This window comes from Lissotriton helveticus, chromosome 9 (genome assembly GCF_964261635.1).
Source record: "Lissotriton helveticus chromosome 9, aLisHel1.1, whole genome shotgun sequence".
NCBI classification, from domain to species: Eukaryota; Metazoa; Chordata; class Amphibia; order Caudata; family Salamandridae; genus Lissotriton; species Lissotriton helveticus.
Window position 1 is genome coordinate 414,585,146 of NC_136070.1, and position 72,089 is coordinate 414,657,234.

Below are 72,089 nucleotides of genomic sequence, written 5' to 3' on the forward strand. Positions count from 1 at the left end.
TCATTAATTGCAGAGCCTAGAAGGCAACAAACATTGCATCCAGTGCGAACCGCCCGGACAACGCATCGCATCGCTGGCTGCGCACACGCTGAGGGCTTCAGGTGCCACTAACTCTGTGCAGCTCAAGGCAACGCTACGTGGCTGTGGGCTCTTGCTGACCACTGCCTCCGGCCTACACTACAGACAGCAGAGCTCACAATTCAGATTGAGTCACGATTGCAGATGACGCAGTCCAGTAGGCAACAGACATTACTACCAGTGCGGCCTGCCCGGACCATGCATCATCGCTGGCTGCGCACATGCTGAGTGCTTCAAGTATCACTAACTCTGTGCAGCTCAAGTCACCGCCACTTGGCTGTGGGCCCTTGCTGACTGCTGCCTCCAGCCTACACTGTGGACAGCAGGGCTCACAATTCAGATCGAGTCACGATTACAGATGACGCAGTCCAGTAGGCAACAGACATTGCATCCAGTGCGGCCCGCCCGGACCACGCATCATCACTGGTTGTGCACACACTAAGTGCTGCAGGTGCCACTAACTCTGTGCACCTCAAGTCAATGCCACATGGCTGTGGGCCCTTGCTGACGGCTGCCTCCAGCCTTCACTGCGGTCAGCAGGCCTCACAGTTCAAATTCAGTCTTGATTCATTATTTGCAGAGTCCAGTAGTCTACTAACTGTAACGTTCCAGAAACCTGTGCTTTGTTCAGTGAATTTCTAAGGTTTTTTAAATTCTAATTTCTAACAACAAGATTGTACTCAGAAGATCCAATATTTCGACAATGTATTCCATACATATTACATCTTCTGTTCCATACGCCTACACTGCGGTCAGCAGGGTTCACAATTCAAATTCAGTCTTGATTCATTAATTACAGACTCTCTGGCTGAGCACACGATGAGTGCTTCAGGTGCCACTAACTCTGTGCAGCTCAAGGCAACGCCACGTGGCTGTGGGCCCTTGCTGACCACTGCCTCTAGCCTACACTGCAGACAGCAGGGCTCACAATTCAGATCGAGTCACAGGGCTCATGATTCAGATCGAGTCACGATTGCAGATGACGCAGTCCAGTAGGCAACAGACATTGCTACCAGTGCAGCCCGCCCGGACCATGCATCATCGCTGGGTGCGCACAGGCTGAGTGCTTCAGGTGCCACTAACTCTGTGCAACTCAAGTCAACGCCATGTGGCTGTGTTTCCTTGCTGACCACTGCCTCCGGCCTACACTGTGATCAGCAGGGCACACAATTCCAATTCAGTCTTAATTCATTAATTGCAGAGTCCAGTAGGCAACAGACATAGCTACCAGTGCGGCTCGCCAGGACCACGCATCATCGCTGGCTGTGCACTCGCTGAGTGCTCCAGGTGTCACTAACTCAGTGCATTACCAGTCACCGCCACGTGGCCTTATTGAGGCAGAATTCATTAGGCAAAAGCAATGGCTCCCATTGCAACCCGCCCGCACCACGCATCATTGCTGACTGCAAGTGTTTCAGATGCCACTAACTCTGTGCAGCTCAAGTCATGGCCACATGGCTGTGGACCCCTGCTGACCTCTGCCTCGGGCCTACACTGTGGTCAGTAGGACTCACAATTCAAATTCAGTCTTGATTCATTAATTGCAGAGTCTAGAAGGCAACAGACATTGCATCCAGTGTGGCCCACCCGGACCACGCATCATCGCTGGCTGCGCACACACTAAGTGCTGCAGATGCCACTAACTCTGTGCACCTCAAGTCAATACCACGTGTGCTGCGGTCAGCAGGGTTCACAATTCAAATTCAGTCTTGATTCATTAATTACAGACTCGCTGGCTGCGCACACGCTGAGTGTTTCAGGTGCCACTAACCCTGTGCAGCTTAAATCAACGCCACGTGGCTGTGGGTCCTTGCTGACCACTGCCTCTGGCCTACACTGCGGTCAGTAGGGCTCACAATTCAAATTCAGTCTTGATTTATTAATTGCAGAGTCCAGTAGGCAACAGACATTGCATCCTGTGAAGTCCGCCCGGACGATTCATCATCGCTGGCTGCGCACACGCTGAGTGCTTCAGGTGCCACTAACTCTGTGCAGCTCAAGTCAACGCCACTTGGCTGTGTGCCCTTGCAGACCGCTGCCTCTGGCCTACACTGCGGTCAGCGAGGCTCACATTTAAAATTGAGTCTTCATTTATTAATTGCAGAGTCTGTAGGCAACAGACATTGCATCCAGTGTGGCCTGCCCGGACTAGGCATCATCACTGGCTGCGCACACACTAACTGCTTCAGGTGCCACTAACTCTGTGCAGCTCAAGTCAACTCCACATAGTAGTGTGTCCTTGCTGACTGCTGCCTTAGGCCTACACTGTGGTCATCAAGGCTCACAATTCAAATTCAGTCTTGATTCATTAATTGCAAAGTCCAGTAGGCAACAGACATTGTATCCAGTGCGGCCTGCCCGGACGATGCATCATCTCTAGCTGCACACATCTGAGTGATTCAGGTGCCACCAACTCTGTGCAGCTCAAGTCAACGCAATGTGGTTGTGGACCCTTGCTGACCGCTGCCTCCGGTCTACACTGTGGTCAGCAGGTCTTGCACATATGCAATCAAATCCTGACCTGTAAGAACACGCCATTATTGCTGGCTGCGCACACGCTAAGCTCTTCAGGTGCCACCAACTATGTGCATCACAACTCATGGACCCTTTATGATTGACTTTCGTGCTGTAGAACCCGGATGCAACAATGTCACCTCAGGCAGCAAGAATATCCCAAAGGGACATTAATTTTTTTTTCACATAAGCATGCTTATCTCTAGTGCCCCTACCTCAGTGCACCACAAGTCATGGACCCTTTACGATAGAATCTTTTGTATGTGTTTTCAGATCTGTTGCCCCCACCTTAGTGTACCACAAGTCATGGACCCGTTATGATTGGATCTCTGTGTGTAATCCGATGATCACTGTTGTAATTTCTACCAGCACCAACCATTCCCTTAGGGCTGGCTTACACTCACCCCACGTGCATCCAGCACAGGCGTCACTGGACATGTGACCCTGGTAATAAAAAGGGGCCAGACACACGTGCCCGTAGCCAGTTTCACTATCTATCTAACTGTGTCCTTGTGCTCATTATGTATGCATGATGGATCCGGGCCCTACCACATTACATTGTGCTGTAGACAGCTGAAGCAACCATGTTATCTCTGGCAGTGGGGAAAACCTTGGTTATGTAGCTTTGTCCCCCCTCCGTAAGCGTAAGCGAAGTGGGCAGAGCCAGCATATGCCAGTACAGCGTAGGGGTGTGCAAAATTTGCCCCTGGCTCAGGCCGTGATTCAGTTCTGGACTCGACAAGGAAGTAACTAATGCGTGTGTCTGTGTTTTAGTGCTGGCGCACCTGGCACACAATCGACAATGTTGCAATGTAGCATGCACCTGGAGGGCGGGCTCGCACGAATAGAGAAATGAAGGAGCGCAAGACCGCTTGGGGTCTTGGCTCATACATGGCAAGTGTTGTGTGTATCTGTATTGATGCAGCATGAGCCACATGCCTAGTTCTACTCACAGCGCAACTTCACCAGGCATGAACTCTACATCTGTGTCCACCCTATCCTTACCATAGGCCTACACTCACGTGGCTGCCGACCTTCAACGGCCAATATCAGTGTGTCGTTGCCAGGCTTGTAGACATGCGCAGAAAAGCATGACAAGGATGTGCCGTAGGAGTGCAAGTGATACAACCGTGCAGCGCACACAAGTAAATAGGCTTGGAGGGAGGGAGGAGCAGCTGTGAGGAGCGTAACACACAGTGATGCCACACATTTGCCACATGCAAGACATATCAAACATGAACCCCAAAATCTCACACATCCGACTCAACCCCCAACAAGCCACATCACATTGCCTGAATGCACGCAGATGATAAACTAACATTAGGGTTAAAACCTCCTTTGTCTGAACTATCAGGCAGGAGCAATCTATTTGTTACACATTATAACCTTTAGCAACTGACTTCTATCCCATTCTCCTTAATGCCAGTTTCCTTAGTACCAGTTCATGGAACATTCAACTAAACTGACAGGTCACAAGATCACCATATTTTCAAGTTTACCACACAATGTTGAAAAGCAAACAGCAGGTGTGGTTGACTTTGCAAAATTTGACCTTATCCTTTCGACTGTTCCTTTCAAACATTTTTACTAATCAATAAGAAACCTGTTTTTTAAAGAAAGTAAAATGCACCCTATTTTAGAATGTACAAAATTCTTGAACAGCCAATCAATTCTCTACTTTCTTAAAAACAGCATCTTGTCCAACATTTTAGATACCTCTCATTCTACCAATTGACTACTTCAGCTACAGACATCTTTTCATTACTTGTAGTCATCCCTTCAAGATGCTTTCAGTGTGGATTGTTAGGCACAGCTTTGTTTTCTAGTGCAAAAGGTATGCTGAACGCAAAGGTATTCACAAAGACCTAGCTTTGCAAAATGCAGACATTAAATGGATTGGACAGAGAGGATTAAAGTGGCATTAATTAATGCCTTTGGTTAAAACCTTTTTGCATCTCCAACCCCCTGACCTCTTCAGCTACAGACATCTTTTCATTACTTGTAGTCATCCCTTCAAGATGCTTTCAGTGTGGATTGTTAGGCACAGCTTTGTTTTCTAGTGCAAAAGGTATGCTGAACGCAGAGGTATTGACAAAGACCTAGCTTTGCAAAATGCAGACATTAAATGGATTGGACAGAGAGGATTAAAGTGGCATTAATTAATGCCTTTGGTTAAAACCTTTTTGCATCTCCAACCCCCTGACCTCATAATTGTGCACTGTGGTGGCAATGACCTAGGCACATTGACTGGGGTTGGTCTGGAAATTCTAATGAAGGACACCTTTGCAGGATTGATGTTGCTTTTCCCCCAAACTATCTTTGTATACTCTAACATATGCCAAAGACAGAAATGGAACTGGTCAAATAAATTTTGTCCTCAGATTGAGCAAGCTATAAAAAGATGTCAATAATGCTGTTTCTGCTTACCTCAGAGACCATAGGACGGGCTCCATCTATAACAACAATCTACGCTTCCATATGGATGGCATCTACAGAAGTGATGGAGTACACTTCACTGATTAAGGCAACAGAGTGTTTCCCAACAACCTGAAGCTCTGCATCCACACTTACATGTAGCTACAACAATCTCCCAATAAAAACAAGGGATCTTTTTTAGACCCACCCAATAACCCAACATATAACCAAGCTTTTAAAAAAAAATCTTAATTATTTTTGCTTGGAGCAGCACACCCATCGCGTTCACACTAGGGGGCCGCGCACCCATCATGTTCACACTAGGGTGCCCTGCTAAGCGCAGCGCTCGAGTCGTGACCTCAAACTTTGGCAAAACAAATTGTCTATTTACATTCATTTATATTCGCCCGAGAACCCCATCTCCCAAGGCATGGCCAATTCTTTTATACATTTTTTTTCTAAAGCAGGGGGACCCTGTGGTCCCCCTCCTGGGCCATATTTGCCCCCGGGGACCATATCCCCCAGTGCATGTCCACTCATTGGGGACCGTGGGGGGAGCCCCAATGCCCCCACTGTCCCACCAGCTCCCCACCCCCTGCGGGAGCCTGTACTGCTTTTGAGCAAGGGGAGCTGCTGACATGCAGCTCCCTTTGCCCAAAAGCAATCCTGCTTTGCTTCATTGAAGCGAGAGCAGGTTTCCCTGCTCTTGCTTCAATGAAGCAAAGCAGAGTTTGATATGACAGGGCGGGAGTCGTGCTCCCCCCTGCCATAGCAAACAGCTGTGTCCCGGGGGTGGGCACCCCGGGACACTGCAGGAGCCGGCCATAGGGGGTGGCGGTCCTCAGGGCCACCATGGGTTCCAGGAGGGGGGCCATGTAACCCCCTTCCAACATTTCTAATGCCCCGGGGAGGTGGTGATCCCCGGGGCTTGGGGGTCAGTAACGGGCACACAAATTTGAATTATAAGTGCCCTGGGGAGGTGGTGGTCCCTGAGACGTGTGGGGAAGGGCTCTTTTCCCCCACACATATAATTTTTATTTTAAAACAGCGCCCCGGGGAGGTAGTGGTCTCCAGGGCTGCGGGGGGGGGGGTTCATGTGCCAAACCGCAGTATATTATCAAAGCCCCGGGGGGTGGCTGTCCCCAAGTCCACCTGTGGAGTTTGGGACCCCCACAAATTTTTTTGTTTCAGCCCCGGGGATGTGGCAGTCCCCAGGTCTGCGGGTGGCACCCGCAGGCCCCGCAAATTATTTGCTGAGTGCCCCTGGGACCTAGCCCACCCGGGGGCTTTGAAAAACAAAGCGCGGATACCCGTGCTTGTTTTTTTGTTTTTTTTTCACGACAGGAGGCACGCACCCAGCGCAACTTTGAATCTGGGGGTCCTTGTGGAACCCCCTGAGCAGGCCTAGGAGGTCAGGGTGTCCCTATCCTGCCCCATATTCTTGTTTTTCATCCTTTTTTCCACAGTTATCTTCTGACTCAGTAACCGAGTCACAAAATGGCTGCCAACATTTCCTTGTTTGGAGTGCTGGCAGCCAATCAAAGTGTAGCTCAAGCCGGGAGGGTGTGCAACCCCTCCTTGGTGCTCAGATATCAAAACTTTCTTTTTCTAATTTCTCAGCATCTACTGAATGGATTTACACCATGTAACAAAAAGGGCTCTTTCTGAAGCCAGGGCTAACTTGTTGTTAAATTTGGTATATTTCCGTTCAGCAGTTTGGGCTGTAGCTTTGTCTAAAGTTTCCTATGGAGGACTGATATCGAACCCATTCTTTTTCTAATGTCTCCGGAACTACTGAACAGATTTACACTATTTTTAAAAGAAGATCCTTCTGAACCACCACCTACCTTCTTGCCAAATTTGGGGTAATTCCGTCCAGCAGTTCGGGCTGTAGCTTTGTCTAAAGTTTCCTATGGAAATTAACATGGGGAAAACGCGTTTTGGAAACCCCTTTTTTTCTCAACCCCCGCTTAACGAATCACCCTGAAACTTTCAAGACAAAAGCTGACTGGAGCTGGCCACTTTTTTCTGTAAATTTCGCAAAGATTCATCAACCTGTGCCAAAGTTATTTGGAAAAGAAAAACGCTTTTCCTATGGAAAATAGGTCCTAGGACTAACCGTGATGATATCTGCATGTTTATCCCCTCTATTCTCTCAGGAGACATTATCTGCTTACAGCAAAGGAAACTGCTGGATGGAATGTACTCATGAGTGTTCACCCTAAACTTAGAACTCCAATGAAGCCAGTTACTTAGGTAACTGCTAGTTACTGCCCCATTGGCATTAAATGGTCACTCATAATGACATCTTTAGAGCTAAAAAATATTGAATTATTATTTAGGAATCCATACATAATAATCATTCAGTAAAATAATATTGAATGATTATTATTCATGGTTTTCTATTAATTCATATATCATAAATTGAGTAATCAATTATAGGGAAAATTGATACATTTCTTTGTCAATTAATTATTTAAAATGTGATGTGTCAGGATGAAATAAGTAACGAGAAATGAAACAAAGAGATAGAAAAAGAAAGTGGGGCAAGCTAATAATTGTATGACCCATTTTTGTGTAGAAGAAATACAGGTTGGTAGGAATGTTTACAGTTGGCAGAGGTGATAATTTCCCCTTTTCTTGAACCTAGAATTAATCTGTGGGAGTGCCCTATGTAGATGTGTTTGAAGAGTTTCACCACTATTTGTCAGCTACCACACACTGGCCTTGGCCTGCCTTCACAGGAATAGCAACCTGCTCAGCACTGGCATGAAAACACAATCATGTTTTCGTGCAAACTGACAGTGCGCATGTCACGGTCCAGAGACCAACTGATGACAGTAGAAGGAAGAGAGGTTTAATCACAATCATTCTGCAGCCTGGCACAGAAGTCTGCTGATGAATAGTTGGTATTGTGATTGTATGCGGTCATAATTGAGATTTGCATCCCTCAGACAAAAATAGCCTATTCCAGGCAAAATGCCAGGTCAGGGGGCACTCATGTGTAAATGACTTCAACACATCCAATATCATAACAGAAAATCGGCTTTATTGCAAAATGACTCTAAAATGACTCTAAAACCATATAAAGCCAACTTGTTTCGTTCTTTGAACTTCCTAAAACCTGTGAATGGAATTATGTACTCTCATGAGTATAGAATTAATTTATACACCATTTAATCATGCAACCAAAACATAATATATCATTAAAATGGCGTCACAAAGGTGTCCTTACTGTTGAAACATGATCCATCATCTGGATGAACCAGAAACACCAATCTCAAGGATATGTACATTTGGCATACATCAAAAGAATCTAAATAAGAGACAAATTACAGTGCAGTGCTCATATTACAACACTAGAATGTCCCACTTGATTCGCAACATTGAGAAGGCAAAAATGATCATAAAGGTGGGGAGTGGTAATAGACTAACTTACTTTAGTAATTCAAAACAATATCACTTGTAATTATTTATAATATGCAATATAAAAAAGTAAACACCAATGAGTACTAGTACATCATTGTGTGTTTATTCCAGTAGACATTATGTCAAGAGAATACAATTCAATAATGAAATATACAAAGCTTCAAAGCTGTTTGTATGTTCCCAATCATATCCAAATGTTGCTCATTGAGTTACCTAATTGACAGAAACAAAATATCAGACGGCCCTCCCAGAGCTATCCGTAGCCTTAGCTTACGACCAACTCATTACGGGAGACGGTCCATCCAAACGACGCAGTACGATGCGCAAATGTCTTCTATTCCCGAATGACTCGTACACTCTGATTTCAGCACCATTTTCCGTACAAGCAGGCTCCGCAAACGCTGAATGTAGTAGTCTGAAGGCATTTCCTACGTAGTTTCCGGCTGACAAAGTACGATGCGTACTTCCTACGAGTTCACAACTTCCAGCATGTCAGAGAACCCAGAAGAGCCATATTTCAGCTCTGATTCATGCCACATCACGATCACTGCGTACAAGACGTAGCAGCCATGTATCAGATCGCGCAAGTCATCCCTATACAGTATGCCTAGGATTGATTCAACAACCCTAACGCAATTTCGTCAAAGACGGTAAGTCAGACACCAACCTCACACAAAAAGTCACCACCCTGAGATTGTCAACATAATACACAGGTTGTGACAAACCACAGTCAATATTGGGGTGGGGGAATTCTTGCAGCAATGTAGAGGCAAGGTGGGTGGTGGATGGCAAACACTCCTAGCATTGTCCACCAGATAGGGGGGTGGATGCCTAACATTATTAGCAATCTAAATGCCAATAGGGGATGGATGCCTATCACTCCCACCGTTGTTCAACCCATAGGGGGGTGGATGCCTAACATTCCCACCATTGTCCAACCCACAGGGGGGTTGATGCCTAACACTACCAGCAATCTAAATGTCAATAGGTGGTGGATGTCTAACACTCCGACCCTTGTCCAACCCATAGGGGGGTGGATGCCTAACACTTCCACCACAGTCCACCCCATAGGGAGGTGAATGCCTATCACTCACCCAGCGTCGCCCACCCCATAGGGGGGTGGATGCCTACCACTCCCACCATTGTCCAACCCATAAGGGGTGGATGCCTAACACTACCACCATTGCCAAACCCATAGGGAGGTGGATGCTGAAAACTCACCCAGTGTTGTCCACCCCATAGGGGGGTGGATGCCTACCATTCCCACCATTGTCCAACCCAGAGTGGGGTGGATGCCTAACACTCCCACCATTGTCCAACCCATAGGCACCCAATCTAATCGGTGCAGGCACCCCCAAACGGCGGAATTAGCGCTGAAGAGGGAGAATCGCTGACAACTTCGGCCGCCATCACCCACGCCCAGCCACGGGACACGCCCACTTGAGGCCACGCCCACTGCAACAACTACAAATAGTGCGCTGATCACTAGCGTCGCATGTAATATTGGAACCTCCTGAGGCTCAGCCGGGAGTAGTCACTAGCGCTCTTTTCACCTTCTTTTTTAAAAACTTGTGTAGAATCGTTTTTAAACACTCACCCAGCTTGCAGGCACCCGATCTAATCGGTGCAGGCACCCCCAAACGGTGGAATTAGCGCTGAAGAGGGAGAATCGCTGACAACTTCGGCCGCCATCACCCACGCCCAGCCACGGGACACGCCCACTTGAGACCACGCCCACTGCAACAACTACAAATAGCGAGCTGATCACTAGCGTCGCATGTAATATTGGAACCTCCTGAGGCTCAGCCGGGAGTAGTCACTAGCGCTCTTTTCACCTTCTTTTTTTAAAAACTTGTGTAGAATCGTTTTTAAACACTCACCCAGCTTGCAGGCACCCGATCTAATCGGTGCAGGCACCCCCAAATGGCGGAATTAGCGCTGAAGAGGGAAAATCGCTGACAACTTCGGCCGCCATCACCCACGCCCAGCCACGGGACACGCCCACTTGAGGCCACGCCCACTGCAACAACTACAAATAGCGCGCTGATCACTAGCGTCGCATGTAATATTGGAACCTCCTGAGGCTCAGCCGGGAGTAGTCACTAGCGCTCTTTTCACCTTCTTTTTTTAAAAACTTGTGTAGAATCGTTTTTAAACACTCACCCAGCTTGCAGGCACCCGATCTAATCGGTGCAGGCACCCCAAATGGCGGAATTAGCGCTGAAGAGGGAAAATCGCTGACAACTTCGGCCGCCATCACCCACGCCCAGCCACGGGACACGCCCACTTTGAGGCCTCGCCCACTGTACCCTTTCTCTGCCCTATAAACATGTGTTTCTCCTGGAAGCGCAGCGGGCGCGACGATTGCGCGACGAAGGCGCGCTTAAGGCAAGCTCGTCTGCGCTCGTCCGCACCGAGTCCAGGCCCAGGGCTACACCCCCTATACCCCAGCCACAAAAGCCCAGGTATTTCAGGTACTACAGTGCTGAAACCCTTTACAGTCTCAGGCCCCCTGCTACGAACTGCCCATTGCATCTCTATCATGTGGAAAACATCCCACAAACCTGTCCACAATGTAAATCACTCCTCAAACCTAAACCGGCCACATTACTGACACACGACTACCGTATGTTTATGCTCAATTGCAGATCCCTGTCAAAACACAGAGCGGAAATTGCCCTACTCTTAGAAGAACGCATGCCGGACATAGTATTCCTGACGGAAACATGGCTCACCACAGACTCCGACCCTGCCCTAGTAACTGCCCTCCCTCCAGGCTTTCAAATCACTCGGCAGGACCGACCTGAGGGGAGAGGAGGAGGTCTAGCAATCATTCATAAAGAACAGTTTCATTGCCGAGTGACTCCTGAAACCATTCCTGATTGTGAGAGTCTTGCCTTCAGTCTCGAACTCTCCCCCAATAACTGTTTCTCAGGAACACTTATCTACCGTCCCCCAGGCCCCCCTAAGCAATTCCATAATCTTCTCTCTTCGATCGTGGCGGAACGCGTCAGTACCACCTCCAATTTCACTTTGTTAGGTGATCTCAACCTTCATTTTGATTCTGTATCGGAATATGCAGTTACTACGCTCGTGGTCGATTTAGCTGCTTTACAATTAACCCAACATGTCAAAACCCCTACTCACGTTAAGGGCCACCTATTGGACCCAGTGTTCAGCAACTGTGCAGACCTTGTAGCTGGACTGCCAACTCCGCTCCCATGGACGGACCACTTACTGGTCCCCTTCACCTGGACCACATCCAAGCCTCCACCAACTGGACCCACCACAAGATTCGCCAGATCCTGGTCTTGTCTCTCAGTCGATGAATGGTCCATCAAGCTCGCAAGCAACCAACCCCTCTTTAATGAGGATCCTGGTCTAGCCAACCAGGATTACGAAGACTGGATCACTCAAACTCTTGAAGACACCCCTCCCTAAAAGTAAAACCACGCTGAAACGCTCCCACAAAACTGCTCCCTGGTACACGGAGGCTCTTAGGGAAAAAAAAACGCCATTGCAGAAAAACCGAAAGATAATGGCGTTTAGACTATTCTCCAGGAAACAAAAGTCGCTACCGAGAGTCAATCAATGACTACAAAGCAGAAGTCAAAGCTGCTCAGGCTATATACTTCTCGAACAGAATTACCCTAGCCAAATCAAAACCAAAAGAAATTTTCCAAATTGTGAAAAAACTTACTAAACCCCCAACTAGCCTGCACGAAACAAAATCCACCACCCATTGCAATAACGTAGCTGAGTTTTTCCACCAAAAAGTTAACACAATCTGCTCATCCTTCGCACCCATAGCTACCACCCCCTTAGTCCAGATCAATACTATAATGACAACCCCTTCCCTTCAGCCTCAACCCACTCTGGATCACTTCCCCCTCCTGGATCTTGCAACCCTTGAGTCCGTGGCTCAGAAAGTCAAATCCGGTTCCCCTGATGATCCAGCCCCGCCTGACATCATTATGTCAGCATCCCAGATCACGCTGCCAATCATTAGGGATGTCCTGAACGCATCTATCACCTCCGGCACTGTCCCTCCCATTTGGAAACGGGCCATGGTCCGAGCATTGTTAAAGAAACCCAATCTGGACCCCTCAGATTTTAGCAACTACCGGCCTATGTCCCTGCTCCCGTGGGTGAGTAAAATCCTAGAAAGATACATTAATCTCCAACTGGTGAGCTTTTTAGAAGACCACCAACTGTTAGACCCCACTCAAACGGGCTTCAGACCCAAACACGGAACTGAATCCGCCCTCCTTATGGTCACTGAGGAATCCAGAAAAATCCTGGATCAAGGAGGATCAGTGGCAGTGATCCTCCTCGACCTCAGCGCGGCATTCGACGCGGTCAGCCACGACATCTTGCTGTACCGTTTGTCTAGTGTCGGAATCAAGGACCAAGCCTGGTTTTGGCTCAAATCCTTCCTAGAGGACAGATCCTTCCGAGTATTCGATGGTGAGTCTGTGTCCACTAGTGGACCACTAAGGTGCGGAGTCCCTCAGGGATCATCTTTAAGCCCTGCACTTTTCAACATATATATGAGGCCACTGGCTGATGTCGTCCGTCCATTTGGGGTCAAGATTATCTCTTATACGGACGACACCCAGCTGGTGGTCTCATTGGCGCAGGAGGCCAACATGCCAATGTCAGGCGGACTTAGAGAGTGCCTAGAGGAAGTAAAGAACTGGATGTCCTCATCAGCCCACAAACTAAACGGGGACAAAACTGAGCTGATGCTCCTGGACCCCTCCAACCCCGGCTTCTTTAAATCTTTGTGGCCCCCCTGTCTAGGCACCCCTCCATCACCCAAGGATAACATAAAGAGCCTTGGGGTGTGGCTGGATAGATCCCTCTCTTTTAATACCCAGGCCAACAACCTTTCAGCCACCTGTTTTGGCCTCCTCCGGATGCTAAAGAAAATCCTCCCCCTTCTACCCATGGAAGCTAAGCAGGTAGCTATCCAGGGTCTAATTCAGTCTCGCCTAGATTTTAACAACGTGCTCTACCTTGGCGCTCCAGATTACACCCTACGCAGACTCCAGATAGTGCAGAATTGTGCGGCCCGCGCACTGCTCGAACTTCCCCGCAGGCAATCAGTGAGAGTCGATCTGGTTAGCCTTCATTGGCTGCCAGTGCGCCAGAGAATCCTCTTCAAGGCCATGTGCATTGCCCATCAGGCCTTCTGGGACAAAGGTCCTATAATTACCCATGACTTAGTCACCCATTACCAACCCAACAGAAACCTCCGCTCAAGCCAGCCTTTTTTGGCTATGGCCCCAAGAATAAAAAGGACTAGGACTGGCGGCAGGACGTTCTCCCATAACGCCTCCAAGACCTGGAACACTCTCCCGCTACATCTTAGAGCCAACCCCAACCTCTCCTCATTCCGCAAGCAGTTAAAGACATTCCTATTCACCTCTCCCCACTAATTCCCTGCCAGCTATTCTATGAGGTCTCCCCTGTTACTTCCTAGCGCTTGGACGCCCCTGGGCAGCAATTTGCGCTCTATAAATTCACCTTCTCTTCTATAGGTGGGTGGATGCCTAACACTACCAGCAATCTAAATGCCAATAGTTGGTGGACGCCTAACACTCCCACCTTTGTCCAACCCATAGGGGGTGGATGCCTAACACTCATCCAGCGTTCTACTGCCAAAATTCTGTTCTGTGTGCAAACTGCCTGAAACTTTTACACATAAAGTGATATGTTGGACAACCCCCCCATCACTGTAGGGAAAAAAGGTGAAAAAAGGTGAGTGTGGGGTTCAATCTCCCAGCATGCTCAAGCATATAGGGGTTTGGGGGGATAATCCCCCCATACATGTAGTATCAAAAAGATGAATAGGGGGAGCAAGCCCCAGCATGCTCAAGCCTATAGAGGTTCGGAGAGGGTAAGCCCCCATAAATGTAGTTTCAAAAAGATGAAAGTGGGGCTCAAGCCCTCAGCATGCTCAAACAAATATGTTTTTGAGTGTCTAAACACACCAGTAAATGTAGTGATAACGTTGTGGTTGTGGGCCAAACAACAACAGAACTGTTGAGGCAAACATTGTTCTGGGTGTTACATACCATCACCCATGTGCAGACAATCAGTACTTTTGGGGGCTAATACTGCCAGCAATGCTCAATTGGACAATGTAACTTGTGACCATTCACAATGCATCAACACACATTATTGGTACGATCAGCGGCAAATACAAAGGATTGAAATAGAAAGTCCAGGTTTGATGAGATCCAGTCACACACTGTGGCAGCATTTTTAAATGCAAAACATAAGGAATGTGCAGACTCAGGATGTAGTATGCCCTGGGACAGTAGAGATAGAAACAAAACACAACATCCACTCAGTTCCTTTCAAAGACAGGTTGGTGGACACCAAAAAACACATCAAGAGACTGACTCTCTCCGTGGTGCCCTCAGGGCCACAGTACTGTGGTGCCAGTATCCTGTCTGCTGAGCCACTGTGATGCAAAATGAGGATGAGGCCCATAGTTTTGAGCACACTCACTCTTGCGCACTGTGTCATGTGCCTTGCAAGAACCACTGTCATCTCACATACCCAAACAGAACTCTCAGGACATGGCAGGTGATGGGAGGCCACATTGTAGGTAGCGGCCTTGCTGGGAGCCAAGTCATATATGTAGTGACTCTAAACACCACCCACCTTGATCGGCAGCACTGTGCCCCATCAAAACCTCCCTTGACAGGTGACATTGCACAGGCCTCCATGACAGCGTTACTGCATGAGACTTGGAAGACACATGGCTCACCAGATAGAGGATACAACAACTGTGTCAGTAGGCTCCAATACACAAGCAAATGTGTAAGTTAATCTTCCTGCACTGGTGAGAGGGCCAGGGGTGGTGGGGGGATCTGTGTCTCACAAACACAATACACATAGCTAGACATAACACATGGTAAATGTGTACGTACTTTGAGGATGGAGTACATGTGCAGAATGGAATATGCATGGAATGTGCATGAAACACATTAGGCACTTTAAAACTGTCCCTGAATCATGAAAACTGTCAAGGAGACTTACAAATAAGACATGTTGCAATCAGTCTTCGGTCAGGGTAGATTGTGCTGATTGTGAGCAGTCTTTGATCAGAAAATAGGAAGATACCCCTAAAAGTATTGGTTAGGGAGGGGGTAGATAGACACAGAAAATCAAAACCCCATCATGTTGCTGCCTGTTATGATCACAGGTTCTAAGAATATTAGGAGAGAGCTAATCAATTTTATTAAGGAATCATTCAGTGCTTTAAAAATTGTGAAAAATATCACATCAATATTCTAACTAGTGTCACAAATGACTACTACTACAAGGTCAAATATATAAAAAAAGGGTAATTTTATTAAGTTCCCCCAGTTGGGTTACAATCTAATGCACATCAGATTTCTAATACTTTAAAATACGTCATTATCTCTGTTGTACAATGACATAAAGTACAATAAAAGTTATTAATAAAACAACATAAAATACAAAAACAGTCGACGCGGCGTTTCAGTGTTTGTCAATTTTTCACCTTCATCAGGACAAGTGTGTATACCAGCTCTTTTAATGATAGTAATAATTAATGTCCGGTATGTTGGAATCACTGTCTTTTTGATATGGTGTTGGGGTGGTAGGGATATTCTTATGTCCAAGGAATATCCCCGTTTTTCTCTTTTCAAAAAACAAATTCACATTCATGGCCCGGTACGTTGGAACAGGGAGGCAGGCCGCGCCAATAACCGCAGGAGACACAATCAAAGTCTCTGCACCTTGTACAACTTTGTTTTTTGAAAAGAAAAAAACGGGGATATTCCTTGGACATAAGAATATCCCTACCACCACAACACCACATCAAAAAGACGGTGGTTTCAACATACCGGACATTAATTATTACTATCATTAAAAGAGCTGGTATACACACTTGTCCTGATGAAGGTGAAAAATTGACAAACACCGAAACGCCGCGTTAACTGTTTTTGTATTTTATGTTGTTTTATTAATACCTTTTATTGTACTTTATGTCATTGTCCAACAGAGATAATGACGTATTTTAAAGTATTAGAAATCTGATGTGCATTAGATTGTAACCCAACGGGAGGAACTTAATAAAATTACCCATCTTTTTATATATTTGATCTTGTAGTAGTAGTAATTTGTGACGCTAGTTAGAATATTGATGTGATATTTTTCACAATTTTTAAAGCACTGAATGATTCCTTAATAAAATTGATTAGCTCTCTCCTAATATTATTAGAACCTGTGATTATAACAGGCAGCAACATGATAGGGTTTTGATTTTCTGTGAGCAGTCTTTGACACATACAAGGCCAACACTTGCCAAACCAGATGACAGATTGATAACACGCTGATGATGCTAACATAAATAGAACTGGGGGAATTTTTCATATGTCACATGTGAGTACTCCCACAGTGCGGGCTCTAGTCTCAACACAATAAGGGATGTCTTCATAATAACTCTACTCTCATGGTGCACCCACACCTTGGGCACTCAAAGTCCAAAATACTTGATTGCCTACATGTGTTTTGTCTACTGGGAAGAGAAGGGATGCCTATCTGGACCATTTGGAGCACAGGTGGCAGATCAGCACACATAAGTGCATATACACTTGAGTGAACAATACCCCTCTGAGAAATGTGCTGCCAGTCAATGTTCATGTATCATGATTTAACATCAGAAGCAAACACCACCCTATCTAAGGCCACCATCACAGGACATTGATGAACAGTCATTATGCACCACTGACTACAAAGTGCTACTTAGCACTTACGCCCACACAAGACTCACACAAGGCAAGTCTGGATGGAGGCTACTCCTCCTGTGATGCTAATTGGTACTGCACACATCAGTGTATTGACAATGATAATCACAAAAAGCATACATTAACATACTTTGGCATACATCAAGCTTCAGCAGATACCTGATTCAGCCACAGATTAACTATGTGTATTCTCCCTGAACACACACATGCACATGATCAATGCATATGCACATGTCAACTTTCACACAAGTTGGGCATTAATTTAAAACATGCATGAATGAATGATCCCTTCAACACACATGTCACAATACTCGTCCATCTCTCATAACTGACAAACACACAAGCAGGTCATATTCCACCTCTGGTGCATCTAGATGTTGAAGCATGTCTGTCACATGAGCTCCAACACAGTACACATGGCATTACAACCCAAGATGTACAAACACACATGTGTGTCCCTCATCACTTACACACCTACGCTTGCAGTACCACTCTCCATCACCATTTGTACAACATCTCTCAGATACATGCTATGCACACAATGTACAGTACACATTTCCTCATCAGCAGATTACAAACCTTACATGTCAGATGGACCACTCTCATTACCACCCACACACTCAGTGATGCCTTGGATTGCACTCATGCCACACTGCAGCATCGCGGAACAGCCAGACAAGCACTCTCTACACATCACCACATCTCACAACAAGACACATACATAGTGCAACGGCTGTGCACTCTGTCATTTTCATATCACTGCAAAATTCAACAAAAAAGCACAAGTCCCAAGGATTGTCACTTAAGGAAATAAGCATACACATATTCAAACTCAAAATCCTACAACGGGATAACACCAGACATTTCACCATCCAGCACAAATTCTCATAACACTGGTGTACATACCATCACCTTCCCAAATACATTCTGACACATATGACTAGTCAGACCTTGTCTCAAAGTAGCCCTATAACATCTACATATGACTTCCTCAACCAGTATCCAGATGGACTCATGCACAGTATCAACAACAACACTCATGCATAACTGCCCGTTACAGTCAAATTGCACATTAGTGCAACAGACCACATCTTTCATCACATGCAACACAACAACATTCTCCAGTGGGATATTAACCAATCACCTATACACATTTCTACCACACCTTGTGCAGGGTAGAGGCACGAAATCTAGATTACATTATCAGAATCATACCCGCATGACAATCACACAGATAGGGAAAATGTGCACACTCCATGTCCCACAACACCTAAAAAACCAATGTACTGAAGTCATACACAACACCTCCTGACCCATCTCAAATATTCCTGTTGCCATCGCATATGAGTCTACACTCCATGCATGCCTACGAGACACCAGTCTCCATCGACTATACACTTGTGTGTGCCAGCTCAGCAGATGCAACATCAACCTTGCTATACACACATGCAGCTAGGCTGCACAAACACATTTACTATCACTTCCCTGTGTGCCAATGAAGAGCATAGAAGTGACACAGGCTCCAGTGGCGTCTGTATGACAGATGGGCACACTACACACCTGTGCACCAGCACCCCATTCTGCTCAACACATGCCGCACATGGCCAAACCACATACATCCATGCATCTCTATTCTAGCTTTGTGTGACCAAGTTTAACATCATACATAGTTGAAAAGGACTGCATCATTGGTCAGAGTACAACAAATGGTCAGTAGTATAATGGTAGGGAAAACGACGCTCACAGAATATCTAAATATAAAGCTATTTTAGTTTAACAGTGCTGTAGGGTAGAGAGAGAACCACCAGCCTCCCCAAAAGATGTGGCCTTAGCTACAAATAAATGAGATAGCAAACCCCAGCAGACGTTTCTCTTTTTCAAAGAAATGACAGCAGTAGCATGCGTAAGTCCACTTAATCACAACAAAACAGTAATGTGGTTCTTCGTTTCTTTTATTCTTTTCCTCTTTTTTCTTTTTTTTATTCGTACATGTTCTTAGCCAGCCAAAATGTTTCGTCGCCACAGTGGGAATAAAACCCATGACTTTTTCAAGGCTCAAATGTCCCTTGTCCTAATCTATTTCAAATGTGGCAATAATTCCAACCCACAAGGTACGTAGGCGAAGATATTCATATATAACTCTATTAACTCCCAATGTTCGTCCACTGACTCAACCGAAATCTTGGTCTGTTGTCGTGTATGTTGTTGAAAGGTTCCAATATACATACGTTCACGTGTGGGTGCCTCGAGTAGTAGTTGAATATCTTCACCTTCGTGATTAAGTGGACGTACGTATGCCACTGCTGTCATTTCATTGAAAAAGAGAAACGTGTTCTGGGAATTGCTATCTTACATCATTGTTCAGGCTCAAATCACAACACACAAGAAACATTATGGCCAATTACATGAGGGTGACAACATGAAGTCAAAGTATACACAGACAAAACACTAGATCAACATAATGTAGCCTAACCAAAGCAGGCTGTCACTACTCTCAATAGGTTGAGAAAGCACTGGACTAGACTGCCCACAGAAAGCTTATCAAACAGGACCATCTGCAGGGATTAGAGTATTAGTAGGAAAGGTGGTTTGCAGACAGATTTTTCTACTCATCCCCCTATCACCATGGGCTCAGGATATGTCACAGATGAACACACTGCCATGAGAGGATTTCCCTACAGTGTAAGGTCAGCTGTGGCAAGCATGTTCTTGGCAGGGGTGGACCATGTCTACTCTAAAGGAGACTCAAAAATGGCTCCAACACTTACAAGTCACAGAATACTTTGTTTCCATTGGCCTGTGTACATGGGTGTGTCCAAAGTCATCTGAACGTAGTCTAACTTCATGTGTATACAGTTGTACTGATGAGACAGATGACTTGTTGCACATCACAGCTCTATTCTGCATGTCAATCCTATACAGTTGCACTTTGAAAGACTTGCACAGTGTCTACAAATGTCAGCACGACCTATGTGCAAAAAGGTAAGTCAAAGATGGTAGATTGTTAAAAGCATGTCACCCTCATGGGCCAACATTGTGTTGATTATGACAACGTGCAAATGTAGACAATGAGGACTCAGTTACATACTGTAACAGTACACATATGCCATGGACCACATGCAGTCCATCACATGACTATATCATTGTATACCTACAAGATTTGCACCTCAATGACAGTTGACTTATTGAAAACCTGTGGGCCACAAAAAGCAACTGTACAAATAACAAAACCTGCTTTATTCAGCATTTGTGAAGAAATTGGAAAAATAACAATAACATTAAGGTCAATGGCCATTCCATTTATAAATGTCTTGGAGGTGGTCATGCCTAAAAATCCTCCATCGCTTGCCTGCACAGTAAACCATAAGGGTACATCTTCCCTTGGAGGGGCATCTTTGGGGAAATTCCAGGCACCGCAGGGACAGGACTAGTGGGGACTGGTTTGGGTTTTGAGTGGGATGGGATCTTGTGTTGTGTGGGGCTCAAATGCAGCAGACTTTCCTGATTAAGGGGGGCCCACTGCAGTGGACTGGTCAGATTGAGGGGGGCACACTGCAGTGGACTGGTCAGCTTGAGGGGGGACACACTGAAGTGGACTGGTCAGATTAAGGGGGTAGGTGCTCCACTGCAGTGCCCGGAGCATACTGAAGGGGGGATGCAGTTGGAGGGGAACTGCTTGTGGTAGGGCGAGAGCCTGACCTTCTTGGAGATTGTGTTACTGTGTGTGGGTAAAACTGTGATGGGATATGAGGCTTGATCTTTGGGAGGGGGGCCTGGGACCTAGAGGAAGTGGATCTCGGTAGGTAAGTGTGGGATGGTTGTGGGGTTTTGGACTTCTTTGATCTGGGGGATGTACTTGTGGGGGTCTTTGTGTTCTTACTCTTAGTGGAGGGTGTGCGTGCAGGGGTGGATCTCCTATCTATGTTGGGGGATTCCTCTTTACCTTGCTAGTGTGGTCTGATGGATGAGTGGGTGAGAGGCCATGGTCACAGAGGAAGACCCACTGGGAAGAGTGGGTTGCAGGAGAGTCAAGGGTCAGGGTTTTGGAGGGAGAGGTAGTTGAGGAATGCAGAGTGGTTGTTTTAATCAGGTGTGGTATTTTCTTTTGCCCTCTCCCCTGTGTGTGTCATGTCAGTCCCCTGAGTGTGCGTGCTTGTGTGTTTTGACTTTGTTTTTGGTGGCTGTGTGCTGCTTCTGTCTGTTTGTGTGTGTGCATGTCCCTGTGTGAGTGTGCTTGGGTCAGGTAGGGTAGTGTGGACTGTGGATGGGGCAGAGGAAGGAAGGGACTGCTGCAGGAGGGACACTGCTGCCATCAGTGAGGAGGCCATGACCTAATTTGATCACTGTAGGGAAAACATGTCAGATGAGATGCCTTCATGTATGACATCAATTGTGTCAAAAGACTGGTATGTGCATGGAGGACACTCAGCATGGATGTCTGTCTCACATGGATCTGTTTTAGCAAATCCACGACCTCCACACTCAGGGCAGCAGGGGTGACAGATAGAAGGGTGCGGTGCCTGGTCCAAAAGAGACATGCTCCCTAACAAGGGACGGTCTATGGACACTTGGAATGGGAGCAGCTGTGAGGGTGGAGATGGTGGTAGTAGCAGGCTCTGATATTGTGGGCTCTGAAATGGGAACACCCACCACCACAAGGGAATCATCACTGGAGCTTGATTGGTCCTCGGCAGATGTAGATGTTTACGACCTGCCCTCAGTGTGGCTCCCCTCACCCTCCAAGCCACTGGGTCCCTCATCCTCGTCCACAGTGGACCCAGTCTGGCTAGCCACTTCCCCTTGGTCCGTGGAACTGTCTCCTCCAGTAGCCGTTGAAGATGCTGTGAACAGGGATGAGTTAGAGATTCACATCAGTCATCTGCATAGACTTGACACATGAGGATTATCACAACACATCACAGAGCAAGCCTATGCATTATTTTCATTGCAGCGTTTAAATCATTACACATATGTAAACATGGCACTTGTCAGTCTGCCAGTAAACTATAGCTCCCAGACACATGATGACATGTGAGACATTGGTTAGATGTATGTCAAATACCACAAAAACCATGTCAACTATGACACTATTTGGCAGGTGGTCTGATCTGTAATGCTCCTGAGGGCCATGTGAAATTTGTAACTGTTAAACATACTTCCATCCCCAGACATCATGATGGGCACCTATGTCTTGAACGTCAATTCTCTAATGGTCTGCATGCATGACAACTGCCAAGTACAAATAAAGCATTCTCTAAAACAATTCATGTGCCACACTATGCTACTGGCCTGAATGGCTGAACAGTCTGTACGGACTCTTGGTAAATGAACGGTACATCTCAAGTTTACATTCATCACCATGTCACAATCCTGTATTTACTGCTTCAGGTAAAATCTGTATGTGTCAAGTTTGCATGTCCACTGTGCTAGACACAATTTTCACCCTTTTACATGCTCACATTGTTCTACTTAGCCACTAGAGTATGTGAATAAAAATGTCTGTCTACATTAACATTTTATATCTCTCAAGTAGAAAGTAGTGCAACATACACATAGATGTACAAGCCACAAGTATGCACAGTCAAGAGATTATACACACATGTCTCGTTGTGTGTCTCTGATCCAAAAGCCATATATTAGATGTATGTCCCTCTTTTCTATATTGACCACCTCTGTCTTTCAAAGATTGGCACATGCCCTTAGTGTCAGCGATCCTGACCCATGGATTTTCACATTACAATGGTGAAAGTGTTGCCTGACAAAAAAATATGATATGTCAGTGTCTTGGATGGCCTGAGCTGGCACACCTGTCCTTGATCCATGTGATACATATGATTACACAGAGCACTATGTATGGAAAGTACATTTTGACCACTTATCAATGAGATTTGTTTGAGGCATCCATATTGTTCTCACCTGCTGCACGGACGTATAATACTGTTTATGCACACTTGTGTGCCCCAATGGCATCATTTTCAATATATATATATATATATATATATATATATATATATATATATATATACAACGCAATCTTCATACCATCAGCTTCCTGTAATGAAGACACGGACCCAAGGCTGCAGTAAGGGAGATTTTATTCAACCTCTCAGGCGACGCGTTTCGAGCAACTTGTGCCCTTGATCACACACCATACACCTGGTCAGCTAGCAATTAAATACTTTTTTTCTTTACGTGATGCTCCACCTCTTTAGTGAGTCACATGGTGAATAAACATAGATGAAATACTCATCTATACACCACATAGGTGCACACCCATAAAAACAATAATGATGATAAGGGCACATAAAACAATATAACTGCATGAATGCACAGTTTTTTTCTTTTCCTTCAATCATATAGACTATTGAACGATAAAGTACTGAGAATGAAATCATTGTTGAACAAATCCAACCAATAGAATGAAACAATGTATATACAAATAAATATACATAAGTCTTATTTACAATAATTACATATAATATAGCTATATATAATTTAATCAAAAATTTAATTTTCTCACAATAAATTTCATAACTTTATACCAGATCCTAGATACTAACATCTATAGATTATTTCAATAACTGTATATGATAATGCGATTATTTGTGTTTTTGCAAACAATCCTTTAAGTGCCCATAGTGTCTACCTAGTCCTAAGTGAATAAAAAAAATGTGTTTTCTGCCATGAATAATTGTATAAGTGACATTGTGAAAAAGTGAAAAAAAGCTCTTTTTTACAGAAAAATATTACTCATCAATATGTACAAAGTTCTTATCTGGGAGTATACCAATAACGGATCAATAATATCAGCTATATAGTTCATCTTAGTTGAATTTTCTACTGATTCACCCGTCCGGGCAACACGAGCCAATCAGATGTTCAAAATTTTATGCGTAGATTTAATTCTGGATGTCCTTAAAAATTAAATGAGAAAAACATATGGGTTTGTACCAAATCCACCAATAATGTAACTGATGACACACATATATGCTGAATAATACAATATTACAGTTTATAAAAAATGATGTAAATCTTCAGTGGTGTTAAGTCCATTCGGGTATTTGCTATCAAGCTCCACTATATATTCTGTTTCTTTCTTCCTCAGTAATTTTTCTCTATCCCCTCCCCGTTTGAGAGGGGCCACCACATCTATGACAAAATATGTCAAATTAGTCAGATCATTGTTGTGTGTTGATCTGAAGTGGCGAGCTACCGGGTATGTATTGTCATTGTTGACTATTGCCCGTAAGTGTTGCAAAATCCTGACATGCACCTGCAGTTTGGTACTCCCTATGTACCGTAGACCACAGGTGCATGTCAGGACATATATCGCAAAATCACTGTGGCAATTGTAATTACCCCGAATAGCTTTACTGATTGGACTGAATGGTGTATTGTAGTGCGTCGTATTGATACCAAATTTGCACGCCCTACATGAGGAGCATTTGAAAAAACCTTCTTTTTGTTTGAGCCAGATGCTGCCACCACCTAGCTCAGGACTAGTTTTCACCAAACTGTTGTGCATGCTCTTAGATTTCTTGTAGGTAATTGTGGGTGTAGTTGGCAATGTATCACTGAAGAAACCATCGGTCATAAGGATAGGCCAATGTTTCTTTACAATAGACCTAATTTGTCTTTCCTGCTTGCTATAGGACAGAATTAAGCGAGGAGTGTTACTATTCATTTCTGAATCAAGTGCTTGAGATTCTAATAGAGACTCCCTGGATCTTTCACGGCTACGTCTCAGTGCACTGTTTAAAATTTTATCATTGTATCCTCTAGCTTTGAGTCTGGAAATGGTGTTCTTAGCCTCTTGTTCAAAAATCTCAGGAGTACTGCTTATTCTTTTAACACGCAGTAATTCTCCATAAGGAACATTTGCAATCACATGTTGAGGATGTTTACTACTGGCATGTAATATACTATTTCCGGCCGTAGGTTTCCGGAATAGCGATGTTGTCACCATATTGTTGTTAATGGTTATATGGACGTCTAAAAAATCTGCCTGTACTGTGCTAACATTGGAGGTGAAGAAAAGATTTTCCTGGTTCATATTAAGAGCATCAACAAATTTAAAGGCGCTTTGCTCATCCCCCTCCCATATGCAGAACACGTCATCAATGAATCGTTTCCAGTATTTAACATGTTCAAATCCTGGTGTTTCAATGAGACCATGCCCCTCCCACCAGCCCACGTGTAAACACGCGTAGCTGGGGGAGAAGCATGATCCCATTGCCACACCCCGGACCTGTTTCCAAACTTCTTTAGCAAACATGAAAAAATTATTATGCAAGCACCAGTGTATTAATTCACACAACATCTTGTTATGGCTGTAATATTCACATGATCTTAATCCTAAATATTGTCTGATCGCTTCCAGACCCTTAGAGTGGTCTATTGAGGTATATAAAGACTCGATGTCAAGAGTCATCAGACACCAATTATCTTACCAATGGATCGAGTCCAATTATATATATATATGACACGAACTCCTCCCCAGCAGAAAAGAGCAGAGGCCACACAGAGAGTTCAGAACAGGGCACACATTTATTTTAAGAAGTCCCAGCGGCGGCGAATGCATTTCGGCATAGATTGCCTTCCTCAGCGCCCAAACGCTGTAAAGAGTACTTCCCTATGGCACTTGACCCGTGTATAGTACCCACCTGCACCACAGTCTCCTCCCCCTGCAGCTGTCGACTGACCAATAGGAGTCCAAGCCAGGTATATTGGACTTCAAATCCCAGCAGGCACTGTGTCGGCGTTGCTGGGGTCGGTCAAGTGAGGGAGTGAGAAAAATCGTAGGATCGGTGCTGGCTCCGGGTAAGTTGGGAAGCTCAAGGTTTCTGTAAAAAAACACAGAATCCTTCTTGGTCCCCGTGTAGGCTGCAGCTACCATTTGCCGTGTTATATATGTAACACATTGAGTACAGTGCTAGTGATTATCAAAGGCCTCCTGAATTCTAAGTGATTCAATTCCTAGGACAGGGAATATACATTTACGAAAAAATCTCTCCTAGGCAATTACAAACATATACAGACAGTACTTTATGGAGGACTCAACAGAAACAGAAAACTATATGTATAAAAAACTAAATTATTTTATTCAGTGTTATGAATACATGTGATTAAAAATTGAAATAAGTTGGACAGTACAACAATAAATCATCAAAATCAGTACATGTTGAATAATCCGTCTGACATAAACATTACATTTAAATCTCATAAAATCCTTCATAGAAATAAAAACACAGCAGTAAAGTACTGTCTGTATATTTTTGTAATTGCCTAGGAGAGATTTTTTCATATACACACTGAGTACAGGTCATACATCAGTCAATGTGCTGGCACATGTCAGACAATTACATAACTCATGATGGTCAACTCCCTGCACATGTTGTATATAGTGCTGATTGCATGAACATTCAACCACAGCCAATACACTGGACCTAAGTGACACACATGTCATAGACGGCAAGAGACACGTGGCCATCAGATGTTAATGGGACATAGTTACATTTTTGCCACAGAAATGTTGTCTTAGCAGACAGACATGCACATCAAACAAGGAGCTAAGAGGGAAATAACCTAGGTCGCCCTCCACTCAAAAAGTCATCAAACCAACAATGACCTAGGTCGCTTATGGGCATTACATTTTTGACCGAGAAGGTGTATTGCTTATCACACTTTTTCCTCAGCAAAACTACCTCCCACTTCTCATCATTCAAGGGAACACCAGTCAGCAACCCATCTTAAAAACAAGCCTGCTCCCTATCCAGACAGGAAAGAAACCCACACCCGTAAAGTGCTGAAAAAAATGTGCAAGAGCGCGATAACACCTCACGGGCGCACCACCAATGGGACCCCTGGTAGGTACTCACCAGGACGGCCCAGTTATCATCATCGGTGTTATCGGGCTAAAAGAAAAGTGTCCGAGTGAAACACAACTGTGTTATAAGTGCAGTGGAAAACATACAGTGATGTCACAAAACATACACACATATAAACAACTAACAGCACGAACCCACAGTTGTATTCTTGTTCTTTTATGCTGCTAGTGTATATTAAAAAAGTGAAAATGGCTACTACCTATAGAGCCAGATTCTCCTTGCCAACATGTTTCATTGCCATGGTGGTATTCAGGCAATTTCTTCAGGGCAACAACTTTCTATGCCACTGCATTGGACACCAGGGTTTCGAAATACCTCGAACCGTCGAGGGACGATAGAACGCCGACCGCGCTCCTATTACAGTTAAAGATAACGGAAGGAGTGGCCAGGTTACTCACGGATGGAGTAAATGAAAAAAGTTTTTTCCTAAAGACCTCTCGGCTGGTATGAGAGACAGTTGCCGAGTGAGGTATTTCGAAACCCTGGTGTCCAATGCAGTGGCTCTATAGGTAGTAGCCATTTTCACTTTTTTAATATACACTAGCAGCATAAAAGAACAAGAATAAAACTGTGGGTTCGTGCTGTTAGTTGTTTATATGTGTGTATGTTTTGTGACATCACTGTATGTTTTCCACTGCACTTATAACACAGTTGTGTTTCACTCGGACACTTTTCTTTTAGCCCGATAACACCGATGATGATAACTGGGCCGTCCTGGTGAGTACCTACCAGGGGTCCCATTGGTGGTGCGCCCGTGAGGTGTTATCGCGCTCTTGCACATTTTTTTCATCACTTTACGGGTGTGGGTTTCTTTCCTGTCTGGATAGGGAGCAGGCTTGTTTTTAAGATGGGTTGCTGACTGGTGTATTATCTTCCCTTGAATGATGAGAAGTGGGAGGTAGTTTTGCTGAGGAAAAAGTGTGATAAGCAATACACCTTCTCGGTCAAAAATGTAATGCCCATAAGCGACTTAGCAGACAGACAACCTGTGAGACAGGTAGCAGGCTGAGGGAGTGCAACGTATATATTAGACATAATTCTGAAACATGGCACATACTCACCCCCTCCTTGCTGCTTTCTGGCCTTCAACTGCCCATCCAGGTCAGACAAGCCCACCGTCAGTATTTGTAGCATGTGGGAGGGTCAGGGTCTGTCGTCCACCCCTTTTGCAAGGAGGTGACAGCTTTAGCTGGACCCTTGCCCATTCAGGTCAGAGAAGACCACCGTCAGTATCTGTAGCATGTGGGGTGTCAGGGTCCGTCGTCCACCCCTTTTGCAAGGAGGTGACAGCTTCAGCTGGACCCTTGCAATCCACTGTGTCCAGCCACAGGGTTCCTGCCACCTCTTCTGGCAGTTGTGGATGCGGTGTCTGAATACCCCCACAAATCTTACTGCGCAGACGATGGTCTGCCAAATTTCAGCCTTCTGATGGGCGTTGACCGGTAAGAATGACATGGTGACACACCATTACTCCATATGCTACATGTTTATGTATCAAACACTTGTACATATAGGTCATTGTCAGAATGGCAGATAATGTCTAAGGGGTAGGCAAGTGTCATCAAAGGCAGTTGTCCTGTGTGTAATCCTCCCTTAAAAGCATGAGACCAGTGCATAAAAGTCAAACACAGTATGTACACTTCTACATTACTGTACCTGTCCAGAATCTACACACTGTAAGACTTACATTAACTCTGTTTACATGCTTGCTCTTGGGGATCGCAATGCTAGTAGTGCATGTTTTACACATGGCCAACAAAAAGGGAGTGTAATCACCACTCACCTGCTACCTTGGTTTGTCATACAGCTGCATGTACTGTGGAAGGAGGCTGTCCAGCAGGGGCTGGTTCTCCTGTTCTGTGAAAGCAGGCGCCCTCTCCACAGACATGATTCCTAGCTAGTGTTCACATATTCAAAATGTTAAGTATGAAATGTCTCTCAGAGATGTATACAGATAATTTGGGATTTTTTACGTCTCTCTTTCACAGGGTCCTTTGGCTGTTGTATCGAGACATGTGACCTCCCAGACACAATGCAGTTACAAATTGCAACTTTTCTTGGAATCAGGACTCTGTGCCACACGCTCACTTCTGACATTTTTCAAAAGTCTTGGTTAATTTGTGCTTATTGTCACAGTGTGATTTGATTGCATTTGTTGTGAAGGCAACATGTTGTACCTGTGTAATAAACCTGTGCTCCACACTGAGGTGTGCCTTGTCTGTTTCCACACATCAAACATTCATTTACATACTGTATATGTGCCCTGATGTTCAGTTTATGTGACAATGATTGTGTTTGTGCATATAAATGTTGTTTCATTTTACATTAGTGGAGGCAATAAGAATCTATGCCATGTACTATGTGTGTTGTGATGACCTTGGTGTGTGTATCTCTTATATGTGTCAGGTTACATTTACTCACAAGCCAGCCCTTGTAGGCTCTGGTGGTATTAAAGAGCAATTCTAAATGATGTAATGCAGTCCTATTGCAATGCTGTGCAGTTCGTAATGCTAGAATCAGGCACATTGCAATGTAAAAATAATGCAGTTCGTTATGCAACAATCCAGCAGTTCGTAATGCAAAAATAATGCAAATCGTAATGCAACAATTAGGTAGTTCGTTATGCAAACTAATGCAATGCGTAATGCAAAAATCAGGCAGTTCATTATGCAAACTAATGCAATGAGTAATGCAACAATCAGGCAGTGTTTTATGCAGAAATAAAGCAATGCGTAAAGCAAGAATCAGGTTGTTCATTCTGCAAACTAATGCAATGCGTAATGCAACAATCAGGCAGTTCGTTATGCAGAAATAATGCAATGTGTAATACACTCCAGCACCGACCACAGTGTTTTAGATGGTCTCTCTGCCACTCGTACTGACTCACGGTCAGGTTCCGCTCACATATGCTCCCCAAAATGGGTCAGGTGTATACCAAAGTGCTGGTCCGCACTCCGGCCCTGGTTCTGTCACTCCTTCACAAGTACGGGCTGCGATACGAGCTGAAGTAGAGGCTCGTGCTGCAAGAATGGGAGAGGCCGAGAGCGTCTCTTTCTGAGCCCGCACCCCGCCACAGGAGGTTACACACGTTACCTGGGGGGTGCAACCTCGCTCTCCTCTCCTGTTTTCACGACTTGGGCCTCTGATGCGACTTTTGTGGATTCCAGGCAGTGGCGATAACGAAGACCTCAGGCTGCCACAGGACACATGCAGACAGCGTCGCTGAGACTCCCTTGAGCTTTGGGTGTGCAGGGTCACAGGACAATCCTCACGAAGGTCTTTGGCTGCACGAAGCACATGCACACAGAGTCGATGAGACTCACTTGAGTTCAAGGTGCACACAAGCACAGGGAAATCCTCACGAAGGTCTCAGGCTGCAAGAAGCACATGCATCCAGCATCGCTGAGACTCACTTGGACTCCCCGTGTGCACGATAACAGGGCAATCCTCACAAAGGTCTCAGGCTGGAAGAGGCATACGCACACAGCATCACTGAGACTCATTTGAGTTCCGGGTACACAAGATCACAGGGCAATTCTCATGAAGGTCTTAGGCTGCATGAAGCACACGCACACAGCGTTGCTGAGACTCACTTGGACTCCTGGTGACCACGGTGACAGGGCAATTCTTACGAAGGTCTCAGGTTGCACAAAGCACACGCACACAGCGTCACTGAGACTCACTTGGACTCCGGGTGCACATGAACACAGGACAATCCTCACAAAGGGCTCAGGCTGCAAAAAGCACTTTCACACTGCGTTGCCGAGGCTCGCTTGGACTCCAGGTGCCCACGATCCCACGGCACTTCCTATGAAAGTCTCAGGCTGCAGAAAGCTGAGACACTTTTGGAAACGTTTGTGTTCCTGAGTTTTCACAACAGGGAGCCAGCTCTCCTTGGGCCCTTGGGGTTAAGTTACTTCAGGACTCAGCACAGCAAAGTCCTTTCAAGCAGGGGAACAAGGCACACAGCAAAGTCCCTTTAGCCTCTCCTTGGTTAAAGCAGCAAACTGTAGGCCAGCCCCAGAACACTCAGCAAGGGTCAGTCCTTTCCTTCAGTATATTCAGCTGTTTTTCTTTGACAGAGGTTCCTCTTGACCACAAAGTGGTTTCAATCCTTTACAGTCTTGAACAGTTCCATTTCCCCGTTCAGGGGCTTCAGCTCTCATAGTTATACCCCTAAATGTATTTGAAGTCTTTGTGTTCAGAGGGCCACGGACCCCTGTCCAAACCAATTCTGGATCTCTCCCTGCCAGTGCCACCTTCTTCCTTTGATAGTGGGGGTCTGGTTCCTTAATCACTCAGCAGGGGATGGAGCCGTTGTTTTATGGCGGCAGCCCAGGCCTCTTCACCTCCAGGGGCTACTCCTCCCCCTACACTCCAGATGCAGGTCAGCCTGTTGCTGTCTCACATCCTCCCCTGGTCAAGACATTCCACAGATGCTATCACTTTCAGATCCAGACAGTAAATCCACAACCAGGCAGAGACTTACAGAAATGTTAGAGCACAAAAACCCAGCCACTTCTAAAAGAGTGGTTTCTAAACACACAATTTAAACACCACCTTCACAAAAAGATGTGGTATTGAATTGTGAGTTCAGGCACACTAAACTTCACCTCTCCATCTTAAGCCTTTGGGAAAATATGCTGAAATCTATTACACAGCCTTCCCCATTCTGTCTTATGGGCAAGAAGACCTTTCAACAGTAAAAATGAAAATGGAGAGTATTTCACTGTTAGAAAATGGTACACGCCTTAGTACATGTCCTACCTTTCACATACACTGCACCCTGTCCAGGGGGGTACCCTGGACCTATCATAGGGGTGTCTGATGTGCATAGAAAGAGTATGGCCTGGCAAGTGGATGAACTTGTCAGGAGAACATGGCAGCTTAACAAACTGTGTGCAGGCACAGCAGTGGCAGGCCTGGGTTTTCTCTTTCAGGCTACTTGTGTGGGTGGCACAATTAGTGCTACTGGCCCACTAATAGCATTTGCATTACCAGCCCTGGCACACATAGTGCACTTCACTAGGGACTTAACTAGTAAGGCAAACATACCAATCATGGAAAACAAATTACCATTACACTCTGCACAGGGAGCACTTGCACTTTGACACTGATCAGCAGTGGCAAAGTGCCCAAAGCATGTAAGTTGGCAACACCATGTCAGAAAAAAGGTCTAGGGGGAAAGCAAAAAGTTTAGCAAACTTTAGCCAAGCATGGCCAAGTCCAACAGTGCTGTACAAAAGTTTGAAGTCCAAAGTTCACAGAAGAGTTAGTAGTGCCAGTAGAAGACATTTTCAGAGCCCAGTCCACAGTCATTTGAGTCAACGCTCCATTCCATGTGGGGGAGTTCAGTGGCAATCAACAAAGTGAACGCTTCTTACATAATGGAGGATACCAGGAGCAGGTTGCCACTTCCTGGGGGATGCATAGCCATCTGTCTCTCATTTGTCCCCCTTCAGATGACCCCTCTTACGTTTTTCTGGTGGCCCCTCAGATGCAGGCTGCTGCAGTGCAGGGGACTCTCCACCAGAGTCCTCATCCCTCCCTGTGACAGTTGCAGATGTAGAAGCAACAGGTGTAGTGGGCACACAGGGAGGTGAGGTCATGTTGGTAGCAATCTGGCGGAGGCAGGTGAGTATGTCCCTGTACACCGCAGTCAGGTCATCAATTTTAGACATGTTTGAATCCATTCTTGCCATGTGTTGGTCCATTTTGGCATAATGGCTAGCCTGCTGTTGTTGCATGTCCCTGAGGATCCCAACTGCCTGGCCAAAGTCTCCGGTGCATTCTTGATATGCAATGAGAATGCGTGCCATCTGTGGGTCAGCTTGATCAGCAGCACCAGCTGCCTGACAGGACGTCTCCCCACACCCCCTCTCACCACCCTTACTAATACGAGCAGGACCTGTTGTTGCAGGCACAGACAACACTGAACCTCCTTCATTGTTGACAGTGGTGTTGTTGTCCGCCAACTCCAGAGTGCTCTGTGATGCTGTGCTCTTGGTGTTTTGTTGCCTTGGTGTGTCCGTGTGGGTAGTTGTCATCTGGGGATTCACAGATGTTGCAGGAGTGGTCACAAGGGGTGCTGATGTTACAGCTGCTGGTGCTGCATGCTGACCCACACAGGAGGGGCCAGGTAGTTCATTGCCATCCGATGAGGGCTGAGAGACATCCACACCGGAGAGCTCAGGGTCAACCAGAGTCTGGGACAGTGACTCCTGTTCTGTTCCTGCAGTGTCCCCAGCAGGCCCTGTGGGTAGATGAGAGACACAAAGTTTGTGTTGTTTTTGCACAGTTCATCATATCATAAATGTTACATTTGCTATTGTACATTATGATGAGTGTATGTGCATTAGATAGTCCTCTATCTTCACAGACCCAGGCCTATTTTTCCAGAGAAGGTTGTGATTTTGACAGGAGATATGGTTTCCCTACACACAGAGTTATATGTCCATTCGAAATCAGTTTAACACAAATAAATGGTGATGTCCTGAAGAAATGTCCAAGTGTTTTTTGTTTTCTTATACACTTTGGGGCAGATTTATGAAGGCCTTGCGCCACGTTTATGCCGCTGTTGCGTCACGCAAGGCGGCGTAAACGTGGCGCATCCCTACGACTGATTTACAATGTGACGCATCTAGGCAGATGCGTCATGTTGTAAAGCCCTGCGTCGCTTGTGGGCGTTCCGGCGCAGGGTGGGCGTTCCGGGGCAGGTGCGCCTCGCAAAAGTGGCTGAGTGAAATCTATAAGATTTCACTCAGTCACTTTCAGGCCAATGCTGCGTCAAAAGCCTGCGCCTGCTTGAAGCAGGCGTAGGTCTTGATGCAGCATTGGTCAGATAGGGCACCCCCGAGCCTTGCTGGAGCTGCGTCGCGCTTGCGACGCAACTCCAGCAATGCGCCGCCTTTACGGCACGGATGCGTCACGCATCTGTGCCGTTTTTGCCCCATGGTGCGCCGCATTGTAAATGCGGCGCACCATGGGTGGCAGAGCTGTGGCGCACTGTGGCGCACATTAACTGGCGCATCCCTGGGGATGCGCCAGTTAACATAAATCTGCCCCTTTATTCTTTATTGAGATGAGAATGGAGAGATACATCAGGGTGATAAATTTCAAAATTCATAATCCATTAGCCAACGCATTTCGTACCCCATAGGGACTTCTTCAAGGCTATAGAAAAACATACACACAAAGACATTTAAAATATATACATATGTACAAAGACAGATGCAAGAACATGAATTAGTGTACTATTTGCATAAGTGATAAGTTGCACACAAGTTAGTCAAATAAAAATGACTTTTAATCTCCTACATGTGAGGCTAATAAGTTCATTTGCCCGACACATTCTCTCATGTGGTCACAGAATGTATTTTGTATCTCAGGGGGGCACTCCCTACTCTTTGGTAAGTATAACATTATGATAACATGATCACAAAATTCAAATACTAGAGATTCCACAACTATACATTTTCAATGTTCACAACAAGTTATCTTAATAACATACCTCAAAATGTAGTTCAAGGTGATTGTTCCTTTAAGTAGCTTGTATTTACAGTCTTGAAACACAATCCATAAAAAAATGTCAATTTTGTCACCTAAACCAATAAAAAATATATATGTACATTGTTCCTTTGTTTTTAATTGTTCAATCTGCGTACAAAATAGCGTTTTTGAATCCAGAAAATGACGTAAGGTGAACAGATAACAGTTAGTTAGAGTTTTGTAAAGGCTTACATGTTGTGAAAAGCACTGGCTGTGTATAATCAGTTAGAGCCTAACCATAATTAAAAGTGCTAGCTCCTTCCTAAACAATCACATAGCCATACTAAACTGAGGCATCTATATGTCTATGGCCCTCAAATTCAGTGGTTTGACAGTGTAAACATCAGGTATTTATATGAAGTCTACACAAACAACAAACAGGAACGCAAATACATATATATATATATATATATATATTACCTACTGGCGGTCGCCAGTAGGTATATATAGTTAGGATTTTTTCTCTATGGGTTTTTTGAAAATTCTATGTCTAATAACTTTGGCGTTTGTGGACGGAATTGGCTGAAATTTTCAGGAAAATGGCACATTTTGTTTCTGAGCAGCCCTTGAAAATTTGGGGGGGGTTCGTCCAGTGGGGGCCGAGAAAAAAGGGGGGTCCCAAAACGTGTTTTTAACATTGAGTTTTCCATAGGGCTGTTGGCCTCACTTTTAGCCCGAACGGCTGAATGGATTTGCACGAAACTTGGCAAAATTGTAGGGACTGGTAGCCCGATGTGCCTTTTGTAGGTCTCAATATATGTGCTCCAGTGGATTTTGAGAAATGAACGTTTAAAAAAAGATATATATCTGTAACAGCGGACCGGGCAGCGCTCTGGTTCGCGGACTTTTCGCGCAACGGAGCTTTGTGAAGCGAAGCTGATTGGTTCTCCGGCGTCTGTCAACATTCCAAACAGTCCGTAGCGGCAGCCATCTTGTCTCTCGGTAGGATCGAGAGACAAGAGGAGGTCAAAACAAAGGGGGAAATAACTATAAGGGGGCATAGTAGATCCTCGCTGACCCCCTAGGTTTGATGTGGAGGTTTTAAAAGGGCCCCGCGGGGCAAAAAAAAATAATAATAATAATAATTGAACGGCTGAATGGATTTGCACGAAACTTGGCAAAATATTAGGGACTGGTAGCCCGATGTGCCTTTGCTAGGTCTCAATATATGTGCTCCAGTGGATTTTGAGAAATTAACGTTCAAAAAAAGATATATATCTGTAACAGCGCTCCGCTTCGCGTAACGGAGGTTTGCGAAGCTGATTGGTCATTCTGTCACTGGGCTATAGTTGGGCTACATCTGGCTGATATTTGGGCTACATTTGTTTTTTTGTGTGTCTGGCGGCCATCTTTGGGCTACATTGGGCTACATTGGGCTTCATTGGGCTACATTCGGCTAATTAGCAAATAGCTCATCGCAAACTAGGAATGGTAAAGAATCGCTATTTATTCCTTAAAGTTCGCTATTTAGGAAATGCAAAAAACTTTGATGATATATATGGCGGTTCATCTCTAACAAGATAAGAAGCATAGGGATACATTTATGATGACTGGCGCATCACCAGGGATGTGTTAGTCATTCTGTGCCGCTGTTCCGTCACCTATGGTGTGCTGCATTTACAATGCGGCGCATCATGGGGCAAAAACAGCACAGATGCGTGATGTATCTGTGCCGTAAAGGTGGCGCATTGCTGGAGTTGTATCGCAAGTGTGATGAAGCTCCAGCAAGGGTCGGGGGTGCCCCTGTCGCAGGGTTTCTGTTCTCACACAGAACTGTGGACAGAGGATTGGAACCTCGGCGAATGCATTGCTGGAGTTGTATCGCAAGTGTGATGAAGCTCCAGCAAGGGTCGGGGGTGCCCCTGTCGCAGGGTTTCTGTTGTCACACAGAACTGTGGACAGAGGATTGGAACCTCGGCGAATTAGGGTGTCCCAAAACTCACGTTAGTAATCAAAAACTCCTTAGCAAGCTAGGTACAGTGTCACATTGGATATAACAAACTCTCAATGTTTAGACAATCCAGAATATGAACTTATAGTACCTCAGGATACGTGGAACTCATGAACAGTCGGTCGTTATAGATTTCTTAGAAACCAGAACATGGAGTTAAGAAGAACAGATGTGTATTTGAAATGTTTATTTACTAATGCCGTCTTCTCAGGCGTAGTACCTTAGATAATAAAAGTACACATATTATCAGTAGCAAAATTACCAGCATAGTTACTAGTACATAAAAAGTGAATGGTGATAGTATGTTAACATGCTGTAAATGAATAAGAGTTAGCAACACTTATAAGCAGCCGCGGGCCGTGGAGGGAGTTACGGTGAGGCAGGGAGGCGGGGAGGGGGAGAAGCAGGGTGGAGAATACAAGTACACATATTATCAGTAGCAAAATTACCAGCATAGTTACTAGTACATAAAAAGCGAATGGTGACAGTATGTTAACATGCTGTAAATGAATAAGAGTTAGCAACACTTATAAGCAGCCGCGGGCCGTGGAGGGAGTTACGGTGGGGCAGGGAGGCGGGGAGGGGGAGGGGCAAGGTAGAGAGGGCTCCACCCTGCTTCTCCCCCTCCCCGCCTCCCTGCCCCATCGTAACTCCCTCCACGGCCCGCGGCTGCTTATATCTCACCCTCCCTAATACACATATTATATTATTTGCTAAGAAGGTCTCTTTGTGTTGGTTTAGGGCGTGCCCATACTTTAGTGTCTTAGATTTGAAGGAATCACATCAGCATACACCAGCTCTCTCTTCATGTGAACCGCATCAACTGTTGTGTATGTGTGTTCGGCAAAGCAATATAAAACCCGCCTCATGCCCAGAATTGGCAGAAGTTGCACTTATGTTATGAGCATGAAGTCGTGGAGATCAGACCTCATAACAATTCTGTATCGTGTTGTTCTTGAAACTTTAGCACTCGCTGTACAGATATAGTTTAACAAGTAAAGCAGATAGTAGACCAATAACATATTATTCTCATGTAAACCACGATGAACTACTAGGTGGAAAGCTAAAGCAACAACTAAGTGTCGTGTGCAGAAGTTGCAAAAAAGGAAAAATGGCGTTTAAACCGGTAATGAGCCCATGCTAACTTAACACGGTGTAAAGATATCCAGGACCTAGATGACACCTCCTCATGATCCGGAAACGAACTGAATAAGATAATAGAAGTGCCATCTCATGAGAGCAGATTGCAAGTTTACATGTGGACGGTCCGCAAGGTAAAGCATTAAAAACTAGGAAAATGTAATGCTAAAGAAAAATAAAACAGCCAAGTACTTTATCGAGTCTTAAGCCAATAGGCAAGGTAAATAATAAAAACTTGACAAATAAGTCAATGAATTGTCAATGAAATGCTAGTACTCAGCATATCAAACATGAAAAAGGTCTATGACATAACTGTGTATGCAAAATAAGCTGCAACAGCCTCCAATAGGAAGTCACCGTCTTCATCCGAAAACAGTTCAGCCATCCAATTTAAAAGCGGAAAAGAACATACGTGCTCTCCCAGCACCGGATCCTCTATCACCATCAGAGGACAGCTCGGTGGGTTTTCAAGAAAGCTCTCTTCCAAGAAAGACTGTGCTGCCGCCAGTAAATTCCAGGGACCAAGTAGTCCATGCATCAATGCCACAGCCATAATCCTTTCGCCAGGACAAACCAACTCGTGAGTAATGATAGGAGTCATCAGCTGATTAAAGTCGACGTCAGGAGAAACCGGTCCGCAGAGACACAAATCAATGGCCCAATCGAAATCACAGGTCAGGCAGTGAAATACAGGCTGGACACAGGTGAAGTAGGAGAACCGAAAAGATAATCCATATGCCGTGCTTAATATCGCCAACGGCATTGTGCCATAATATTCTAGCATGCGATTGCGGAACAGTGTCAGCAGCTGCAGGGTCGGAGGTTGCATAGGAGGGACATCCATATTTAAAAATGTAAAAAAGCACAAGAGCGTCCGCTGGTAATGCAAGTAAAAATGCCAATCCACGAACCAGAGTGCAGAAAATACAATGAAAGGAAGCAGGGATGACTCCAAAGATTTTCTCAAATGAAGTCACGAGACCACTGGTAACAACTTTAAAAAAGTGCACCAGGGACTTTGTGGAGGATGCGTTAAAGATAGTCGGAAACATGTTGCTGAAATTGAAAGGCAAATGTTAATTGAAAAAGGTTTTGCACCTCTGTATGGGTGTTCGCTATGTGAAGTACGAAAGTTTCACGGGCCGAACTCAAGGCCACCTCTCTCTGAGACAAAAGAGCTCTTATTCTTGCCATGCCGTTGAAACGTGTCTCAAGGTTGGTATTTGTGGCCAGATTGAAAACTCCCTATGTTCATGTGTGGGAGGAAATAGAACATTTCTGCAGCAAATAACCCGTTCACTTACTGTTACGATAAAAGGAATACTTTTAATTAACTCAGAACAATCTTCATTATTGAGCATCAAATAACTACCATTTTCCAACAACTTGAACGTGGGGATGATAGCAGGAACTGGCGTGCCTTGCAACACGCAAGCCATATTTGGTCGGTGTTTGTTGCATGAACCGTGTAACTGTATGTGCCTACACATTAGTGAATGATCTGGCGTCTCAGTGCATTCCTCTCCATTCAGATAAACTTCTTGATCATCTTTGAAACATCTGTATGTGTATGGAAGCGACCAGACCTCATGAAGAAAAGCACTACCTAAAGGTTCATAACGACCTATTGGTATATATTTCATACAATTTGAAAACTTATATAAAGCAAAAGGCAGCGTTATTAAACCGTGGATAAGGCATGTTGCCAAAAAACCCGCAATCCTCTGCTGATGATGTCACTGAGCATGTCATGAATGATGTAATATGTGACATCATCAGCAGTGGATTACGGGTAATGGTATCTCTAGTTTACTCCCTTATAGCTGTCTTTCTTTTAACATAAGTGTCTGTTTCCTTCCCTCATACTTACTGTTTTTGGGTCGCTTCCGGTTCGCGTACCCGCGAGCGAACTGGGAAGCGAACTAAGAGAAATAGAGGTTGGCACAGTTCCAAATATTGTACCAATTTTTTAATAACGGGGAGGTAGTTCTGAAAAGAACTTTTTTTTTTATTTTTCTGAACATTTTTTTACTGTTTTTGAATTTTTCGGAACAGTTTTATATTTTTTTGGGTTTTTCTTGGAGGGGGCAATGAAAACGATTCATTGTAAAGGGCTCAACAGGAGCAACAAAACAAAAAAAAGAAGTATTTATTATTTTGGGCGTTTCGGACAAACTTGCATATGATAGTCAATAGCTCTGTTGATCAGAGTGATGCTTTTTTCTCCGTAGGAAATGAATCCATCGCAAAATGCGCAGATGTGTTTTACATCACCAAATCTCATTTGTATATTTGGCACCATCTCCCTGCTCTCTGGTCCCGTTACTTCCGGTACAACAGATCTTCTGGCCATAATAGGGAGATTATCTAGGTCGTTCCGAAACTGTGCAGCACTGTAGTTGTTAGGATGCCACCTAGTCATATGGCGATGCATTGTGTAGTTTCCGAAACTGTATTTTTTGTCGGTCCCTCTGGACAGTCTATCTTGACATATAAGGCAAGTTACGTATCTTGCATTTACTTTTTTCTGACCTTTGGGAATTTTAAAAAATTGCCAAATGAAGTTTTCTTTCCGGTGAGACGTCCTGGGCTGCTCAGGCAAAAACTGCCTCTCTTCGTGCTCGTCCTCCTGTTCCTCTTCTTCTTCTTCTTGTTGAATTACAACTTGAGCAGGTGGTCCACTCTTCCTTGGATGTGGTGGAGGTGGTGGGGAAGCACCAGCTGAAGCTACTAAAGAAGCCATTGCTCAGTGATCACAAAGGGTCTTTCTCTCACAATGATGAAAGTCAGAGTGAGGAAAGAAGGAGGGATTTTCATCATTTGGGAAAAACAAGAGTTCTCAACCAATCAAAAGTGTTCATTTTAGATTATATGACCTAGTCTTACATCATTAGGAAACCAAAAGTGAAATGAACCAATGAAAAGTGTTATTACCAAGTCACATGACTTGCTGTGTTTACGTTAAGCGCTTTGCAGGGCCTCCCGGTTTGCTTCCAGAAACCTGCGCTTTGCGACTCGCTTCGCGTACCAGTTCGCTAACGTAGCACGTCATATGACGTATCACGCGACAACGTGAAACGTCATGCGGACGGGAGGCGTCACGATGTTGTTTTCTAACGCGGCACTTGCGGTAAAGAAACGTTTACCGGCTCGCGGTCTATTTCGCGGCATCAAGGTCAGCTAACGGGAAGCTTCCCGATTCGCGAAGCGGGAACGAAGAAAAAAAAATATTAAAAAAAAAAATTATTCATAAACATATAAAATATATTTTTGGATTTAAAGAAGAATACATTTTACAGCTACAGATATTAGCTGTTAAAAAACCAATGAAATTCACAGAAAAAAACATAGGTTATAGACCATATATAGTTAGGAATTAGCATTTACAAAACCTTGAAAATTCACTGAAAAAACCATAGGTTATAGACCATATATAGTTAGGAATTAGCATTTAGAAAACCTTATTTTACTCACACAAAACCATTGAAATTCCATATATAGTTAGTTGCACTAACTATATATCGCGCACCCGCAATCCACTGCTGATGATGTCACATATTACATCATTCATGACATGGTCAGTGACATCACTGATGACATCACTGATGACATCTCAAATGACATCACTGATGACAACATCCAGTGACTGTATGTTTCTGTAAAGTTAAAATATGTCTTAGATATTGAAGAATGAGTGGATGTATAAGTGTCTGGATGAAGGATTTAGTAGGTGCGTGACTGACTGTATGAGTGAGTGATTAAATGTGTCTCACTGAATGCATGGGTTAGTGACTAAACTGTCTTAATTTGTGCATCATTATGTCTGTTGTGATGTAAACTGCTGCATGTGTTGATCATTAGCTATACGAGAGGCTATATGTGTTATTAATTGGTTGCCCAAGTATTTCTATGGGAGATTGAGTTTGTGTGGGGGTGGCTGGAAGGTGTGTGACTCTGTGCATAGATGTGTGAGCAGTTTATTCACTAGGTGTATGAGTTCAAGAGTGCATGTGGAAACAGCTACATGGGCAGTTGACTGTGTGCATGAGTGTATTGATGAGTGAATGGATATCTCAATGCTACATGTCATAGTAAGTACATATGTAAAACACAGTACATGTGAGAGTTGGCATATATAAATAACTGTGCATGAGAGCCACTGAGTGAGTGGTTGTATCGATCATTGTGAACTTGTATCAGGGATTGTATAAGAGAGTAAATATGTGTTAGTATATGTTTCAATAAGTAAGGTGTGTATAACTGTATAGTTGAAGAAATGGAGGTGAGATTGTTTCTTTGCATGACTGACTGGGTGTGTGAGTAACTCCATGGATGAGTGGCAGTGTGTGAGTGTCTGTATACACTGAGTGTATCTAAGGTTATATTAGAGTCTGAAGAGGTTTATCGTATTAGCACAAGAATGAATCCAAATGAGACGTCATCAGTGATGTCATCAGTGATGTCATTTGAGATGTCATCAGTGATGTCATCAGTGATGTCACTGACCATGTCATGAATGATGTAATATGTGACATCATCAGCAGTGGATTGCGGGTGCGCGATATATAGTTAGTGCAACTAACTATATATGGAATTTCAATGGTTTTGTGTGAGTAAAATAAGGTTTTCTAAATGCTAATTCCTAACTATATATGGTCTATAACCTATGGTTTTTTCAGTGAATATATATATATATATATATATATATATATATATATATATATGAATTTATCTTGAAAAATTGCATATTTTTAAGGAACAAATTATAACAGTTCTTAAAAGGTAAGACCAGCGATGCCATCTTTAGAAGATTAGTGGTATACAGGATAACAACAATGTATGTTCTAACTATATCTATAATATAACATAAATAATAATATAATATAATATATTATAATATGTAAAAAACGCAGGAACAACTATGGGTTATGGGTGATCCTAAACTATCAGAAGCAATTTCAACGGCGAAAGCTTTTGAACAAACGGAGAAATGGATGCACACAGTCAAGGATATAAGTAATAAAAATAACAATAATACGGAAGAAGTGTGTGTTATAAAACGGCAGGATGAATCAAAGAATGAGACACACAGTTCAAAACTGTCGACGTCACAAAATTCATATGGTACTGGATTTAAGAGGTTTGATAGGAACGAAAGAACTATGTCTTGTTACAGATGTGGAAATAGAGGTCACATTGCTTCATTTAATGGATGTCCGGCTATAAGAGGAGAATGTAAGAACTGTGGTAGGATTGGACACTTTGCAAACATGTGTAGAGATCAAAAAAAAAATTGTAATCAATATCATTCCCGGATTTCATATATGCGAGAAGGAGTTGGACAGGAGATGGCTTCTGGAAGGGAAGATAATTCTTTGGAAAGTACATCCAATTCAGGATTTGTGGTATCTTTAATGGAAACGGTAGGGAAACTTGAGGACTCAAACAACAGCTTATTGATCAATCACCCATCTGTCTAGCACAGGTGTGCATTGTAGATCTTAATCTCATGGCTGACTCAGGGTCACCATGGACCATTATTTCAAAAGAGTATTTTGAAGAAAAATTGGGAAGTGTTTGGAACATAAATAAAATTGTACCATCGGATATAAACCCGCTAAGTTATAATGGTTCACATATTGATATGGTGGGTTATTTTGAAACTTCTGCATTTTAGAAAAAGATTTGCCAACATACACCTATATGTAGCTGTAAAAGGCATAAATGTTCTTGGATGTAAAGATCAATGGAAGCTGGGCCTAATGTTGAATCCAAGACTTAAGGATCCAGTGGTCTTGGATGAGTCATTGGGTATTAATTATATTTCTGGAGCCGATGCTGAGAACATTGAAAAGTTTGTAAAAGATTCCTTTAAAGAGGTGTTTTCAGACTCATTGGGAAAACTTAAGAACTATGTTCATCAGATTAAACTTAAGAACCAAGTCACACCAGTTAGACAAAAAATTAGACCTGTACCAATTAATGTTAGAGAAGAGTTGAAAGAAATGCTAGCTGATCTTGTTGCAGATGGCATCATTGAACCTATAAACTCATCCAAATGGGTTTCACCCATAGTTTTAGTCCGGAATCCAGATAAAAAATTGACATTCTGTGTCGATCTAAGAGCTCTAAATACAGGCATTATGGTGGATTGTCACCCGTTACCGAACATAGATGAAGTTGTTTCAATGCTTGAAGGTGCCAAAGTGTTCTCTAAATTGGACTTGAGATCAGCGTATCATCGAGTTCCTTTGACGGAAGATTCAAAAAAATTGACTGCATTTATTACTCCACAGGGACTATGCCAATATACAAGAATGCCGTTTGGGTTAGCCTCGGCGGCTTCAGTATTTCAAAGAATTATATTTAATATGTTTAGAGATGTTGACTGTTTTGTAAAATGCTTTCAAGATGATATTTTAATTTTTTCAGCGAATGAGCAGGATCATCTTAAGCATTTGACAGAGGTGTGTCATAGGTTAAAAAAAATGGATTGACGTTGAAAGGTAGCAAATGTAAAATGTTTCAGAGGACTGTAGAGTATTTGGGGCATACGCTCACAGGGGATGGAGTTGTACCAAAGAAGTCTAATGTTGACGGTATTCTTAATGCTCCAGCTCCAAAAAACAAAGAGCAATTATTATCATTTGCAGGCATGTGTGAATACTATTCTAAGTTTGTGACTAATTTTGCAACAAAGATGGAGCCGTTAAGGTTATTGTTAAGACATGGGGCGGAATTTGAGTGGACTGAGATGCAGCAACAGGCATTTCCTAGCATCAAACAAGATATTTTGAATGCTCCAACATTAAGACCTTTTTGTTTAAAAAAAAAAATGCATCATCACGGTGGATGCCAGTTTATATGGTATTGGAGGGGTATTTTCGCAGACTAGTGGTAATACAGAATGGAATGTCTGTTTTGCATCAAGAACATTAAATGAAACAGAGAGACGTTACGCTGTAATAGAAAAGGAATTACGAGCATGTGTGTGGGCCATAGAGCATTATAGGAATTACATTTGGGGTAGCAAGTTTACATTAAGGACAGATCACAAGCCGTTGGTAAATATACTTTCACCTGGTGGAAGTTGGAATGCTACAGCAAGAATTGCAAGACTCACATCAAGGTTGCAAGAATATTGTTTCAATACTGAATTTGGGCCTGGAAAAAAAAATGTGACGGCTGATTTTATGTCAAGACATCCATGTGAGTCTGTGGCTGAGAGGGGAAGTGATGACTTAGATGTTGTTACCACCATTCAGGATGTTGTGGTTGGAGCGTTTGAGGACATTTCAGAGATTGAGTGGAAAGATTCAGAAAAAGATGATATGTTTGTGGCAGTTAGTAAAAAAATATATAGTGGAAGGATGGCCAAAGAAGAATGATGTTTCAGAAGAACTCATTTTTTTTTTTTTCTTTTTTAAAGACCTTTATTGTCCAACATATAGTATACACAGCATTTTAGCTTACAACCCAGCCGGGCCAGCTGCAAGTAATGAACATTGCATTAAGTGGGATAATGGAACACAGCTTCAAGGCCGACAACCCTGGGGTCCGGCAGCGTATGTCAACACGTCACATCAATCATTCGGTGTTATGTAAGTGTGTGGTCTATTGGTTTTCCTTATATGGTCAGTGGACCAGAATAGCTGCGTCGATCAAACCCTCATCATCAGCAGTAGCGTCAGTCAAGCCCACTACATCTACCGCGTGTCATTGGTAAGGGTAACTACGTGGGTCTACACGTAGACGGGTACAGTGTCATATTAACAAGTGATGAGGGTGTACAGTGTCTGAGCGTGCTTGGGGCGCATAACCGCCTTGTCTGCCCATTCCGATGGAAATAGCTCCTCTGTATCTCAGCACGCAGGTGGTGCGCCTAAGCCCTGGTTGTCACATTCGAGGGCACCATGTGGGATGTAACGGTATGAAATGTAGAATTGTATGTGTACGGACATGGCCTAAGGAGAGATGAAACCAAATCAGTAATGAACTACAGGACCGTAACATGAACCATGGAGGAGGTAAGTAGGGGTATGTGTGGGTGGAGTTTGCCATATCTCTGAGTGGGGGTCGGAATCAGCATGCCAATCGCGTCTCACAGGGTAGGTAGATGGGGGATTCGGGGGGGGGTGGAAAACTGCAGCCGGGATGGGGGGCAAGCAACCGCCAGTGTGAAACAATCGAGTGGTCAGCTGGGTGGCGCGTGTTGCATCACGCGCGGTTCGCAGGAACTTGCATTGGGGAGGGGGGGAGGCAACACACAAGTCTTTACGTAATTCCCTGGTCCGCACATTTCTGCAGGAATGAATGTAGTATGCCGTCCCATTGCTGTGCGATGGGGAACTTTCTGAGCTCTGCTGTCTCTTACCGGTGCAAGACAGAGCTCTCAGCTCTCGCCCAGTTTGTCAGTGACATACACCAGTGTCTGAGGGGAGGGGGCGTGTCGGCTTTCCACCGCTTGGTGAGCAATCTTTTAGCTGTAATAAGTCCAAGATCCCAGTACCTAGTCTGGATCTTATTTTGTCGCGTACGTTTGTACAAGCCCAATATACAGGCTTCCCACGTGTGCGGTACTGTTCTTCAGTGCAGTGTCGGAGCATCTCGGTCACTCCTTCCCAGTACTGTTGGAGGGCAGGACAGAGCCAGAGCATGTGGAGGAGATCTGCACCTAGGAGGGAGCAGCGGCCGCAGGCAGTGTCTGTGACTGAAAAATACTTATTTATCTTGTTCGGGGTGAGGTAGGCGCGGTGTAATATGTAAAACTGTATGACCTTGAAGCGAGGGCTGCGGGGGATGTTCGCTGGGCCAGCCAGGACCATAGCCCACTCCCTGTCCGTCCAGTCTCTCCCCCTGTCTGTCGCCCATTTCTCCCTCAGGTGTACAGTTGCAGGGTACGTGTGTAGGAGGAGTGCTTGCGTTAACCAATGAATGATGTGCGTGCCGTTGCTCATGACATGAAGGTACTGTATGAAGTGATGTGTCGGTGGTTCACTAGACATGTCTTCCCAGGCGGGGGTCAACGCATGGACAAGGGACGCGTGGGTTAGGAATTGCCCAGCCGGGAGGGAGGCATCTCTCACGAGGGCCGCAAAGGGCAAAAGGGCGCCGTCAGAATAAAGGTCGCCTAACGTTTCCACCTCCGCGGTGATCCATCCGTCCAGCCTTACAGTGGTCAGGGTCCCCGCCGTTGTCGGAGTGCCTAACAGCGGCAGTATGGGTGCATATGGTATTGTCGCTCGGGTGAGACGCAAGCAGCGGAGGAAGCACCTGCGTGCCACTGCGAGCAGCAGTTGCAACGGCCGGGGAGTCCGTGTCAGCGGATGAAACAGTACGTGAATCTGGAATAGGGACCAGATAGTGGTATCCGTGGCCGTGTCTCCCAGGTTCTTACCACCTAGCCAGCCCGACACCCACTGCATTTGTGCTGCTAGATAATACAGCTCCATGTTGGGAACAGCTAGTCCGCCCTCTTCAGTGGGCGTATAGAGTTTCGTCAATGCAACCCGAGGTCTACCCTTGTTCCAGATCAGGGCTCGCAGCAGGACTTCCAGGTCTCGGAACACCCGGGTAGGTACATAGGTTGGTATATTTGCAAAGTAGTATAATAGCCTCGGTAAGACTATCATTTTTGTTAAGGCTATGCGACTTGGGACATTCAGCGGTAATGTGTTCCAGAACCCCACCTGCGCTCGTGTAGAGGCGATCGCCCTCATCAGGTTACCTTCCAAAATATCTATGGGGTCTCGATAGATATGTATCCCAAGGTATCTGAACGTGCTGGGGTACCACTGCAACCTCTCACCTCCGATGTGTATGTCAGGAACGTTCGGGCCGAAGGAGTAGGCCCCCGATTTGGCCCAGTTTACTCGCACTCCCGATAGTTCCTCAAATGTGCCGAAAATGGCAGTGAGGGACTCCGGGATGTTGGTTAGGTCCCTGACATAGAAGAGGAGGTCATCAGCGTACAAGGACACTACATGCAGTCCGTCCGCCAACGGTACGCCCCAATTCATTCCTTGCGTCCGGAGGGTCGCAGCTAGGGGTTCCACTGCTAAGGAGAACAGTAGGGGTGACAGTGGGCAGCCCTGTCTGGTGCCTCTCTGTACACGGATGGGGTCAGAGAGTAGCGCTCCAGTACGGACGCGGACCGTGGGTCTGCGGTATAAGAGACCAACCATAGCCAAATAGTCGTCCCCCAGGTCGAACTTCTCCATGACCGCTCGCAGGTAGGGCCACTCCACCGAGTCAAACGCCTTCTCCAGGTCCAGTACAAGGCACCCTGCCCGCGGCCACTGTCTTGTGGCGTATTCCTGCAAGCGGAACAGTCGGCGGATATTGTGGGACTTGTGTCTTGTCGGCACGAACCCATTTTGATCTTGATGCACCAGCGCTGGAACCATAGGGGCCAGCCTGCGAGCAAGTGCGGAGGCAAGAATTTTGTAGTCTGTATTCAGGAGTGCGAGAGGGCGGTAAGAACCCATCTGTGTACCATCTCTGCCAGGCTTGAGTAAGGAGACTAGGGTCACCTCATTGAGAGTCGGGGGTAAGGCGAAGTCGTCTACAGCCGCGGAGTACATCTTTACCAGGTGTGGGATCAGGATGTCCGAGGCAGCCTTATAGAATTCGGCCGGCAAGCCATCCGGTCCCGGAGCCTCGCCATTCGAGAGGTTAAATATGGTGTCGCGGAGTTCCTCGGGAGCCAGTGGTGCTCCGAGGTCATCCCGCTGTGCCGCCGTTAGTGTAGGTAAATAGATATCAGAGCGATGTTCTGAGATGGCAGTCAGTGGGACGTGCAGACGGGAGCGATATAGGCCTGTGTAATGACTCGTGAACGCTTCGTGTATTTGGCGTTGGGAGTATAGCAATCTGCCGTCTCCGGCCTGTATGGTCGATATTGGGGAAGATCTATCTTCCCGTTCGATCAGCCATGTCAACAGTTTGCCTGGTCTGTCACCCTGTCTGTGGACCCGGGCGGAGTGGGCTGCGAAGTTGACGCTTCGCAAGCGGTCCAGTAGGCGGTCGTGTTTCGTCTTGGCTTCCGTCAGTCGGGCGTTCCCATCCCCCCCACAGAGCGCTCAAGGTCTAGTAGGTCCAATTCCAGTTGCGTTAGGTCTTGTTCAATTTGGCGCCTCATGTGCCCCTGTGTTCCTAGGCAAAGCCCCCGGGTCACCACTTTGAAAGCATCCCATTCAGTTTGGGGAGAGGACGCTGTGCCAGCATTGAGATCGAAGTATTGGGCTGATTGTGTAAGTATGGAGTCGCGGAAAGTCGCGTCAAGTAAGAGGTCAGGTTGGAGGCGCCAGGTGGGAATGGGAGGATGTGGGACGTCCCAGGCGATGACCAATGTGTGAGGATTGTGATCTGAGTGGGTACGGCCCATATATTGGGTGTCCAGGACCAATGGAAGGAGATCAGGGGAAATCATGTATCTGTCTAAGCGGACATGTAGTGCGTGCGCGCCTGACCAATAGGAATACGTGCGCGTCGCGGGGTTGCGTGTCCTCCAAGCGTCTTGTAGTCGCCATTGCTGGGCCCAGTTGAGGAGAGCCTTCGTGGTGACGTGTGCCTGAACATTAGGTGGGGGTGCAGTTGACCTTTCTAAGTGTACATCTAGGACACAATTATAATCGCCTCCAAGGATCCACGGGAGCCCATGCCAGGGCGCCAATGCCGTGGAGAGGCACTCAAGGAAGCCGCTCTGATCAGTGTTGGGAGAGTATAAGGAGGCAAGTACCACCGGGTGCCCATCAAGTCTGCCCCTCGCTATAACATACCGACCCCCCACGTCTATCTGCGTGTCCATGAGCGCCCAAGGAGTGCCTGGCCTTATCCATATGAGGCCCCCCCGGGCATAGGAGGAGTACTCTGTGGCATAAATCGGTCCGCGCCATCTTCTGCGCAGCGCGTGCACCTCAGCCTTGTTTAGATGTGTTTCCTGTAACAATACTACATGGAATTTATGTTGACGCAGATATGAGTATATTTGGTAACGTCTCGACGGTGTGTGCATTCCCCTCACATTCCACGTGCAAATCCGAATCTCAGCCATATCAACCAGTTTGGTAGGAGACACACATTTCGCCCATCATCAACCCCCCAGGCGACCGCCCCCACAAGGCCTCCCGCCCCCCTCCCCCACCCCTCGCAGACACAGACTCCGACATATCCATCCAGGGCATAGGCAATCCTCTGTGGTGGGAAGTGGGAAATGTAACAGGGTGTACTAACAGTGCTAAGTAGCAGCAAATACCAAAAGGTCGGCAACGGAACATGTCGCCGTCCAAACGCGCCAAGAGGGCGAAATACTAGTGTTCAAGTCTAGGGGGTAGTTTAAGCTAGGTATCAATTAGGCAGTTCTCCAATGTTTAACCAAGTGTGGTCGATCCGCAGCCCTTCCCTGGACCACAAGACGTTCCCACCATGTGTTCAAATCCGGCGTTCAGCAGGCAGTGTCATCCCCAGTGGCGTGGCCGCCGGGTGAACTATACACATACAAGTGAGAGAGGCAAACCCCACTCTCTGATTTCACGGAGTAGGAATGCTTCCAGGCGATATGGGTGGATGACATGAGTTAAGGGGGGAAGAGGGGGGAAATGCCCCTGTGGACAATCCCACCCTCGCACCGCCCCCACAGTGCCCATACCTCAGGGCGAGTACTCACTGCATTAGGGCCTCTCCGTCTGCTCCCAAGGCGGCAAATGTTTCAGAAGAACTCATGCCCATGTTTAAAGTCTCAGAAGAGTTAAAATTTGATGGTGATTTTATTTACGAAAATGGTAATTGTATTCCACCATTTGGGGTGACAGATAATATTATCTATAATATAACATGAATAATAATATAATATAATATAATATATAATATATATTTAATTATCTTTAGAGCAAGGAAACCCCACTATTTTAAATTAACAAGAGATATTGTGGGAGAGAAACTAAGAAAGGGTCTGTGCCTACACTATTTCCATAGCACAATAATTCCTGTAAGGACTCTCATAGCAACAAGCTAAATGAGGCTCCGTCCCTAAAAAACGAGATGCCATCTTCAAAAGTTGCACTTTGTATTGTTATGCTCTATTCTAAAACATGATATAATTTTTAGATAACTAAGGTAACTACGCCAATACCTGCAAAGCAAGTCGGGCAATTGTGGACATCTATATACCAAAAATAGACTCTGCTCGAAAATCTTTTACGTATCAAACACGCATTCATTCCTACACGGAATCTCGGAACTACGAGCTAAGTGTGCTTCTGTGTTAAAAAACGGGATGCCATCTTAGACGAGTGCACGTTATGCTTATCAATAAAACGTGTTTTAAGAAAGTGCAGCCCAGATCATAATAGATCCACCACCTAAATTGCATATTGATTTTTAAAAAAAGGGATTCAGAACTATACATGTTTTAGAAAATATATATAACCCGTAAAGTTTAAAATATAAAATAAATAGCGAACAACTATTTTATGAGCATCAGGAGCACTGTGCTTACCAAAGAAATGGCAAGGTAGCCAGATAAGATCGTCTTAGCGTCTGCTTCAAAAATTACGTTGAAACAGACAGCTAATCTAAACCATTATTTATACAGCGAAGGGTAAATGACAAACACATGTGTTAGTTGAAAACGGGATGCCATCTTAGACGAGTGCACGTTATGTTCGTCAATAAAACAAAGTTTAAAGAAAGTGCGGCCCAGTTCATAATAGATCCACCACCTAAATTCCATATTGTTTTCAAAAAAAGGGATTCTGAACAATAAATGTTTGAGAAAATATATATAACCCGTAAAGTTTAAAATATAAAATATATAGAGAACATCTATTTTATGAGCATCGGGAGCAATGTGCTTACCAAAGAAATGGCATGGTAGCCAGATACGATCGTCTTAGCATCTGCTTCAAAAATTACGTTGAAACAAACAGCTAATCTAAACACGTATTCATACAGAGAAGGGTAAATGGCAAACACGTGTGTTAGTTGAGACTGAAACCGGTCTGGCTCAAATAACCATAGTCACCATCTTGGCGCAGAACCTACACTATATTATTCCAAATTTCCGAGTGCCATCTTAAAGAGGCACATGTATACGTTAGTTGTGGTCTGTGTTTGTTTGACGAATTCGGATTTCTAGATAACGAACACTACTATAATAAGAAAAATCTAATAACCCTTAAATGTATATTATGGAGAAAACAATTAGGCTCAGATATTACGGGATATAAATGGGATCCCATGGGGACCGTGGCGCGAGCCGGTGTCCCCCTGGGAAGTTTCGCGCGATGGAACAATCCATCACAGCGCGATTGGCAGAGGCAGGGTAGGGGGCGGGACTTAGGCGGGAGTGTGCAGGAGGCGGGAGGGATGCAACGTCATTGTTGAGGAGGCGGCAGGAGTTGGTGGCGCAGTTCGTTGGTGCACTGGTTTCCTGTCAGCGTGGGCATCGACGAGGAGGAGACGATAGCGACCTGAGGAAAGAAGCTTCAGTTGCCATGGCTGAGGAGCGCGTCGTGAGGGACGCGGTCAGAGCGCTTCTGGAGGCGGGGCGGAGTGACCTGCTTCGTTCGGGTGCCCCCTTTGACGAGGACGGAGGTGCGAAACGCCCGAGGCGGGCAGCTTCAAGAGGGGTGAGTCAAGCGGTTGCAGCTTGCATGCCGCTTTCTAGCCGCGCTGCTTCGACCTCCCCTGAGGCTCATAGCATTCCCCTGCCGCCGCGTAGAGCGCGCTCCTCAAGCAGGAGCGCGCGTGTAAAAACCCCACAGCCTAGGTCGGCTTCTGCACCCAAAATGACTGGGAACCGGCAAGGTCCGTTTTTGGCATGCAGTTTTAAGAGGGCTTTTAAAAGAGGGGGCAAGTGCGGCGCTGGGGGTTTGGCTAACGTGTCAGCCCCTTCATTGCATGTGGGGAACTTGGACAATGGCTGCCAGGCAGGTGAAGGACAGAGGGGCATTTCCAAGGGTGCCTTACTATTTCAGGAGGAAGCAGCATTTTCAGGCATTACCCCCCACATGCATATGCTTTCCAGAAAGTTGCTGCCCCCATTGATATAGCTCCTGAAGTGTTTGCAGTGGAACAAGGTGTGGCGTTGGTTGACTACTCTACCGACAGTGAGGTAGAAGAGGAGGGGCACAATAATGCAGAGGAGGACGTTAGACCACATCATGAGGAACAGGTTTTTAAGGAAAAGGTGGGGAGTCATGTGGGTGGTGCCGTTTTACAGTCGGCATTGACCCCCACACCTAGAGGTCCCCCAAGAGCAAGGTACAGCGTTGCCCGACCGCAAGGGGATTTCATGCTGATGTGGGTTTTCCAGCCAATATTTCAGGGGAGGATTGTATTTTACATCAAGGGATAGCAGTATGGCCTATAGAGGATTACAATCAGCGACAGTCAATAGATGGCAGTGATGTAGCAGAGGTGGTGGCCATTTTTTCCAGAGCAACGACATCCTCCATGCCACCCTCAGGTGGAGTTTGACTCTTCGTTGGGTCCGCGAACTGGCCAATGGGTATGGGTTGAACACTCGGACATGGCAAAGGTGTTGGAGGCTGGGGACAGCAGGGATACCGCGCAAGGTAAGTCTTCGGCGGTTTCTGGCCAGAGCGGCAGGAATTGGGTGGCGGACTTTGCTTCGGGTCAAGTAGTAAAGGTTCCTTTTCAACGGTGGCGAAGCATGGTGCGGCTTTGGGTAAGTCAAGGTATCCACGAAGCGGATCTAGTGCGGATTTGGGTGTAACGGCCGGGCTCTCTCAGCAGAGGCCTGAGACCTCTTGGGTGGAATATGATGGTGGAATTGGGGATGGTGAATTGCCAAGTACAAGTGTTAATATGGCAAATTTTCAGGTGAATCCAAAGGAGTCAATTGATGAGTATGGTAATGACAGTGGTGATAATCAGATGGAAGTTATGTTTCTAAAAGCGGCTCCTCCAGTGGTCACTCAGGAGTTGGGGTCAGGGTTCTGGGTAAATTCACGTCTGCTAGTTTGTTTCAGAGATCAAGTGCAGATTTCATGACGGATCAAGTTCAGCGAGACAGACATCGTTGGCGCGATGATCCCCAAGAATTTCAGACGAGGGCTGCACAGCTAACGGCAGGTAAGCCTAATTGGTGGGCTGCGTAGTCACGACCTGTGGCGAGCGACAGTAATGTTGTTCAAGGGGGCATCACTAAAAAGTGTGCATCTGGTACTGGTGATGTTGCAAGGTCAAAGGTGACTCCGGGGGCGGGGACAGTTCAACAGGTAAATGTTTCATATTATGACAATACAAAGTTTGTTAAAGAGATGTATAGTGAGAAACAAGTTTCAGGTGCGGGTACTAATCGGTCAAAACTGCCTTATATGGGTTTGACAATGCCCTTAGGTATGCATCTCTCTGAAAAAACAAGGCAAAAGATTTGGAACCATGAGTTTGTGGATGTCATTCGCTTACTGCATAGAGACATTCAAGCCAGGGAGGGTTCAAAGGAAGAGGAATGGGAGCTGTCTCGTCGCCCTAGAGTGCCCAAGAACATTGAGAACTGGACGGCTGCCTTTCTCATCTACACTAGCGTGAACTGTGAGAGGGATTCGGAAAAAGCGGGGGCTATGTTTAAATATATGGACATTATTAGTAGAGCCCATTTGCAAGCAGGAGGGTACGCTTGGCTCAATTATGATGAAGAGTTTCGGGCCATGGTCAGTATCTTTAATGACAAACCTTGGGGGGAAGTAGACCAAGAGCTTTGGTTACGGTGGATGTCTACTGGTCAGACATTGACCGCCATACATACGGCTAGTGGGCTGCCATAACATACCGGCCCTTTCTGCAGCGTCCCGCCCCAATGGGGGCGGGAGGGTTGGGTAGAGCACAATTGCCTACAGCAGGTGCATGTTGGAATTTTAACCGAGGCACCTGCATTAGGCAATTCTGTAATTTCAAACATGAATGCTCACAATGTGGGGGTAGACATCCCATCACGCAGTGCTTCCCCAGTCAAGCCTTTAGTGACATTGGGAGAGGGCAGAGAGGAAGAGGGTCCACTACACCTGTTATCCCGAAAAGGCACATACCCAGGTTAATTTACAAGTAATGTTGGTTGGTTGGACAGGTATCCAGATGCGGACGCAGCAGCCAAGTTATTCTGGGGTTTCAGAATGGGTTTTAGGATTGGATATCAAGGACCCCATTATCATCGTTGTGTGGATAACTTGAAGTCGGCTAGGGATCTACCTCATATTGTGAGATTGAAACTGGATAAAGAACGTCAAGCTGGAAGGATAGTTGGCCCTTTTCGTCGTTGTCCTTTAGACAATCTGATGGTATCTCCTTTAGGGGGGATTCCGAAGAAGGTAAAGGGTGAATTTAGGCTAATTCATCATTTATCCTGGCCGGAGGGACCGTCGGTAAATGATTACATTTCGCCTGTGGATACTAATGTTTCATATACATCTGTGGATGACGCCTTGCGTCTAGTGCGTGTGGCGGGCTCTGGTGTGGAGTTGGCCAAATGTGATGTACAGTCGGCTTTTCGTTTATTGCCAATTCACCCAGTGGATTTTGAACTGTTAGGAATGTTCTTTGAAGGTGGATACTATGTGGACAGAGTCTTACCCATGGGCTCTTCCATTTCTTGTGCATTGTTTGAAACATTTAGCACATTCTTGCAGTGGTGCTTAGTACAGAAATGTGGACATGCTTCAGTCTGTCATTATTTGGATGATTTTTTATTCATTGGCCACGCACAGATGAATCAGTGTAGGGCAGTGCTTGATGGTTTTCAGGAAATGGCGAGAGAATTTGGAGTACCTTTAGCTCAGGAAAAGACAGAAGGAACGACTACCAGATTGACATTCTTGGGTATTGAGATCAATACAGAGACAATGATGGCTCGCCTGCCAACTGAGAAGGTAGTAGAAATTAGTTCCTTTTTGCGGGAAGTGCTAAGCAAGCAGAAGATTGAGCTCAGACAAGTACAGCGATTGCTTGGCTATTTGAATTTCGCTTGCAGAGTGGTGAGGGCAGGCAGGACGTTCTGCAGACGTTTGGGCTTGCCATGTCTGGAGCTTATCTTCCCCATCATCGAATTAGACTTCATAAGGCCGTAAAAGATGACTTGAGAATCTGGTTACAATTTTTGGAAGAATTTAATGGTGTTTTGATTCTCTTTGTGGAAGATGACCTCATATGGCAAATTCAAATATTTTCTGACGCCTCTGGGGCGCATGGATTTGGATTATTCTGGAAAGGGCGATGGTGTGCCGAACGTTGGCCTCAAAAGTGGGTTCAGCAAGGCCGCAGTATCGCGTTCTTGGAATTCTTTCCCTTACTGGTAGCCTTGCAGGTTTGGGGCGAGGATTTCAGAGACAGGTTTGTGTTATTTCACATTGACAACATGTCTGTAGTGGATCTGGTAAATAATCAACGTGCTAGGGATGTGTGGGTATTACATTTGTTGAGGTCATTCATGTTGAAGAGTCTCAAATTGAATATTGTTTTTAAAGCAAAACACATACCAGGTGTCAGTAATACAATCACAGATGCTTTATCTCGTTCAAATTGGCAGACTTTTCGTTCCTTGGCATCGGGGGCGGATTCCTGCAAAACTGCGATTCCGTCAGACATCTGGGTACAGGGGAATTGAGTATCGACGAGCTGGTTGAACGTTCCATTGCTCCATCCACCAAACACAGCTATCAGCAGGCGTGGTCTGAATTTGTAAAATATGCTGCATCACAGAATCCGGTACAAAAGGGGGTGGTGATGGACAGAGCATCTGAATCAATCAAACACTCACACCCAGCCAAAAGATCTGGGTTTAATCCATCACTGTTCTTTAGCCCACTCTGCCACCCCAGTTCAGACATGGCTATATGCAAATCAGTCTGACCCTGTGCCTCATGGAACAGTCCAGCCCGAACTGCCAAGCCATGTCTTCCCTGGACCGGAAAAAAGCTTCTGAGGACCGGTTTCTGGCATTCCAGCCATCTTCAGCCCGGCTTGCTTGAATCCAGTGGCAAAGGGAGCAAGGGACTCATGTCTGAGCATACCCTGCCACACTTATGGCGGCCAAAAGCGGTACAAAAGGGGGTGGTGATGGACGGAGCATCTGAATCAATCAAACACTCACACCCAGTCAAAAGATCTGGGTTTAATCCATCACCGTTCTTTAGCCCACTCTGCCACCCCAGTTCAGACATGGCTATATGCAAATCAGTCTGACCCTGTGCCTCATGGTGTGACAACAATCTAAAATAACTTTTCTCTGAATTTCACATTTGGGTGGGGCCAGGAAAACTCTTTGGTTTTCCTGGGTGGCGCTCTGTGGGGGGTCTGGATAGTCTAGAGTGGGCTTATCCTTTCGCTCTGGGGGTGGGGGGAGGGTGGAGAAAAATGGTGAGGAAAGAGAACAAGGGGAAAAAACAATGATGGGGGATTGCTGCAGTATTTGGGGCATTGTTTGGTAAATGGTTTAGAAATGTTTTTTGCAGTTTACAGTATTTTATGGAAGTGTTTGGGAAAAATGTATTTTGAATTTCTCATTCATAACAATTGCAAAGTTTGGATATCTGTTTTTGACTGTCTTAAATAAAAGTGACCTTTTATGCTACAAATTATATATGGTGTGGATTGTTCTTGTTGCGCGATAAATCTTACGCTGTAGCTACTGGAAATGTGAGCGCTATTTTGTGTATCAAGCCCTCCTTGGAACACAAGACGTATGAGCACCATTTTCACATGACGTGAGACATTCATTATTTACAGAATGTATGCAATACAATCAAACCATACAATTGTTATTCGTCACAAATCTATATTATTAACAATCATGAAACAACCCTATAAAATACGGTGTAGTTCCTGAATGCTTAGTGCATCTCTCATAAACATGATCATCTTTTTTGTATATACCTCCTTTGCTAAATCAACAGTGGAAAACCCAAACATATTGTTCATCGCAGGTTAAAAACAGTGAGCCTCAGATCTAATGTACACAAACAGTGAACATAAATATATATAATCAAACCATATGAAGAGACAAAAAGAAAAAGTGTCATATGAGACAGGGCATGTCCTTGAATTCATAACTGATTCAATGGACAATCAGTCACACCTAGCAGTTGGAGTACTTATACTCGTTTACATTTTTTTAAAATAACTGTACTGCCTTTCGCAAGTAATTTGTTAACATCAAGTCATGATTGGCCTTTATTGTTGAGCTGCCGGAATATGCAACAAATTGGTCTTAAACTCTTATTGGACAGGAACAACAGTCTCAGTAAACGGACAGAAAATTGCATTTTGTAGCGTTTGGGCACACAAACAAGGTTCATTAGATAACATGCAGAAAAAGAGGGAAGCACAATGGTTGGCAATTATTATGCATTTCCCTTTCACAGAAGGTAATGAAATTCATTATTAACATTGAGTCCAAACTTAACACTACATAGGCGGCAATCCATTTTGCCTCCAGTTGTCTCAACTGTAATTCTCTGTTGCCGCCCCTTTCACTTATTGATACATGGTCAATGGCATGGAACTTGATGGTTTTATTATCGGGATGATCACTAAATATGTGATGTGCTACCTGATATTTGACATCATTATTCTTTATGGCTCCCACATGTTCCTGTATACACAGTTTTAAGCTGCGTACGCTACTGCCAATGTATATCTTCCCACAGGAACATTTAATTACATATACTGTGAACGTGGTGTTACAATTAATGAAACTGCCTATAATGTATTCTTTAGATTTATTATAACTATATCTGGCAATTCTGTTCTCTCCAAATGTACATATACAGCAGCAGCTACACGTATGAAAACCATTCGGTTTGTCTCGAAGCCATGTCTTGCCAACTGTTTGGTGATTCTTAATGTAACAGGGGCAAAAGGTGTCTCTTAGGGTTTTACCCTTCCGATACACGTCTTTTGGTTTTTGGATACTGCACCTTTGGGTAGGCTGTCAGATCCCAACAGGTGCCAATTTCTCCTTAGTATGTTGTATATGTGACCGCTGTATGTATTATACTCTGTTACAAATAGTATTGCAGATATCAACTATTCACCATTTATGTTCCTTTTCACAGTAGGTCTTAGTACCTGTCTCCTATCCAAACATAGTGCACTCCCTTCAGCTTTATTTAGGCAGCCTGTGTCATAGCCCCTTTTTTCAAAGTTTTCTTCGATTTGTCCAATGTTTCTTAGAAAGTTTGTGTTCTGACTGCAATTTCTCCACGCACCATCTCTCCATAAGGTATTGCTTTTATAGTGGAGCTTGGGTGCGAGCTAGTGGCGTGTAGGATGATATTGCAGGAAGTTTTTTTCTTTTATACATCGCTGTGTATGGTACAGTCATGAACAAACAGTCCCAAGTCCAGAAACTCCATCTCACTCTTGGAGTATTTGATCCTCAATTTTACTTTAAACCTATTGTTGTTTAAATAGGTATAGAAATCCATCTAGCTCTCAACTGACCCATTCCATGTTATTATGATGTCATCAATGTAGCGAACATAGAATATTATATTGTTACTCCACAACTGGGCACCTGGACCCCAGGCATGCTCCGTCTCATAAAAACCCATAAATAGGTTTGCATAGGATGGAGCAAACCTGGAGCTCATCGCCGTACCCTCTTCTGTAGTTAACACGTACCATCATGCAAGAATGCATTTTGCGTCAGTATCATTACAGGCATGTCAATAAGCATCAATGTGTGCTCAAGATGTTGTGCACCACGTTTAAACAGAAAATGTTTGAGAGCCCGTACACCTTGCTCCTATTGGATACACATGTACAGCCTCTGAGCGTCCATTGTGACAAATATCAAGCCTGTATCATCCCATCTGAAATCCTCTCATTTGCATATGAGGTCGCCACTATCCCTCAAGTACGAAGGCAAATTCTGTACAATGGGTTTCAAATATGAGTCCACATACTCTGGAATGTGTTCTGTCGGTCCACCATGTAGGAGAGTAGGGTCTGCTATCCTATGGTCACCCCAAATTTTTTGCTTTTTGCTTCACTGGTTTATGACTTAATGTGGCTGTGGGCCTGCTAATCAGACCCACAGCCTGCTGTTCTCTCTCTAAATTAATGCCAATGCACATTAGGTGCATTACAAAATTGGAACTGGTTCACCTTATTGGCCCCTGTAACAGTGTACCCCAGGTACCCAGGGCATAGATGCTTCCAAGACCTACGAGGGGCTGCAGCACGTATTGTGCCACCCCTGGCCTGGCCTCCATATTTGACACAACTGGCTGATCACTCAGCTGGGGTAAGTCGGTGTAATCACTCCTTACTTAGGTGTAGTATGCCTATGCCTAACCCAAAATGGACACATATGTTCCTATCAGCCACTCCTATGGAAGGCCTCATCAATCCTGGAGGCAGAGTGCTTGGAAATATGTGAGATGGTGCTCTGGCATGATCTGAGCCTGTCTGCAGCTTTCGGAACCAAGTCCTTTAGCTGTTCCATGATACTGCCATACCATATACTCTTAAGTGCATTATGAACCTCGCGGTTAAATGCTATCTTTGGTTTGGCTTTATCAAATATGTTGAGTAAGGTGTCATACGAATTGGAATACTACCCCCTCACCAGTTCTGGCGACGGGGGTAGCATTGCACCCTTCTAGAGGGATACGACATGTACATAACCTGAAACCCGGGTAAAGTTAAACATGAGCCTCAGCATCACAAAATGGATGCTGCCACCACAGACACAAGTCTGACCTCCTGCTGCTGGGAGTCCTTCCAGTGAGGCCGGCTTGGACAAAGGGTTTCCTGCCTTGGGAGGTGCTAGCACCACCCCAGACAGGGTTTTGTGTATTGGGTAGGACAGGGCTGAATAGAATCAGACATGCCTGGGGCACACAAGGTGTCCCTGTGCATATGCCAGTTCAAACCGGTGCTGGGGCTCTCCAGCCCCAGTCTTGGCGCGAAGCTGGACAAAGGAAAGGGGGTGTAACCGTTCCCTTCCTGGTCCCACCCAGAGGAGGGACCTAGCAGGTAATCCGGCCCCTAGATTTGGAATAAGAGTAGGAGCTGTGTCCCAAGACTTCAGATCATCCTGAACTCGACTTGAAACTAAAAAGAAAACTGGACTTCGACATTCTGCTGCACAGAAGACTGAAGAGAATCTCCCTTGTGGCCAAGGAGTGACCACCCTGTGAACACAGGCACCAACCAGCAACTCAACGTCTGCTTTGCCGCCGCCTCCCGCCGGAGCCCAGAGCCTGACATGACCCATATTCCCAGACATCTCAGAGCCCGATCCACAGTCCCTGAAAAGAAGAGACCCGTGGAGGCACCGAGAGACGTGGGACCGGACATCTTAGAAGACCCCTGAGAAGCTGACTGCGCAGCACCCGAGGCATCCTTGATGCTGTGCTTTGGGGTTTGAGAAGCCCCAACACCGAGCAGAATTTGCATCGAAGATCAGCCCCCCAGCATCTCCACAATCTGCGTGGGGCCCTTTTGCACTTTGCCACTCAACACGCCATCCCGGCCACTTGCCACGTGGCTAGCGGCCATCTTGGCGACAAAAACTACAACTTGCACTGCTGGTCTGGTTGCTCCAGACTGGCCCTTGCTCCCCTGAGTGAGAAGCTTGCATCGATTCCTGCGTGGCTTGCATTAGCCAAGGCCTGTTTGCTCCGATCAAGAAGCCGATACTGCCAACAGCTAGAACCTTTGTGGGCCAGCTCGTGACCAACGCCTGGACATCCTCGACCTCTTCGTGTCCACGTGGCTGCAGAGACAATCTTCACTTCTTCACCTGTTTGCACCCGACATTGCCTGGTTCCATCCTGGTTCCACGGTAGTCACTGGCTAGTGACTTTGAACATTGTCCCCTCTGCTTTCAGGCCTTCACCTCTTCAGATCCACCCTTGGATCCACCGGAACTCTCCTCGACGATCCGCCTGCAGCATCTTCAGCTCCAAGCACCCTCGACCTGCGTGACGAAACCCGACACTACTTCGCACCTGTGCACCCGCTTCCTGTGGGTGAGGTAACTCAGCAACGCCGGTGTTCCCACACTGGTATACACCTCTAGTGCCTGTGTTTAAAGTTGTATCCTTGTAGGTCCATCGGAAGGTTCCTTAAACACTAACTTTGTAACTTTTACGCACCATTGACATTGCATTGGTGCATGCGTGCGCTTTAAGCGCTGCACCCGAATCCCGCGGGCCTTTCCCGACTTCATCACTGCTAGTCTCGAACAGCTGCAGCGATTCCCCAGGCCCTAGGCCTCTTTCCTTTCCCCATAGTGGTTCTTATACCACTATTTTAGTATATGGTTTAGGTGGCCCCTAGGGTTCATCCATATTCGTGCAACTTTTGTATATTTAAACTGTGTTTTGTTTTAACGCATTTGCTTCTGTGCTCATAAAGAGTATAGGGGATATTAGTAGAAATAAATCTATATATATTTTCAATATATATCTGTGTGGTGTCCTTTCATTTGGTATTCAAGGGGATTGTGTATGGTAAAACAGCTTGCTTCACATGCCTTTACAGAGTTTAGCCTAAGACTGCTTAGTCCATGCTACCCCTAGGATAGCTTGTCTATAAGGATGACTTACAACCAATCATCATAAGGGTTGCTTGGCATGGTACAAGGTGATCACTAGAACTAGTGAGCATCATATACCAGGCCAACTTCTCACACACCATTCCCAGAAATTATAGACCTACCCTGAGAAAACTTGCCTCCCTTATGAATTTTGGGTAGGATGTAGATCCACGGAAATCTGGAATGGTGGGCTTGCAGGTATCTATACTCTAAATCTGTCAAAAGGCATGATTAATGCCAATCCCTCAACTTTGAATTGATCTTGATCTCAATTTGGGGGATAGGATTACTAGTTAGTTTTTCATAGCATGATAGGTCAGCTAATTGTGTCTCTATCTCATTAAGGTAGTCAATACGATCCATGAGGGCAATATTGCCGCCTTTATCTGCTTCCCTCACTACCATGCTCTCATCGTCTCTAAAGGTTTTTTATAAATGCCCGGTCATCCTTAGTCATGTTGGTATTGTTTTTACATCTATTGCACTCATGATGTTGATCCTCCACTTTCTCTCTAGCCTGAAGGGGCATGTATTTGGAACTGGGTCGTAAGCCACTGTCATTATTGCTGTCCTCATAGATTCCTCACAAATTTGCAAATTGGACAACATCCCCAATTTGTTCCTCATCATACAGGGTAGCCATCACATGAGAATTGTACACATCCTTGATAGATAGAGCATTATCGTTGTTGTTAGTTACAGAGGCATGTGGTACACTAGGATGTTCTTCAAAATGCTTTTTTATTTTCAATTTCCATATACATTTTTATAAATCCAGATGTACATTCTCAAAATCACACTAATTGGAAGGACAGTAACTTAGACCCTTGCACAATACAAGTAATTCATGACATTTCCTTCACAGTTGGATTCACAGGGTATGCTATCTACTTTTTCGTATTGAAGTTTTGCTGTCTGGCTTTTGTTCCTGCCCTTGTGTTTTTGCCACCCCTCCTTGTTCTTCGACGGTGGTTTTCTTGCGGTTCCCTAGACGATACCTTTGGACCTCCTGTAAAAAAAACAAAGGTGTATTGCTGGCTGGACCACTGCTAGGACCTTCCCCTGGATCGTTCTCAAGTGAAGAAAGTGAAGTGCTGCTGGATGAGACACTCCTATCTTTCTCAACATTTGTACATGTTTGTGGTTTGCTCACTATGTCATCGTATTTGTGGGTGCACGTAAATATACGTCCTCTGCTACAGTCTCCTTCATCCCTTAACATTTTCTACTGCTTCTTCTCTTTTAAGTAAAGTTGATAGCTATTCAGCTCTTTTTTCAGAATCTCATTGTTCTTTTGGATTACATCTTTTAAATTAGTCTCATTTATTTCTCTCTCTAGACTAGCTATTTCCTCTCCAATTTTTCTAACCTTCCTCTCTGAGTTAGTTACCAGGGTTGTCATCATTATATAGGAGGCAGCATATAAACCCTTCTCCCATTGGGTAAGAAGATCCTGGTCTCAATCTTTGAAGTTAGGAAAAATTTAAATCCTCAAACCTCTCAGGATACGTTTGCTCTAAATGTACTTCTTGAGGGTGGCTTCCCACCATTTAGCTAGCTCTGATTTCTTTAGTCTTTCCAGACGCATACATTTGCTTTTCAAACCCTCACCTTTGACAGTTAATGTGTCTGAAGTTGCAGGACTATTTTTACTTTTGCTGTTAAACAAATCGACAAACAATTATTTGTGATTGTCATTATAATCCATTATTCTTATTAAACACGTTTTCTTATTTCCAAATGACAGTGCACTATGCCCAAAACAACGTATACAGGAAAAGAGGGCCGAGGCAAAGGCAGAACAACCGCACCTGTCAAAAAGGTCAGGAAAAATATAGTTGGTGCAGGAAAACCTGGGAGTGCACCCCTCTCCACTCCCTATTTGGGAAACCCAAATCTAAATTTACAGGAGATATGGATTTCGCACACACAGAGTTATATGTCCATTCAAAATCAGTTCAACACACAATATTGGTGATGTCCTGAAGAAATTTCCAAGGCGTTTTGTTCTTTTTTCTAATAAGCTTTATTCTTTATTGTGAATGGCGAGATACATCAAGGGACAGCTGTGAGGTGGTAAACGCTGGAAAGAACACTGGATGGGGCGTAGACACAGGGATGTTTGTGTGAGCAGGTGTTGTAAATATTTTAATAAGGGAAGTTGTACCTTGAAGCCGAGTCCTGTGTCTTCGTTGCTCCTGCTCTCCTGCGTCTTCGTCCAGGAAAAGGAAGTAGGCAGCCAGGCTCCCTCCTCTGACCCAATCACAACGCTGCGATGCTGCGGTGGTATTGGGATTTAGCAACGGGAAAAGACATGCAACCAGGGGCTGGAGGGGTGGGCATGACTGCTTTGGGCGGCCTGAGTGGGCCGACCAAACAGTAATTGCGCACTTGAGTGGGCCTGTCAATCCGCCCATGCCTTGCCCCGTGCTTGGAGCAGTCCTAAAGCAAAGGAAACATATCGCAGTTACATCAGTAAGTCATCATCATGTGATGATTGTTCCTCTTCTGCACTCCTTTAAAAGCAGTGGGGCGACGCTCTTCCACCATAGCGGATGAGGTGCCACTGGGGATATGTCGTCTACATGTGCTAGGCCTGGGCAACTTGACCCCCAGGCACCCTGCGCTACACGTCCCACCTTCTTCTTACCTGGACATTGACACCGTGGTTCAATCCGCTGCACCCTCTCCAAATCTGTGACTCAGCCAGCGGGAGCCTCAGCCGGGTGGGATTTAGCAAGCCTGGGTACAGCAGTCGTCGCCAAGTCCGCTGGTGAACCTCCCGATGCAGTTGATGCAGCAGGGCTCCCTTAGGCGTAAAGTTGCAGCGCTCCTGCCACACAAGTTTGGCGCAACTCAGGGGCCTCACCCTCCACAGCATCTGTCTAGCCAAACATCATCCAGCCTGTGATACGGAGAGGCGGCACCCACCGTTGGTAATCCCATCTGGGCACACCGGTGTAATGGTGTATCGTAGTAAGCAATGCAGACCTCCCTACGTTGTTGCGCAATAGCTTCAAGGTGCGGAAGGCGGTCTTCTCCCACAAGTCAGCAACGTGTCTCCATGTGACCTGGTAGACTTCACCACCAGGTATGGGCGATGGTCACGCCTCATTGTCTAACGCCATGGCTCATTGACTCCACAGCTCCTTCGCATCCCACTCCACGCTCCAGACGCAGGTCCAGCGAGGCATCCAGGCTCCAGACGCAGGTCCAGCGAGGCATCCAGGCTCCAGACGCAGGACCAGTGAGACACCCAGGCTCCAGACGCAGGTCCAGCGAGGCATCCAGGCTCCAGACGCTGGTCTATAGAGGCATCCAGATTCCAGACGCAGGTCCAGCGAGGCATCCAGGCTCCAGACGCAGTTCTAGCGAGGCATCCAGGCTCCAGACGCAAGTCCAGCGAGGCATCCTGGCTCACATCCTGGTCATCCTGGATGTTGGGTGACTTGCAGGTGTTGTTGATGTGTGCTGCACTTGGCCCCGACAGCTCCATTCTGTATTTGTTTGGTTTTTATACCTATTTTCTATTGGATATTGACTGATAGGCTATTTTTCGCATTAGAGGCAAAAAAACTCATGCTGGGCTAACTAACTTGAATTTTTTTGCCGCTAATGGGCCTATCGGTACTTTTTGCCCGCTAATGCTGGTTTTCCTATCACCTTTGCCCTGATGTTAGCGGCAGTTTTCACCACCGTTCCCTGATACTATAACCATGTAGTGACGGCTTGTGAATACGCCGCTAACATGGCGATAGTTTTCAGGGTTAGGCGGCGATAAAAATCTGTAGCTAATTGGCATTTGCGATAGATATCGCCGGTCATTGAGAATATCCCCCTTACTATGACTACTATCAACGTTAAGAGAACTATGCATATAATAAAAATGTTAATGTGATACTATCTCAAAAAAATAAAGCCCCAAAGTTTAAAGTATGAGATAAATTATTGACACTGCGTTGCTTGCTTCAGGCTGGTGAGGCCTTTGGAAGAACTGTGACCCGAGACAACTTGGGGGGATCGCATTGCGCATTGTGCCCCCTGGTACGAGCAGCTGGATTTGGACTCAGTGTCCATACCTAAAGTGATCCTGTTGCTGCCTTTGTGGGCTGGTGCTTGGAAAATGTAGGTGGAGCATGATCTGGTGGCTGCGAGGAACGGCAAGATTGGATGGCTGTGGTTGGGAAGAAGACCTTGGCAGACTCAGCAGTCCTTGCAGCATGGATGCGACCTTCCCAATTGGAAGGTGAGCCCGGCCGGACTGGGAACCGAAACCGGCCCTGGCAAACTGCTCGGCCTGCTCCCCCTCCAGGGGGTAGGGGGTGTGGCCGAGCTGTTTTCTAGGGCCGGTTTTGCCGATTTTGTTACCAAGCCGAAATTCCTGGCCCTGGTAACAAAAACGGCAAGGGGCCCAAATCCAGCCCCCATCCCTGCGGCCCACGGGGGAAATGCCCGGTGTCTGCTGGGGCAAGTCCGGACCTGAAGGTGAGTGAGGCAGAGAGGGGCTCCAGAGCAGGACGTTTAGGGCCTTTGAGTAACTGTGGAGAGCCCCAGAGATGACAGCTTAAGCTGTGTGAACCAGGTGGCCCCAGGGCTCCCCTTGCCACACTGTAGATGGAAAGGGAACACCAGTAGGGGGACTGGGAGGTGGACCAGAGAACAACAGCCGTGGAGACCTGGAGAAGTGTCCCAACTGGCCTATAGGGTGAAATAATGCTAGTGCCATCCATACTGGTTAGGTGCGGGGACCTGCGGTGGATCTTATGGAGCTGCCCTGAACTGTAATCTTCACTGGGGAAGTATAAACAAGACAAGCCCTCACAGATAAACAAAATAGTAAATAATACACAGGTGGTCCATCAAGAGGGGGTGGATTCTGATCCAGGGGTCAGGAGTGGGGAGCAAGGGGATTGTGCCCTAACACTGGCAGACCTGATGGGGGCTCACAAGAAGAGCTGGTGATGAAAATACACTCTGTAGCCATTGACATATACCTGCTGAACGCAGATCTCAGATAAGCTCAAGACAGGGTCACTGAAATAGAAGGCTGAGTCTCAGAACTAAAGCTCGAAGTGAAGTAGCTGAAACCGACAGTATTTAGGTTGTCCAAAGTGTCTGTAATACTGGAGGACAGGGTGGAGGATACAGCAGGCAGGTCAAGAAGAAGCAATTTGTGCTTTATTGCATTACAAGTGAAAGCAGAGGGACAGTCAGTTGAGCTGTTCTTAGAGGACTGGATTGGGAAAGTAATGCGATCCAAAACGTTGTCCACATTTTTCAACATTGAACTGGCACTTTGGGCTCTGGGCCCACCGCTGAGGCCGTAAGCGCCCCAGGGCCAGCATAGCCAGCATGTTTAATTTCTGGGACCATGACATTATTTTGCAACTTGTTCATGTACGGGGCCCGCCATAGTTTAAAGGGAGTAACAGCTCCATCGTTCCAGACTTCACCAACAAAGTGCAAGATCTGCGCAAAAACGTTATGACAGTCAAAAAGTGGCTCAGTGATTACTGCTTGAAATATGGCCTGATGTCCCTCTAAATTACAAATTGTGCACAAAGGGAAAATTCTGTTTTTCTATACACCAGAGGAGGTAAGTGACTGGTTGGACACACTGGTTGGGAATACGGCAGGGCTAGTTGCCCCGTGAGGACAGACCCATTGGAATGCAGTGCAACAGTCAGTGAGGTTGAGAGAGTTGATCAAGTCGTCAGCAAGCCAGAACTCAAGAGTGATGGGACGAATCATGATGTGCCCTGATGGAATTCTAGCAGGTATGCAGGTGGAGCTGGACACTGGACACTCGTTGTCAAGACACAATGGAGACCCTGGGTCAGGCAGCAACTGCACAGACACAATCCTGACATGAATTCCTAAGACTACATTTTAAGGTACTCTTTGGAGAGAGGGTGGGCACTGTAGACACCCAGGGTGGCCTTGTTGGGGGTCACTGCTCCAATCATCAAAGCAGCCAATGGCAAGATAGCATGAACTGGTAAGGACTGGTAAGGACATGGACATATTGGTGTCAAATGTGTAACAAAGAATGTCACCTCAGGTTTCGCCACTCCCACTGGTCAGCTGACCATTAGCTAAGCACAAGCAGTATCCGGGGAAAAGTTAATTTGATCTGGGAGGGAGGGAGGGGACCAGTCAGTGGATGAGTTGCTGGGGTGGTACTGTTGCATTTACTGCCTGAGGGAGGGTGTGGCTTGGGGAGAATAAAGTAATGTTTTAGAGGTATGTTAAAGTAGACTTTGAAATGCTCATGTATGATTGTGCCATTGTTTATGTCCTGCCTTGTACAAATGGGGGGCTGGGGGTGTCACGCAGGAGTCAACAGTAAGATTATGTCAGAGGGCCAGCTCGGGTGGAAAAGAGACAGAAGATCTATAGATAAATGAAGCACTATGGGATTACAATAGCCTTTCTGCAGGAGTCACAAATATGGGAGAATGCATACAGGAGTCATGAAAGAGATGGAGGGGTCACCTTTATTCCACCTCCTATTCTGGATTTGCGAGGGAGGCACTGATCAGGGTGGCCTGGGGGATCCCTTTTAGTTACAAGGGTCACAAAAGTGATTTGGAGGGCATGTATGTGGCTTTGTTTGGTGCCCTGCAGGGCAGGGAGAGGTTTCTGATCAATGTTTACACACCAAATTTGGACTGCCCACAGTTTTATAGTGGACTGTAAGCAGACACCACTGAGTATCTGACGGCTGATTTGGTGGTGATTGGTGACTGCAACTGTGTCTTAAACAGGGTCCTGGACTGAGAGCCCACCTAGGCTCCACAGGTATCCAGCACTGACAGGGGCCCTGAGAGACACACTGACTAGGGTTGGTGGACATCTGGTGGCAGAGGCACACCACAGGAGAGGGTCTGCTCCTATTGCACACTGTCGGTCTGACCCCATAGCAGGATAGACTATTGTTTTGCACCCAGGGACAATGGTAGAGACCGTACAAGACGTTAAATACCTGTCCAGGTATATCTCCGACCACTCCCGCAATGACGGACCCAGTTTTTTCGTACATGGTCAGTGAAACATTGATTAACTATTTTGCAGAGAACTGGGACAGTGCTGACAGTAGAGCAATGAGCTGGGATGCAATGAAATTGGTACTCTGTGGGGAATGCCTTAAAACCACATAAGGGGTTAAGAAGCAATTGGAGGACAGCAAGCTAGTCATGAACCCAAGTTGAGTGCACCCAAAAAGGAGCTTCCATGAAATCTGGACAAACTCCCTGAATGGCGGCTAACAAAAGGGGAGCTCCTGAATGATTTAGGTAGATAGGACAAATTTGTATACAAGCCCTATCGACAGAGGCTACACATGGGGGGACCAAGCAGGAGCATTGCTGGCTTAGACGATCAGGCAAGAGGTGCATAAAATCCCAACTTCTTTCTGTAAAGGAAGAGGAAGGAAAGCTAGACTGTATGCAACTGGCCATCAATACCACATTTGTGGCCCATATTCACAAAATCTATCAACCACAGCCTAGGAATGTCAAGGGTGGGAGACTGCGATATTTGATGGGACCACAGATGAAGAGACCTGAAGTTGAGGAGAGAGAAAGGCTAGAGGCACCACTAGCTAGCAAAGAGATATTAGCAGCAATACGCAGCATCAAAACCGTGAAGGCGCCAGGAGGTGACATGCTGTAGGTAGAATTTTATCAGAGGTATGCATGCAGGAGTACTTGTGGACAAATTGTAGGGAGTCTACAATGAAGCTATCTCCATGGACCATCTGCTGGACTCGATGCCAGAGGCCTTGAAGGTGATGCTGCCAAAGACATTATCATATCACCCATTATCAATTTGGAACATTGATGAAAAAATACTCAGCATGATGTTGATGACACAATTTTTGGACCACCTTCCCTCCTTCATCCACTCCAATCAGTGTGGGCTATCCCAAAATGAAATACACTTTTGCAATGTTAGTGGTCTGGTGCACATCTATCACACCCCACATCTGGAGGATGATGCCTATGCCCTGTCATTTCTGTATATCAAACAAGGACTCGGTCCAGTGGATTGGGAATACTTATGGATGGTACTTGATAAGGCCGGGCTGGGTAACATGTATATGGGTTGGGTTAAGCAACTGTACACCAAACTGGGGACATGAGTCAGGACGGGAGGAGAGTATCTGGGAGATTCGATTTACATGGAGGGACAAGACAGGGCTGCCCACTGTCATCACTTCTATTTGCACTTGTGATGGAGCCTATAGCAAGTACGCTTAGGCAGGTGCTAGGATACTGGGGTATCCAGGTGGGTGTCACGCAGCATGTAATTGTCCTATAAGCAGTTGATGCCATGATGTATCTTAGGCAATGGCAGTATACCCATCTGAGGGTGATGCGTGAATTTGGGAACATCTGGGGGCTCAATGTAAATCATGCCAAGTCCTCACTATTCTCACTGTGGGTGCTGGGAGCGAGAACCCCAGAAAGACTGCCATCAATGGGTCTCCCAGGGGAGACTAAGTCTAAAGTATTTGAGAATCAGAGTTGCACAAATGGAATCCGAATCAACACATTTGAATGCGGGAAGAGTGGCAGACAGCCTGGGCCCGATTTTCCGGTTCTGGATGTCCCTGCCCTTGCTCCTGATCGGCAGGGTTGCCTGATAAAAATAGGGCTTTAAGGCTCACTGTATGAGATCCCCATCTTTACTTCACAGAGATAGACAAACTAATTACAGAATTGTTGTGGGCCAAAAGCGGGTAAAGGTTGGGCTCAATATCTATTAATTGCCTGATATGGAGGTTTATTATATGACAGCTCACTTGCGACATGTAGTACATCGGTTGGATGCAGATAAGCAACTCCTAAGGGACTCCTGCGACACAGAGTCACTGCCCACATTGCCGATGAGGGGGGCGGGAGTGCCATTGGAGGTGCCGCATGAGGTGAGACAGGCATGTAGACTGTGCGAAAAGGCAATAAATAGGATGCCTTATGAACCTGACATGCCACTTGTGACTCTGGCCATTTTTGAAGATGGCTGCCAACATGGTTGTGGAGAATTGGAAGAGAGGACGCTGGGCACCCTGAGGGAGCTGTACACAGATGGATGATTCATCACAAGACAGGAGGTGACGGAATACTTTATGTTGGAACAGGGACAATTCCTCCAGTTTGTGAAGCTCTCTGCCATGGCACGAGAACTGTGACTCTACTTTCCGGTAGTTAGTCACAGACCCTGGGAGCATGCCAGGCATTACAAGGGGGAAGAAAGCTGATATTCCACCGTTATAGGGAGTTGCAGGATGATTGTCCGGTGCCTCTGCTAAAAATACTGGCTGGATGGGTGGGAGCATTAGCTGAACCACTTATGGAGGCAGACTGGGACAAGGTACATGGAGGAGTGAAGGCAGTGTCCTCCAACGCAAGGTTTAATATGATACAATACAACTACACTCATTAGGTTCACTTACCACCAAGACACTGCATGTTATTTATCCCACATGAGAGGTGAGCTGTTTGTGTTGAGGTGAGAGGGAGGCAGATTTACACATCACTTGGACTTGTAGAACCCTGGGTTGATACTGGTAGGAGATAGTGAATAGGCATATTGGGGCCATGGAATGGAACTTTCAGCTTTACATCAAATCAATATTGTTGGGTTTGCTTCTGAAACTGAAGGAAAGTAAACTGAGCAGGAGGTTTCTGCTATTGGGGCTAGTATTAACTTAATGGCATGTCGCCATCAGGTGGTTGGAGCAGGACCCTCCCGAGTAGGAGAGTTGC